The 72,089-nt window shown below is 39.7% G+C and overlaps 1 protein-coding gene across 1 annotated transcript; it reads right to left on the reverse strand.

The window, feature by feature from the left end:
* Positions 1-11,872: 11,872 nt before the first annotated feature.
* On the reverse strand, positions 11,873-54,315 carry MOXD1 (monooxygenase DBH like 1). The gene is made up of 11 exons (XM_084285294.1): positions 54,218-54,315; positions 52,577-52,744; positions 52,379-52,462; positions 32,666-32,845; positions 30,480-30,582; positions 27,157-27,323; positions 24,710-24,901; positions 22,366-22,425; positions 18,096-18,238; positions 14,523-14,691; positions 11,873-12,286 (listed from the first exon to the last, which is right to left on the reverse strand). The coding sequence occupies exons 1-11, from the start codon at positions 54,293-54,295 to the stop codon at positions 12,119-12,121; spliced, it is 1,512 nt and encodes a 503-aa protein (XP_084141420.1). The 5' UTR covers positions 54,296-54,315; the 3' UTR covers positions 11,873-12,118.
* Between the last annotated feature and the right edge of the window lie 17,774 nt (positions 54,316-72,089).

Genomic DNA, 72,089 nt, shown 5'->3' on the forward strand with positions numbered 1-72,089 from the left:
ATTGTGTGTGTGCCTGCTGGGGATGCACACTCAGCCTTGCTGCCAGCTGGACCTGGGGACACTCCACTTCAGCAGTCCCAACAGTACATGGTATTTCTCCATATACAGCGAGCACCCTGTGTGCTAATGCGAAGATGAAGATGAAACGGGCAAATAACAGGCTGATAAAAACGATTAAAAAAAATAATAATAATCTTTTAATTGTCCACATTAGGTAAAGACTGAAACGTTGTATTTAAACCCCAACCCCTGTCACTCCTTCAAGCGCCACCGGCTGCTGGCAGCCCCGAGCTCCGTGGGCTGAGACCCGACGAAGGCGCCAGCAGGCGGCAGCAGCGACGCACAAAATGGCGGCTGCGGGCGGGCCCGGCCGAGGGGGCGGGCGGATAAACGCTACGGGCATGGCCGCGGTTGTGCGCCCGGCGGCCACGAGGCGGCGGGGCCTTGGCTTTAGAGCCCTGCTTCGCGTCTGTGTTTCGTTCACCAGGATCGTGTCGTTGCCGTGTGGGGCCGTCCCACGCTCTCAGCTAGTCCTGTTTGCCTGCTTTCTGCTTGAAAAGCTTAAACGAGGAGTTTAAAAGGGGCTGTTTTGGTGATGGTGACTTTTGCCTGCGTAATGTTTTTGCTTTTGCTATGGGGTGGGTTAAACATTTTTTAAAATAACTTTATTTTACCAGTATAGTTCTTTGGTGTGAGTGCACACTTTTGGCTCATTTTTTGTATCATTTATTTCCTTTTCCTTCTGGGTGTAGGCCAAGCACTGCAAAGACGATTTAACACCATGTGGTGGTTTTACTGGGGTGGGCAGCCAAGTTCCACAACAGCCGCTCTCTCACTCCCCCTCCTCAAAGGGAAAGGGGGAGAAAATGCAATGGAAAAGAGCTCAAAGGTTGAGATAAGGACATGAAGATCACTCAACAGTTATCAAGATGGGAAAAACAGACTAAGAGTAGGGAGACAGTAATATTGCCTATTACTAATAAGCTAGAGAAGTGAGGCACAAAGGAAAAAAAAAATGCCTTTTCCCCAGCCTTTCCCCCATCCACCCTCTTCCACCTCCTCCCCTCAAGCAGCACAGGGAATGGGGGCTTCAGTCTATGGCACTTCATCTTTGCTGCTCCCTCACAGTCCCTCCCTGCCACTGCTCCCCATGGGGTCCCTCCGATGGATGCCGTCCTTCCTGAACTGAGCCCGCGGGGGCTGCCCACAGGCAGCAGCTCTTCAAGCACTGCTCCCACACAGCTCCATACCACAGGGTCCATGCCCCAGGAGCAAACTGCTCCAGCACGAGTCCCCCATGGGTGGCAGCTCCCCCCAGACCCCCTGCTCCTGCGGGGGCTCTCCATGGGCCGCAGCCTCCTCCAGGCCACATCCACCTGCTACACCAGGGGTTCCTCCACCCATGGGGGGGCTGCAGCGTGGAGATCTGCTCCATGTGGGACCCATGGGACACCAGGGGCCTCTACACAGGCCGCAGGGGAACTGCTGCTGCCTGCCTGGAGCACCTCCTGCCCTCCTGCTGCACTGACCTTGGAGTCTGCAGGGCTGGTTCTCACTCCTCTCTCTCTCCCAGCTGCCATTCCCCAGCAGTTTATTTTCCCCGTCTTAAATATGCTCTCACAAAGGTGCAAACAATATCATTTATTTGCCTGTCTCTGGCCAGCAGCGGGGCCCTTACCTAAGATGGGGCAACTTCTGGATTCTTCTCACAGAAACCACCTCTATGGCCCCCCTGCTACAAAAACCTTGCCACGTAAACCCACTACACACTATCCCTTCTAGTTCCCTGTCAGAAGAGGGCATTTGTCCCATCCTGTGAACTGGCTGTTTTAGCCTTTAAAAGCTTCAAACAGATGCTGCATGCAAATCTCTCAGGAGGCAGCAGAGAGTGCTGTTCAATAAGCAGTTATTTTTTTCACTGTGGTTCTTGTTTTAATGAAAAATCTAAAAGGGATAAAGAGTTACTGGACTCTCTGCTTGTAGAAAAGTGCCCACCATCCTTCGCAAACTAAGTGGTGTACCAACTAACAACTGATACAGGACCAAAAAGAGACATGAACAGCTTGTGTGTTACAAGCATTGCATCTCCCTGTGTGCTTGGCAAGTCCATTTCTGTCCTGCCTGGGTATATCGGCCGCACATGGCTTAAAGGCAAGCAGGTGCATGTAGGGGGGGAAGATCCACAGTATAACATGGGGAATGTGGCAGTTACTTGTTACCAAGTCCAGGATTCAGCCCTTTAAAATTTCTCCTCTGCTGCTACCCAGCTTCACAGGCGGAAAAGCACCCACGTTGTGGTAGTTAGCAGGGCTAAACAAGCAAAATAGCCAACCAGAGTAAAGTATGTAGCTTTTCTTCTCAGGAGTCGAACGAAATGGAAAAATGTTAGTACTAAGAAGAAGAAGATGGTTCTTGTGTCAAACATGATGAGGTAGTAGAGGAATAAGAAAAATCTATCTAGGGCCACAGAATAGGAATGCAGGAATGGAAAACAGAGAAAGGAAATTACAGTAGGAATACAGATGGGAACTAGGCCCAAATATATGAGGTTAACTCCCAGTCCAGCAAGTACTGATTAAAGGCAAATAAGTTTTACTTTTCCTGTTAATACAGAATTTGAAAACTGCTACTTTTGATGAAATATATTGGAAGAGCTATTCTCAATGAAAGTGACATTTTGGAAAGAACATTGTATAGGAGGATCTATTTTACTGTCCATTCTAGGTTTGAGGATGACTAATGATTTAAAAAATATATATTTTTCCATTACAAAATGTTTTTCCCAGCTTGAAATGTCAAAAATTTCTAACCTGAGTATTAATTTTGGTAAACAGGTTCTTTAGTGGAGTTTTGGTAATAAATATGATGCATGCAAAAATGCACATACAGAGAAAAAAAAAAAAAAAGAGGTACTCGGAAAAGGCATGTTTTATCTTTCTACTTACAAGGGAAGGTTCTTACCTGGTTACCAGACTATCTCCTACCAGTACAGGAATGTTCCATAAAGTAAACAACTGAAAGATTACATTTCACAGACAATAAAACCCTCAGGACTTCACATAGGAGATGAACAATCAGTTGGACAGCTTTCACGATCAGAAAGGCTTCTTCCCCATCCTAGCTAAAAACTGTTAACCTTTAGAGGTATGTTCATCTGGACATATATCTTTAAAAATTTCCTTTGTTGTCTGGTTCCTGTGGTGCCCTTCTCAACTTTCTGACCTGCTTTTCATTATCTTGCCAGCCTTGAAGGTCCAAATCCTCTGCTGCTGAAGGATGAAGTAGACTCGTATAGCTCTATAATGGATTCTTATCACCTTATATCAGCAGTGAATCCAGCATGTCAAATCTAAAAACATGTCCAGGTTCAGTATTTCAATTACAGTCTCCCCAGAGATGAACAATCTGGAAGTTTCTCCCAGTTTTGTTGTATGATGCCACAAATAATGGCCAATACTTCAGCAGCTTTTACAGCATTCACAGCATATAGCAAACTTGTGATATGATGTCTAAACGACATGGATATTTATAGAAGTTTGTTATATTCCCCAGAAATACCTTGCAAGGTTTTGGACAGGTTATGAACAAGTTTTTAAATCCTATCCCACTTTAATACCTTAAGACATTCTCCGATGACAACCTATCATACAATCTTAAAATGACCAGTCAAAAAGAAAAATATACTTCATGACATGCTCTTCTAGACGTGAGAGCAGAAGTGTTCAGTAAAATCAACATGAGACCCTTAGAAATGCTATTTGCCATGATGATTTATTTTTAATGCATGTTCTCTTGGGCTGATTATCTATGCTTAAATAAAACTGAAAGCCGTTTGAGATGTCACATTATCCTTGATCCTTCATAAAGCTATACTCTTCACAGCATTGTGTCAAGCTGTAAGAACTTTTTATTCTCTGATTCCTTAGTAAGGGTAGGGGAAGGAGTCAGCAGCTTGGATTTAGTCAGGTTTCCTTTCAAGAGTGAAAGTTTCCTTTTCCAGTGACAAATAGTTATATTTCTGTAAATTAACTGCAAACAGTGAAGTCAAATCATGATTAAATAATAACAATGTGCTGAGGACATGCTTGCCCAGACCTATAAAATTGAAAGGCAGAGTAATATTTTTGTTTTGGTGCTATTTTATAAGGGAATTGTAAACTACCTGCAATGAGTCTGCTTGGTGGTTAATTAGTAGAAGAACCACATTCAGCTTCCAGATGTTTCCTTGCTCACTAGGATGGAAGAAGCTGAAAGCATTTACAAGATGATATATATGTAACTCATGGGAGACGTAAGTAGAAAAGGAGAGCACTGTCTCACAAAAGGCAATTTACTTTGCCAGCAACTCTCTGAATCTCAAGGAGTAATTATAAAATCTGTTTGTGCTTTACAGTAAGGGTTTTCTGTCTCTCAGGGCTCACATCAATGCTACAGTAAAACCTTGTTAGTGAAAACCTTGTTAATAAAACCTTTGCTAGTGAAATCGTACTGAGTTGTCCTAGGTCAGACTTGATGCCTCAAATTCAATATTACATGAGTCTTCGGCATACAGAGTAGGTGGGAAGTGTGAAAAGATATTTGCTTAAAGTAGATTCTTTGTTAGTATGAGTGTGCAAAATATTCCTTGACATGAAATACTGTCAGGGGAGAATTGTCCCTCCAGGGGGACCCGTGTTCTGCACTGGCCTCCTCTGTTACAATGAGCAACCAGAGGCCTCAGCTGGCTTGAAGGTAGGAGGAGGTAATAATGCTTGGCATCATTTAAGGAGCTGTGACATATCCTAGGTAAAATCAACAGTATGTAGGAATGCATGACAGCTGGGGGAAAGGGGCTGCTATCTTTATCATGACAATAGGAACAGCTTCCCCCACCCCACTGCCCACCACTCAAAACAAACTTTATAGAATCAGCTGAGGCTTAAAATACAAAGGAAAATGTATAAGTTGAATGAAAAATGTTCCATTGTTATGTTCTGTATCTTCAGTGATTAAAAGACCATGATAGTCCAAGATATTCCTAAATTGAACAAGATCAAAGCAACACTCTCCCCAAAAGCATGCTTGTCGAGCTAAGAACTGCTGCAGTATGGATCCATATAGGTAGCTATCTGCTATCTATGACACAAGAAAAGTTGATTTCTGCAATATAATCTAGACATGAACTTAATATCAAATGACAATAAAAATAGTTTGATTCAAATAAAAATAAATGGCAGCAGTTTAATTCTAATAAGCCTGGGAGATGAAAGCTGCTGCCTGTCCTAGCAAACACAAGCCCTGCTCTGTCTGTCCTGGACTCTCCCAGTCAAGTAAGCGAGGAATTGCACAATGATTTTATTCTGGGAAGTGGTGGTAAGGCAGTTGCTGCCATCTGAGACTGTAACATTATCACTTACAAACTCCCAGCATACCAGCCTTCTTTCTGAAGTCATTTATTTACGTTTTTAGGGTTTTCTTTGCTTTTGACTTAAAAGATACCTTTTTAATTCAAGAGAATCTCTTAAAAAAAATCAACAATACAGTTTTGATCTTAGTGCTTTTAAAAGGACACTTCAACAAACATTTAATTATCTACCTCTACGCTGTTCATCAACCTTCCTAACTGGGCACCATCCAAAGTATGTTAAAATGAAGATTTTGCTTCTAATACAGGTATTTATAGTATACCAAACATTTTCTCTATATCGGAGCAACTACTCTCCTTTTCACTTAAAAATCACACTTTATTTGGCCCTTTACTTTCAGCTGTCATGCATATTTAAAATTCATGTTATATATGCAGTCCAACTACATGGTTTCTTTAGTTCAGAGTCCCTGTCATATAGCAAGATGCATTGTTACCAAATTTGTGAGCATATTTTAAAAACATGGAAACATATTTCACCTACTTCTTGTCAGTTGCATGGAGACCCAAGGAAACTTGAAGGGCAGCCGTGAAAGACCTGGTGGCCCTGGTCGGTTCCAAACCTGCTCACCGTGGCCAAGGGACAAAGAGCAGCACAGCCTCTGAGCTTCCCAGTGCACAGCCAGCAGAGAGATCATTACTGAAGTGACATAAACAAGAGGTCATCATCACTGCAGCAAACGCTGGAAAGGCAGGGCATGGAGCAAACAAATTTTGCCTGAGGGAATGGGAATGGTTCACTCACCACAGTTGTCTGGGAAAAACTTCATGTTCCCTTGTATATTTTTACAGCTGTGGTACATGTAGTCATGAACATTTTTACAGGTAGTCTTGAAAGCAGTCAGATTTAGCTTAGGAACTGGAAGCAGGAGTTGCCATTCTCTTCTGCTTCCTACAGTTACATAAACCAGGGCGAAGTAGAATTTAGAACAATTATTGTTAATGACAGCATTTAAAAATCACTTTTCATCATTTAACGTTGGCACTGACACACCATACAAAAGAATACAGCCCTCCATGAGCATTACCTCACATTGGCAATGCTCATATTATCTTACATTGAAGAAGAGCAGGATGAATAGGAGAAGCAATCATGAATTTAACAAACATATTTGTACCTGTTAAAAATTTTCATCTTAACTGAAAATGCTTTTCAATATTGATATCTGTGCATATAATGCAAACGAAGCAGGAAGTACGAAGAACCACATCTGAAAACAGGCTGGGAAAGTTAGGATTGTTCAGCCTGGAGAAGAGAAGGCTCCAGGGAGACCTTATAGTGGCCCTCCAGTAATTACAGTGGGCCTATGGGACAGCTGGGAAGGGACTTTTTGTCATGGTGTGTAGTGATAGGACAAAGAATAATGGCCTTAAAGTAAAAGATAGTAGGTTTAGATTAGATATTTGGAAGAAATTCTTCACTCGGTAGATGGGAGGCCCTGGCACAGGTTGCCCAGAGAAGCTGTGGATGCCCCATCCCTGGAGGTGTTCAAGGCCAGGCTGGATGGGGTTTTGGGCAACCCGGTCTGGTGGGAGGTGTCCCTGCCCACGGCAGGGGATTGAAACTCGATGGTCTTTAAGTCCCTTCCAGCCCAAACCATTCCATGATTCTATGTTCTATGATAGTTAAAAGTAAATGTAGTAAATAAAATTTCCAAGTATACCATGGTAGTGGAAAGTATGTTGAGGATACACTGGGAGATTAATGAGTTATTGAAAATAAGGACGAAACAAGTAAAACCATGAAAAATGTAATACCTCCCTGTAAAAAAGTACAGATAGATGGCACATGGGGTGTTTTTATTTGTTTGTTTGTTTCTGAAATACCTACAAGCAGTGAGTTTCTACAGCCCGTGGCAATCATCAATATCTAAATGCTTTGGAAAGCTCTGATCCTCGGTGTTTTATGCCTTAGCATCCTAGGGCAAGCAGAGCAGGTGGTTGGCTGTAGGTCCCCAAGGCTGCAAGACCTCCATCCCTTCAGCCCCGAAGACTCAATGCTAAGACAGCTGAGAAAGGAGAGTTAAAAATTGTGTCAGAAGCCATTTTTTGCTGGTCAGTTGATTGTTTAGGGTGCATGTGCCTGGAAAATGACAGGCCCATTCCTAAGCACGTTATGTACAGCAGTGACTTGACTAAAATAACTTAGCACAACAGCTTTAGCAGGCATGGGAGTTAGTGAGCCCTGCATCCTGGTCACTGGTTCTCTCCACCCTTCCCTCCACCCCTTGGTTGGTGAGTCTGGTTTTCTGGGGACAAACTGTCTGTCTGTCCACATGGGGCTGTGGAAAAGGAAAACTCACAGCTGCCCCCCACTCCTTTGATCAGCCTGCAACAGGCTCGGCATGCCCATGGGATACTGGTCTCTGGGAGACCTGATGCTCCTGGGGGTCCCTACAGCCCAGGGAAAACTCTGTGGGGATGGAGGAAGCAGCCCAGAAGAGGTTTTCGTGTCACAGCTGTCATTTTCTTTCAACTTCCCTCTATGCTAAAAAGTTAAGGATAAATTTGCTCTCTCTCTCTTTCAAGGGAGACATAAATGTACCAAAAAGATTCAATGGGAGGCACAGGGCAGAAGAAGCGAAAATTCTTCAAAGTGACAAGGAATAATTGGTCTAAAAATAGTCCCATTCTGCATGAAGAGAAGAAAGAGGAGAATGAGGCCAATGTTTTTGCTAGGTTTTGTTTATTAAATTTGTGCCTCTTCAGCATCTGGGATAATGTGGCCATACAGCTCTTCCCTTTAACCAGTCAAGCTGGTTACTCAGCCAGACCTCCCCAGTGGCAAGAGGCAATCCCAGCACAGTTGCACGCCCACCAGATGGCCATGGCTCTGCTTCTGGCATTTGAATGGATCCGCACTCACACCCAACTTAGAGGGCGTTGTGCTCCAGGCACCAGTGGGCAGCTGTGGGGTCACACGTGGGACCTGCAGAGGAGATGATCTTTCTTTTAGGGGTAAACCAAAGAGCTACGTAAACTACAGATGCTCCCTTCTCAGTATTCTTGAACTGTGGTTTTATGATAAACAAGCAAAATCATGAATGGTTGTTGGTTCAGATTAATGTGTCTATTTGAAGAGAGCCATGTACTCCTAAAATGAAAGCTCCGTAATGGATAAATACCAAATCAAACTAATTAGTATAAATAGGATAGACAGATAGAAAGTGTACAGGTGGCAGGCAACTGGCCCATTGTGTGAGGAATCTGATTTAAGGAGAATGAGATATTCAGCTGCTGTACCAGAATACAACTTCTATCCTGGTACAATATTTGTGTATTTAGCTTCTCACTAGAAACTCTTAATAACATTTTTTCACACAGAAAAGCTTTGAATGGCTTTTTTTTTTTTTTTTTTTTTTTTTTTTTTTAACAGGGAGGCATTACATTTACTTGCTTCATCCTTCTTTTCTGTAACTCATGATCTCCTGATGTATACCCAATATCCTTTCCTCCACCATGTTATGCTTGGATACGTTATTTGCTATATTTACATCCAACTGTCATAGAATCACAGAATCATGGAATGGTTTGGATTGGAAGCAACCTCAAAGGACACCTCCCACTAGACTGGGTTGCTCAAAATCCCATCCAACCTGGCCTCTAACACTTCCAGGTACGGAGCAGTTGCTCATCCTCTGTCCACCAGTGCTGCAACCCCATCATTGAAGGACACCAGATTTGTCAGGCATGATTTGCCCTTGGTGAGGCCATGCTGGCTGTCATCAACATAACTATCGTGAAAGCTTTGGGTAACCAGAGAATTGAAGAATATGTGCTTTAGCATAGTCCAGTATTGAAAGAAATTCACAAAAATCTGTGCCTGAGAGCTTTCTCATGTGCAGTGTGACTTAGTAATTGTTTGCACCACCTGTTTATTTTTTTTTTCCAATGGCAAGAAATTAGCTTGTAGCATTTCTCACCTTTATCCTTGCTTTGAATTTTTGATGATTCTAGACTTTCAGATTTCATTTATTTTCTTGTTTAAAGCTTCTTTCATAATATACTGTGCTAAAATTTGTTTTGCATCCTTCAGTTGGAAGTATCCCAGAACTATATTACATCTCTATTTTTATTTACTTGTGAAGTAAAATTTTCCTTTCTGGTCCTCTGTAAATTATAAAACAGTTGCAGGTTATGCAAAAAAAGAGTCTTTGGTGCATAAGGCAGATCTTCCAGATACACTGGCAGTTATCTCTCACAGACATCCTTTCTGAGCCAGCTTTGCTTTACATCATCTCGTGGCACACTGGATGTCAACAACAAATACCCATCTGTTCTCTTGCTATTAGGATGGGTGCCCATGGAAAGGAAATCCCCTTAGATAAGAAACAGCTTCAAATCAGAGAACAGCCAAGTAAATGGAAAATAACCCTAGATCTGCTTTATCTTAATTACAAACCAAGTCTGCATAAGATTGGTGCCAGTACTCCGCATGTCTATTAGTAAATACCTGAGAGACCACATTGCATTTTTCAAAAGGGGTCTGCAGTCTAACACACATGCTTTTTTCTTACTGATTCTTCTGATATCTCCCTCTCAGTCCCTGGCAAGAAGTAGCTCAAATGTCAGTGGTGCTTACTGGACTTCGTGATAACTTTGCTGGAGGATGACCTAGGTTTTTATGTTCAGAATAGATCTGTGCACATAATCAGAAGATTTTTGTGCCTATAATTCACCGTCATGTTTGTTTTTCATTTTTCAACGGTTTCTATTCAGGAACACAAAATAGAAAAGCACGGTTCTGCTGTCAGGAAGGAGACATTTAAGTAGTTATAATTAAGCAGTTACATTTCTTTATTGCAACTTCAGGTGTTAATATTAAAACAAACAAACAAACAAAAAAAAAAAAACCTGCATACACTTTCTCCTTCCCTTATCCTGCACCAATAGGAAGGATAACAGAAAATAACATTGTCCAGATACATGTAGAGGAAGTAGCTGCCCAACAGTGGTAAAGAAACTCCCCAGGATTTGGTGGGAGTTACTCTCTTACTCCAAGTGCATACTGTGGCATCAGGAGGATTTAGTGAGCCTTGTGAGCCTATGTCTTCACAGCTGATTTTAAACTCCTTTTATGCATACATTTCATAATGAGATTGTTATAGCTCCTAAAAATTTAATCTAGCATTGATTAATTCCCTCATTTCTCCTCGAGGCATTAGTGTCTTCAGTGCCTTTTCTCTGTGTAGGCTATCACACAAATTGTCATTTTGGCTATCCACAAAGTAGCCTTGCCAGCTCTGTGGTGCTTTCCTTCTCACATCTCAAATGCAAAGAAGACAGTTTCCAAATCCTCTCCTTAGTTTCCTTCTGATGTGATGGCTCTTTGCATCAGAGCAGTCGGCTCTCATTGAGGGGTGTAACTTCACAAACAAGTGCAGGTACTGGTGTTTAACAACCAGTGACCCAGAGAACTGGTTCAACTCAGCTAAATCAGGTTCTTAATCTACTCTGGATTCACCACACTGCACAAGAGTACTCAGTAGCATAAAATGCCCATCTACAAATGTTAGTTTTAGTTTTAGTGCAGGTGTTACAGCAATCAGGGAAGCATTCTCAACATCCAAAACAACAGATTTTTACAGTCACACTCCAGTAAAGTTTATGCAGCACTGTAGAAAATTATAGTTATCTGTAGCTACAGAGTGGCTGTGGAAATAAGTTTTTTTGGATGGTCCAAGTTCTTTTCCACTGTGTTCCGTAATTTCATTGGGGAGCAATAAACTAGGAATCTTTAGGGAATCTTCGCTGCCAAACACCATCTGAGTAAAGAAGATATGGATTTGCACATAACTAACTAACTAACTAAAAAGTCATACACATCAGACACAAAAATAACCTCTTAATCAACAGTTCGGAGTATTGTGATGCTTAGTGTGTGCTACCAATAGCTGCTGGCAGGCTTGTACACAGGTTCCCTGTGCATGCCAGAGCTTGGCTGTGAAACTGATCTTCATCACTGCTGCAATCCCTGTGGAACACAGCAAAGGTGTGCCTAGCTTTACTTGACCAGAGCTTTACTTGGCCTACACATACCTTAAGACAAAAGAAACATGTTGAATTGTCAGGGACTGAGGAGGACATGAAGGGAGAAGAAATGGGGGGAGAAATCCCTACCAAGTCAAGGATTCCTTGTACAGGAATCATCATGGGGAAGTTTGGGGTTCTGCCCTTTCACACCTGTAGCACTCCCTTCTTTTGGGAGGAGAGACCTATCGCAATGTGTTGCTTCTAGAAATGTCCCCCATGGATGAATCCTTCCTGTTGCTTCAGTGCAGGTGTCAGACATGCCCAAATACATGTTTGCAAGACTTGTCCTTGCAGCAATGACTTCATAACCTGCAGATGTCAAGAACCAAGACAAAATAATACAGCACACTCCAGGTTGAATGTGGTTAACTAAGTTGCTTTTAGTTTATTAATTTTACCCATATACATAGTTGGTTTTGAAAACACCATGTGAGGAGCCAGGACAAAGTGTAACAAAATGGTATGTGAAAAGATTTCAATATGCAATGTGATGGTGTACCTACTGTGTTTTATATATACTTTACATTGAAAACCAAATAAACCACAGTTCTCAGAGGAAGTACACATTTTATTTTGAACTAGCGAATTTAGTTTATTAATATGTAAAAAAATAAATCTACAATAGCAACAGTGCAAACACATCAGAACTTGCGTGGCATACAGAACACAAATGAATAAAAATTATTGTACAAAGGGTCCGATGTTTCCTATGGTACTGGCTGTGATATGTACAAAGAACAACAGGGCGACGAATAAACTGCAACTTAAACAGGAAGATGAGCTGCATATTACTTGTTCTGTCTTGTATGGCCTCTCTATTTCAGGGGGTAAAGCCGTCATGCCCTGGAACTGCAATTAAAATAAAATAAAACAGTTTCATCATATACGATTAGAAATCTATTTTGCTCTCTAACTAGTTAGCAAATCGCATGAGAATCTGTTGTTAGCTTTGTATTGCGGTTGTGACTCTCACTGTGGAGACATCAAACTCAGTAAAAATATTAATATATTGCATGCCAAATGATCATTCAGTGTGCAGATCCATTGTTCTCAGCTTGGGAACAACTGCACACACTGGCACCCTCTCCTAAAAAGCAAGGCCAAGCTTTTGTTTGTTGATTTGTATGACCTTGTTTTGGTTTGTGAGACTGTTTGGTTGATTTTGTCTTTTTTTTCATCCTTCTGGAAGGTGAAAATGGAAGATTACAGCATTACAGTACTTTTGGTATATTGGATGACAATTGAAAGTGTTCATTGGTGCATACAAGGCTTATACTTGCATGTAGAAACCAGTTAATTGTGCACACATGTTCCACAGAATGGTTGAGGCTGGAAGGCAGCTGTGGAGGTGATATGGTCCAACCCCCCTGCTGAAGCAGGGCCACCTAGAGTAGTGTCATATTTCTATATATTGAGCATTTTTATGCTTCCTTTAGAATTCAGTACAGTTTTTATGGAGGTTGCATACCTCCATACCAAAGCCTCTCCTGGCTTTGACATGAAATGAGAGAGATTTTGGTACACCACTTAGTTATGCATTTCCAAATGTACTCCCTACTTGCATGGTTTAATTATTGAATTAAAGGAAACACTGACAGGTTTATGTTGAACAAAAGAAGTTCTGTGAAAAGTGAGCCCCTGGGCACAAGCATTTTTGAAAGTTTGCATGGCCACCTGTACAGTATGTGCTTGTTTTTCCATGTTGCAATTATTCTTCACAGCAGAAAAAAAATAATCTAAATGTGGATTTATTCTTAGAAAATATAACACAAAGCTAAAACTGCTCAGGAAGCCATCCCTTCAGCAGGATGAAGGTCTTATCAAATTAATTCCTCCACTTCAAGTTTTTCCTTCTTGTAACAACTCACTGATTGTTTGGACATTCAGGTTAAATCTGTTCTTGATTTTGATGAGGATAGCCAATTACATATAATATTACTAATAAGAGAAAGAAAAGGAAAGAGTCCTAATCATATCTTTGAAGAATATGCCCAAGTCACTTGAAATAGGAAACTGGTGATAAAAAGGAAGCACTAAGAACTCCAATTTCCAGTTAACTCACTCTTTGAATATGTTCTTTAAGTCATAAGTATTGTTCTTTCATCTTGTAAGATAAAGGGGAACACCATTTTCCAGAAGAAAAAAAAAAAATGCTTAACAAATAGATGCCTATCCCCTTCTGATAAAATTTCCATGTGTTTTCCATCTTCTTAACTTGTCCTCTGACAAATAATCAGTGAAAGAGCAGCTAAGTGGTTGCTACCGGCCAGCAGTTGCAAAGGTCAAGAAGCTTAACCAAAAACAGTGAATAGTCATATGTATTATCATCACATGTAGTCAATCACATGTAGTCAATCACATGTAGTCAATGAGTACTTTTCACAGAAGGTCTGTAGTGTCTACTGACATTTAGAATAAATAATAACCTACTGGGTAATTATTTTTATCTTACGTTTTCTAATCTAGAAGTTAAAATCTTCCAAAGGTGCACAAAAAAAGAAGAGAGACAGGGTCAATGCACTTTTTTGGTCCACTACATCTCTAAGACAGAAGATCAACAGAAAAGTGAGAGATATTGGAAGACTGTTCATGTAGCTCTATGTGGTTTAAGAGTTAAGAAGGCAGATTCTTGAGGCTTCCTTATGCAGTCAATATGCTTTCCCCTACAAAGTGATTCAGAGAAGAAATCCAGGAATTTCAAATCCTCCATTGCAAGGCCCTAACGTAAGACCCTGCCAATAGAGGGAGCCAATGGAGACTAGCTTTCTAACTTTGACACACATGGTTGCTCTTTCATCTGAGTCCTACACACTGTGGAAAAGTCCATATTCCTATCACTGAACCCAAATCCTGATCAAAGCTCCAGCTTTTCTATTCTTTTTAAACAGTTATAGAACTTGAGTTACGTGAAAGCATTGATAAAACATTCTCATCATTTGTTACTGCAGGTCTTCAATGGCCATGTAAAGAGTCTGAAGCCAGGTATTTATTCATATTCAATCAAGCATGGTTAACCCCATTTGTTTCATTGCATTTTAGCCTTCTCCTTTTTAACACTTAGAGAAATTTATAGGAATAGACTTACCGACCATTCTGCATTGTCTGTTTTTGAACATCTCACATTCACTGGTAGTTTAAGAACAAGCTCATTATAGGAGAGACCCTCTGATCTGGACCACTTGAACTTGTTCATTGCATCCATAAATGACAGGTTTTTATATTGCTTAGGACTCTTGATAATAAAAGGCCAAGTCCTGAAGAAAAATAAATACAAAGAATTAAAAATAATAATAATAATAAAGATATATGACATCAAGTTGGAACTGATAAGGAAAAGCTTTTGGAGAATTTACTCACAAAAACAAAGGCACTATTAATATTCATATATATACATAATTCATATTCTCACCTAAATTCTCTGCTAGTGAAAACTGACACAGTGTCACTGACATTAACAGGCCTATGAAAGTTTGTCATCAGTTTCAAACTTGCCACCAGATGCTTTTAAAAATTAAGGATTTTAAGTTAAGGAATACATTGCTGTTCTCATCTACAAACTGAATACACACGCTGTCCAAAACAGAACTTCTATTGTAACCTCACCCCTGGAGAAAAAAAAAAAAAAAGGTCACACTCTCTACTAAGCTTGCCAGACTGTTGTAAAGAAATGTTTGCCATTAGGAAGCTGCTTCCAGATTGCTCTGCCAAGCTGTGGTCATAACTCAGATAACAAGTCAAACTTCATCCGAGCACCAGGGTGCTAGGTTGGCAACAGTGACAAAAGATCAAATGACAATAACCAGTGTTCTGGATGTTGTCTTTTGGCATGTCCCAGTGCTCTGCCCACAAGGGAACTTTTGGCAAGGGTTGGGATAGAGACCTGCTGCACTGCTGTAAGAGGGCTGAGAATTCACCAACATTTGGCAAACCTCTTCCTGAACAAGTGGGGTCAGTCCCTTTCACCATGCCCATCCTGAGATATGGGAAGGGAAGGAATGTCTTTGTCTTTCATTTAGTAGAGAAAACTCAAATATAATAATGAAGATTTTTTTTTTTTTAAGGTAAAGAAAACTTTTTCTATTTTTCTTGCTTTATCTTGTCTCTACTGGAAATAATGAAAAACAGCATGGTGAGTGTGGAAAGTTTTTAAGAACAGAAAGTTATGTAAACTTTGTGCAAAAAAAAATAAAGTGGCTAAAACTTTATCTAACTAACCTAATTATTAGGTTAAAAACACGCTGAAGCATGTTACCTTTTTTAAAACTGACAGACCCATGTTATCTTGCAGTATGTTGTCTCCCATTTGCTTTGGTTAAAGGGCTGCCCATGCCAAAGTTCAGCTCCACTCAATATATAGGCATGGAGGACATAATTTTAATCAGACACCTATTTTACACTATTGTAGCCCAATCACTTTAATCTTAACTCCTCATGATTTATTCCACTGTCTGGGCCACCAGGCTGAGGAAGAAAAGGAGTTTTAAAGTGAGCCACCAGTGCCTTGATCCTGCCTCCAGCTGCCTTCATGTGTAAGTCAAGAGAGACTTTAAAGCAGTCAGTGAAGCAATTCCAGTGTAAAACTGACACAAGAGAGATGAGTATCAGGTCACATATCCTTAGGCTGACAGAGTTTAATGAAACAAGAATTGTGGATTAGGTCATAAATACTAGAGGCATTAATAATCTCTTCTTCTAATTACTCTTCCATTTGCAGCAGACAGTCTGCATACTTACTCTATTCAAAACATCTTTAGTTCCCCAGGCCAAATGTACATTTTTTTCTTAAGTACAGTTATCATGAATGAGCACTCAAGAGAGCATACAATTGTTAGAATATTTTCTTTATAACCTCAGAAAGACTCTTTTAGCTAGGACTGATTTAGAAACTGTGTTCTCCCTGTATTAAAAGTGATTGTAAGTAGAAACATCATTAAAACTGAAGTAGACATTGGCTGCATTCTGACTCTTTCAGACTCTTCAGTCTTGGGTGTAAACTTCAAAACTAAGACCAGTAAGCCTGTATATCAAATTATTTTGCAGTAAGAGTCTGATACTTATTTTTCTGTATTTCATTAATTTGTGAACTGTCCCTTTCAGACTATTCCCATGCTATGTTTGCAATCACTTCCACTGCTGATCCTCTACTGAGATGCTTTCATTTTGGGCATTGTAAGGAACATTTGATATCTGAAAAAATATGGTTTTCATTGATTTTTATATCTTCACACACATATATCCTGTTCATAGTAGGCTTCTTCCCATCTCCTACAAAACCCCAATTTTTTGTTAGATTCTGGAAATTACAATTGCTCATAGTGAGCAATATCATTGTGCAGGTCAACCTAGTGAAATGAAAAGGGTAGAAAAGTTAGATCCAACGATTCAGTGCAAGACATGTTTTTGCCTACGCCTTCATGATGAAGGTCAGCAAGAGTTCTTCTGACTTAATGAATAAATTGCAGCACCTGATTTAACCTTCCTCCCTGTGCTACACCCTTTGCAAACTCACAGGCCAGAAGCCAGATGCCAGCTGAATTGCATGGACCTTCATGATGTTTATTAGAGATCCAGAGTTGCCTGAACAGTAACAGCTCCCTTCCACCCACACCACTCACATATTGAACCCACATATTGAACATTTGTGGCCCACTGAAGTAGTCAGAACCTACAACAGAATGATATTCCCCCTTTCAAGCTGAGCAGCAGGCCAATGTTCAGCATTTTGTGGGTTATTTCTGTAAGGAATTAAAACTGATGATGGAACTAGGGAGGTGTATTTCTAACAGTCCTTTTTACTTCTCAAAAATGTACAGTGACCTGCTTCCCTGAAAAGCAGGAATCAAAGTCTCAGAAGACAATGTGATTGCACAGAAGTGACAATTTCTGCAGTCAACAGCTAACCAAAATACTCTTCTTCCTCTTGGCTAGATTCCTACCACTTATTCTCCATTTTTCTCTACTTACTTTGTATATTGTCTTCTGACATGTTATTCTTCTAGAGCTCCATCTCCCCATCATGGTGCTTAATCTACTATTTTATCTTTTACTACGAATGTTTTAATATTCTCTCATCCCCTCCATTTTTTTCTAATTTACAGCTTCTTCCCATTTTGTGCATTCTTGTCAGTGTCACTGAAACAGCACAGAGTTCCAGATGTGAGAAACAGTTTTAGTATCAATTCTTCTCTTGGTTGCACTGATCAGCTGCAGCAGAATTAATGACAACAGATCTACACAGGCTAATTCAACTTTCGTGATCCCAAAGTCCTAATTTTTCAAAATTATCTATGTATCCTTTATTTCTGTAACTGAAACACTGACATGTTTTGATAAACTGATAAATTTGAAACACTGATATGACATTGATACTTTTATTTTTTTTTATGGTTATTGGTGGGGTAACTGCTGTAAGAAAATATATTTCTTTAACTGAAGAAATAACTTTTCAAGGAAAAAAAAAAAAGACAAAATAATAAAACAATTTGGCAGGAGAAATAAATAGTTGCACAGGTTATTCACCAAAATGAGGTGGCATGAGGGATCTGCAACACATTGCACTATCAGAAAGAAATAAGGACTATAGAAATGACCCTGTAAGACTACAGATTATAGTAACAAACAGAGATAGAGGTACTGAACTCATAAATATTTTACTTGCCTGACTGGTCTATAGATTTCCTTAACACCAATGAAATGGAGTTGTTCCATGATGTCTGGAATACTTGCACACCGTGTGAGGTTGATTCGTGGGTAATAGAGCAGATATGACAGGCACATTTCATTCCTGGTGCTCAGACCACCCTGAAAATGGGATTTTTCTTTTAATCAAGATAGCATTAGAATTCCACAGATAGAAACACTGATTAGTATTTATATGTTAATGAAATATGTATTAGGAAGGCCAATTCAACAGGTTTACCTTTCACATTAGGTTATTAAATAAAAAGAAGTTTTTGCATAATTAATTATAAAATACACTGCAAGCTCAAACAACAGCTCCGGAGCTTAAAAAATGTCAGAAGGAACACCTATCGATAAAATAAGCCTCCAGTTGTGTTGAAGAGTATGATCTGAGAAGTTCAGATTTACTTTTGGTTGTTTCCACGGTCCTTATATGTACCATGTTTCAGAAAGATGTCTTCAAAATGGAGCAGATTCAGGAAAAATCTAGTAAGATAATTAGTCTTTTTAAAAGGAAATCAAATGAGCTTTGCCTAGCAAAATGGAGGAAGGGATGTAATATGTTTTTACATAGACTACATATTTTGATAAAGAGTGAGAAAGAAAAAGAGTTGTGTTGTATAGTTATATAGTTATGGTTTTTATATTTATATAGTTATATTTTATCTAGTAAAACAGATTTGTGGGACTGTTCCCACAGATCTCATAAATTCATGAACCAAGGCACAAGAGCTAGTGTAATCACTACACAGAAAAATAGGACTACCTGGACTTGACCCTGAGGTATGATAGGATTGAATAATTAAACTCCAACGGCTTGCTTTTCACTAGTAAATACCAGCAACAAACAGAAAGCAACTGATTTAGTTCTGAACAAGGATACAAGGATCAGAAAACTCTTTGCACACATTTTGAGGTATTCTGTTTAACTGAAATTGTTAAAACTCCATGCCAGGCTTTATGAAATTATCTTTTCCTATCAGCATGCCAACCTATGCACCTTCAGAAATATTTCACTGCCTTGCTACATGCCGTCATGCATCAGTTTGTGAAGTGTCAATCAATTAAAATTACAGCATTCAGTTAACTTACCCCCCAAAAGTAAGCTAAGACCACAGACCATAGATTTACTATAGGACACCTCCTTTTTGAAGAGTGCTTTACCAGGGAAGCACACTGGTGTGCTTCAACATACACATTTTTTTAAATATATTTCATTGTTTCTATGCATAACTCACTCAATTATACAGCTGGCTCAACAAAAACTGAAAGGACTTGATTCTCTATATTTGGACAAAATGCCTGGTATACAGATAAATAAAAACATAATACAATGGGTGAACAATTGGCTGACTGGGCAGGCTTAAAGGGTTATAGTAAATGGGGTTACATCAGGCTGGTGGTCAGTAACTAGTGGGGTTCTCCAAGGCTCCATTTTGAGGTCAGATCTCTTTATTGTCTTTGTAAATGACTTGGATGCAGGATTTGAAGGTGTACTGAGTAAGTTTACAGATGACACTAAGTTGGGAGGAGCTGCTGACTCTATTGAGTGTAGAGAGGCATTGCAGAGAGATGTTGACAAATTAGAGAGCTGGGCAATCACCAACAACATGAAGTTTAACAAGAGCAAGTGCCAGATTCTGCACCTGGGAAGGGGCAACCCTGGCTATATGTACAGACTGAGGAATGAGAGGCTGGAGACCAGCCCCATAGAAAGGGAGGTTTTGGTCACTGGCAAGTTGAATCTGAGTCACCAGTGTGTCCTGGCTGCCAAAAGGCCCAACCATGTTGTGGGGTGCATCAGGCACAGCATTGCTAGCTGGATGAAGGGAGTGATTGACCTGCTCTGGTACAGCCTCACCTCAAGTACTCTGTGCAGTTTTGGGCACCACAATGTAAGAAGGATATAATATTATTAGAATGTGTCCAAAGGAGGGTTACAAAGATGGTGAAGGGTCTAGAGGGGAAGACATACATGTATGAGGAGCAGCTGAGGTCCCTTGTCTTGTTCAGCCCAGAGCAGAGCAGGCTGAAGGAAGCTGCAGCCTGCAGCTCCCTCACGAGGGGAGCGGAGGGGCAGGTGCTGAGCTCTGCTCTCTGGGGACAGCGACAGGACCCGAGGGAGCAGCATGGAGCTGGGACATGGGGGGGTCAGGCTGAGGGTTAGGGAAGTATTTGGACAATGCTCTCACTGTCGTGGTTCTGCTCGAGTGGGCAGCTGAGCTCCACCACAGCCACTCTCTCACTCCCCCTCCTCAAAGAGGAATGGGGAGAAAATATGTGAAAAGGGCTCAAAGGTTGAGATAAGGACGAGAAAATCACGCAGTAATTATTGTAATGGGCAAAACAGACTCTGCATAGGGAGACAGTAAGATTTATTGCTTATTACTAACAAGCTAGAGAAGTGAGAAACGAAAGAAACCAAAAGCACCTTCCCCCCACAACCACCCTCTTCCACCTCCTCCCCCAAGAGGCGCAGGGGAATGGGGGAATGGGGGTTATGGTCAGTCTATAGCACTTCTTCTCTGCTGCTCCTTCTCGGTCACTCTCGTCCCCTGTGCTGTGGGGTCCCCCCCACAGGATGCAGTCCTTGATGAACTGATCCGGCGTGGGCTTCCCACAGGCAGCAGCTCTTCCAGAGCTGCTCCAGATATGGGTCTGTACCACAGGGTCCATCCCTCAGGAGCAAACTGCTCCAACCTGGCTCCCCTACGGGCAGCAGCTCCTGCCAGGTCACCTGCTCCTGCGTGGTCTCCTCTCCACGGGCTACAGGTCTGGCCCGGAATCTGCTCGGGCAGGGGTCTTCCACAGGCGGCATCCTCCGTCATCCACCTGCTCCACCGTGGTCTCCTCCACGGGCTGCAGCGTGGGACCCTGCTCCACCGTGGTACTCCATGGGCTGCAGGGGGACATCCTGCTTCACCATGGTCCTCACCACAGGCCGCAGGGGACTTCTGCTCTGGCGTCTGGAGCACCTCTCCCCCTCCTTCTTCACTGACCTTGGTGCCTGCAAGGCTGTTCCTCACTCCTCTCACTCTCCCAGCTGCTGTGTGGCACAGCATTTTTTTCCCTGTCTTAAATATGCTTTCACAGAGGCGCAAAACAACATCGCTTATTGGCTCGGCTCTGGTCAGCAGTGGGGCCCTTACCTAACATGGGGCAGCTTCTAGATCCTTCTCACAGAAACCACCCCTATGGCCCCCTGCTACCAAAACCTTGCCTCGTAAACCCACTACAGACACATGGTCTGATTTTTGTGTGGTCTTGTGTGGAGCCAGAAGTTCAACACGATCCTTGTGAGTCCCTTCCAACTGAGGATATTCTGTGCTTCTATGTTTCTATTTTGCTTTTATTTATACACCTACTGCATATGCCTACATGCAATCTATGATTCAGCAAGAGCTTTCCCTACGCTCTGGCTGTCACAACCAACCAGGTCTTCCCTATTAAAGAGATCTCACCTCCTGGAGATCTGGATGCAGCCCCTCCTGGGGACAAGGGATCATTCCCTGTCAAAAGGCAGGTGCCTGCAGCTATGCCTGTCCCTACATGTAACATGTTTGGCCTCACTCCCTGGTTTCGCAGTCAGCTGGCACAGTCCAGCTGCTGCAGTAGCTCCAAGCCCGCACAGGTAGAGCACCCATTTCTCCTGCCCTGCTCTGGGAATAGCAGCTGCCAAGGAGGGTCTTTGCAACTCCTTGCTAACATATGCAAAGTACTTATTTGAGCAGTTAGCTACTGGAAAACATGACTAACATGCCACACCAAGGCTCACGGCTCCCAGCTGCCTCATCTTAGTCCTACTTTAGGCACAAATGGTCTGATCTTAGTCATGGCATAAGTGAAAATCAATATGTAAGAACTCGTAATTACAACTTCAGGGAAAGATGGGTAACAAGTTCATAAAATAATGCATTAGAATATGCACAATTTACATGTTAGTATATAAAATGAAGAAATTGCTCCTTTTACTTCTGAAGTCTGATTTTTCAAGATCTTTTATGTTCTGGCCTGCTTATTTTTATAAACTAGACATATGAATGCAATATGCAAGAGATCACACTATGATCATAGTATTCCTTATGACTTAAAACGTTAGAAATGAAAGACAATACATAATTAAGTGCACACAAAGTAGCAAGAAAGCTCACACAGTTTAATAGTATCTTATGAAAAAGGTTCTGGTCCCCCAAAATGGTCACCTCGTCTTCTGTGTGCTTATTTTGATCCAATAAAATTTTTCTTACCCATGTCATGCGAATTCGGTCCACAGTACTGTAGTGACATTCTGTGATTAAATTATCCCCCTGAAATACAAGATTTAAGTTCACATTTATGAAGTTTATGAGCAGTAGCTTAGGGTAACTATGGATGACAGCAAAAACTTAAAAGGATCAGAGCAGTTGATGTGAGTTTTTGAAAGAGCAAAGGATTAGGTAATTGGTCTATGCTAAAACTTTGCGATTAGCATTTATATTATCCCATATCCTCAGGGATCCCCCATGGATTTAAACAGAGCCTTATTAAGAGTACGATCTATTTTTTCAAACTGCAATGGAAGTGCTCAGTCAGAAGCCTATTTTCAGGAAAATTGTATATGTAGACAATGTATACAAATGAGTCCTGCTCCAAAACTCTTCCAGTGCTACTTTGGGTATCTCTCCCCAGGCTAATTTATCCTGCCAACTTCTATAGAATTACTTGCCAAATCAGGAAAATAAGGTTTTCCACATCACAATAACAACTATTTATCTGCCAAGCCTAGGAGAAGAGGAGTGGCAGGCAAAGACTTAGCTACACCAACAGATATGTATGGGAAAGGCTGAACACTTACCTTCTCAAGTACATGCAATTAACTTTTTGCTATCTTAACAAACAGATCTACAATGTTTTTAAATAAAAAGGTAATATCTTTGCTCCCAATCAAATATATATATCTCAAAATGACTATGATAATCAAATGGAAACAAAAACATTAAAGAACATAGACTTCAAAAATCTGACATTTTGGGGCAACTTCACGTGTCACAAGGATGCCAGAGGCTTATTTCCTCTGGTTCACTTTTGTGTACCACCACCTTCTGTTCATATCACCTATTGTATTAATCTTCCCTGAAGAAATCAGATTACCCTTCAAAGGCTGAGAACTGCTCCTTCCCTTTCGGCTTTTCCACTGCCAGATCAGTGACAGCACTAACTGTAGTCTAGGCTACCACAAGAAGGTGTAACAGGCTTGTACCAGCTAAATGAAGACTGAAATTTCTGAAGGAGTGTGAACAGTCACATCTTCACCAGCTCCCCACAGGAAGATGCTTATTGTCACCAGGGAGGACTCTGGCTCTCCTGGTACAAGGACCTGCAGAATATTCACTAAAAGTTTTTGGTTTTTTTTTGCAAGATTACATCTTTCGGGTCCAAATTCGGAAGAGGATATGAGTACACAAAGAAAACAAAGAAGATGGACTGCGCAGATGAAAGAAGGATACACTATGTTGAAGAGCTATCAGGAAAGAGTAACAAGAACTTTGATGAAAATTTTTAATATTATTATTAGTCTTATTAGTTAATTGATTAAACTGTGGTCAGAATTATACCAGAATGATGCATGAAGAGTTTTGCTGGTAATTTTGCATAAGATGAAAACAATTAAAGGGCACAAAAATGACATTTCAGAGAAAAAAAAAAAAAAATCCAGCTTCTACTCTATCTGTCTTTTTTTAAGTTGCTGATACTATCAAATACCTCTTTTTGTCTTTTTGCTGTCTACTCCCTTTTGTTCTTGAATTTTAAGAGGCCCTCCTCTATAATCTGCATGGATATTCCTAAAAGTATTACAGGCTTTCTCTGTAAACCTGTCATCTTCTGCCAGCCCTCTTCCTAAACCCTTCAACATTTCTTTCCTGGAGGAGGCAACACCAGTTTGTCTTTGAAGTCCCCCTGGAGTACTAGCAGTTGGACTTCAAAGAGTAAATTCTGCACCTGAACATCCAGATTTTGCTGTAGGAATTAAAGTTAACTTTTTTTTTTTTTTTTTTTTTTCCTTCAACGACAAGTGTCAAGGTTTCTTGGTGTGGGAGAAGAGACATGAGAGAGGAAGGGACTTGAAGAGAAGCCTGGAAGATCAAACCACAGGGCTCCTGACTATACATGAAGCTCAGCCATTCCAATGGTCTTTCCAGCTCAAATCATAAACAAAATGCAGTTGTGTGATATTTTCCATTTGACCAATTCCATTAGGTAATGGACTTGTTCACATGCACCAGGACAAGCACATCGCCATCTGCATTGCTGGTCAGATCTGGAGCAACCAGCTCTTTGCTCTACTTAGCTTTCTGTCATCAAGCCAAAGCTTCAAAAACAGATGCCAGCTGGAACAAGAGATGGGTGAATAATTTTTAAATGAGTGACTCATCCAAAAATACATAGAGAAAGACTCCTTTCACAAAATGCCCATGAATACCTACTGGTTTCATTTAATGCTTTATAATATAAATATAATTTGTTGTTGTTGGTTTTTTAAGTATATTACAAGTAAATGTTAGGTACATGATGTCTCAAACAACTTCAGGGAAAACATTAAGAGTGTCATACTGGCAAGATGGTTCTTTCTTCTTCCAGATACTGAAACTCCTGGAAGTTGAAGTCAAACTCATCATCATATGCAAGCAGCTTCTGCTCCTCGCCGTTGCGAAAGTGGCGCATCCGGATAGCTCTGCCAGCAAGATGAGCATGAAGAAGTACTGCAAACACGTGAATCCCGCTAGGTCTCTCAGCACCTAGAGCCTGGCCAGGGGAAACCAACAACATCAGTGTGCTTAGATGCAATGTAATGTAATGCAGAGTGAACATATATTAATAAATGCATTGCATGTTCTGTCAGTTTATGACAAAGTACAGTCTAGAGCAAAAGCAAATCAGAATGTGAAATTAAGGTTTTATATATTAAAATCTTGCTGTGATTTTTATTTTTATTTTTTGCTTCTTTTTAATAAAAACATATTTTAATTCCTAGTCCACACAGTTTTTATGAAAATCAACTGGACTGCCAGTAATTAACAATACATTAAGACTTTTCATAGAATCATCATCATAGGATCATAGAATGGCTTGGGTTGGAAGAGACCTTGAAGATCACCTAGATCCAACCCCCCTGCCATGGGCAGGGATGCCACCAGCTAGATCAGGTTGCCCAGGGCCTAATCTAACCTGTTCTTGAATACCTCCAGGGATGGGGTATCTACAACCTCCCTGGGTAACCTCTTCCAGTGCCTCATCCCCCTCTGAGTGAAGAATTTCCTCCTAACCTCTAATCTAAATCTCCCTTCTTTTAATTTAAAATCATTCCCTCTTGTTCTGTCATTATCTGATTAAGCAAAGAATCTCTCTTTTTATAAGTCCCCTTTAAGTGCTGAAAAGCTGCATTGAGGTCACCCTGAAGCCTTCACTTCTGTGGGCTAAACAGCCCCAGATCTCTCAGCCTTTCTTCATAGAGAGACACTCCAGACACTTGATCATCTTTGTGGCCCTCCTCTGGACCCATTCTAACAGTCCCACATCCTTCTTGTGCTGTCAGCTCCAGACCTGGATGCAGCGCTCCAAGTGGGGCCTCACCAGGGCAGAGTAGAAGGGGACAATCACCTCCCTCAGCCTGCTAGACACTCTTTTTTAAATGCAGCCCAGGATGCAGTTGGCCTTCTGAGCTTCAAGCACACACTGCTGGCTCATGTCAAGCTTTTTGTCCACCAGAACCCTCAAGTTCTTCTCTGCAGGGCTGCTGTCAATGACTTCTCCACCCAGTCTGTGCTCATGTCTGGGATTGCCCTGACCCAGGTGCAGCACCTTGCACTTGGACTTGTTGAACATCATTAGATTCGCATGGATCAACTTCTCAAGCTTGTTCAGGCCCCTTTGGAGGGGTATATACCATAATTTTATAGGTATTGTATTAAAATATCAGCATTACTTTAGTGTTACTGACCAATACTGCTGAATGTAGATGTTTATTTAAAAAAAATAAATAAATCTATGTAGCTATGAATGACATCAATATTGTGCCAATTTAAATTAAGAGGTTTTAATTACAGTATTCCCCCTTCCCATCTTCAAGTCAACAGACAGTGAAATGTTGTAAGTTTATATCTGAGACCTTTTTTCCTGGTCCAAAACATTTTAAAATCAGTAAATCTGACATCACTTCCATTCCAATTGAGAACTACAGAGCCAAACTTTGGATATACTGAACACTTCTTCTTTAGAGCCCAAACTAGAAATAGACTGTTACTGCAATAGCTTTCAAGTGTAAGGTCAGAAACCTCACAATAATAGATTACCTCAGTGTTTTTAAGCTGAAATACGCTACAATAATATGTAACATTTAACACCACTAAGAACAAAACTCAATTCCGTACATAATTTGCCCCTTCAATCCACATCATGCAAAGCAGACGTTTATCCAATCTTTCTCTAAAAAATGACAAAGTATCCAAGAATCTCTGGTTTCAAACAATATTTCCATTATCTACAGAGAAATTTAAGCTATCTTAATGAAACCTTGTGTTTAACAAATGCATAATTTTGTACTTTGGGCCATGCAACAAAAACAGATCAAGTCTTTAGTTTATGCTGTTGATCTAAGAACACTTTTCAGGCTTTCACTTTACTATTAGGAGCATGTTATATTAGGAATCACTTTACTATTAGGAGCATGTGCATAGATCTTAATTACTCTCTCTCAACATTTCTTTTAGGTTAGTGATCCCTTTGCCTTGGAAAACAATGTATGTTTATATATTGAACACAGAATTAAATCATCGCAAACACAGTATCATTTGGTATTACTTGTGTCAGAAAAGCAACCTCAATACCAAGCATCCAAAATACCCAGATCCAAAAAGATTCAAAATTCTATAGAACAGCATGTAGCAGATGCTTTTGCTCATGTCTTTAACCAGCAACCATCAGTCTTCCCAAAACGATAAAGAGACTGTCCTAAACTATTTCTAAGCATGAAAACCACTGGTGTCAGGCAGGAGACATACCTCTTCCAGACATTCCAATGTGCAGTGACCCTCTGACACAAATTCAGGCATGCCTGGTGGGATATTGTGGAATAGACTGACCCAAAGACCAGCTTCAATAACCCCTGCATCGTATTTCCTTAAATCTTGAGTATAAAATAGCCTCAGACCAGAGTTATCTATCAAGCCTGCAACAAAAGAACACAGTCAGCCATGGCTGTAAATCAGAATTAAAAATTATAAAAACGCAATCATTTTGCATTTTTCAAGGCTTGTCCTAAGTTTTTTACATGAAAATTGAGGAATCAACCTCAATAACCTGGAAATGAGTCAAACCATATGCAGGAAGCAATAAATAGGGAAAGCCCACAGGAGGGTTGTTAAAGATGGTATGTTGATATCTGCACTGTTCAGACACAAATGGAAAATATGTGCTGCTCGTAGTCCCTTCTGTTAAGTTACCTAACATGGATGTCAGAGAGAAGAAAGGAGATCGCAGGCATAGAAAACAATACAAGGAAATAATAAGACCTCAAAAGGTGCCATGTATGATTTTAAAATAAAATATTTAAAGCACAACTTAAAATTCTAAATTTTTTTTTTGTTTGTTTGTTTTTTTGTTTTTGTTTTTGTTTTTCTTTCAACTTTTGGAGCTGTGTATTATATTCTGCTTGTGAATTTATTTATTCCTTTACCTTGAGCCCTAATATTAATCATATTTTTTCTTTTAGGTTGCCTGTCACATTACAGCTTGCCTCGGATGACCAAATGCATCCCTTTCACAACCTCCCCAATTAAGAGTATCAACTAAACACATGAAAAATAACTTCCTAAATCACAAACTTGAAGATAATAACAGCACTTTGAGTAAAGAAGGCAAGAGAACTACACTGGCTTTTAATCCTGCCCTCAAGGACTTCTCTTGATTTCAAAAGTAGTTTGAAGAACCAAAGCCTGTTGTAAGAAGGTTGAGCTTTTAAAAGTGAAATAATATGAATCTACTTCATTCATCTAAATGCCATATGCATTTGTTTGTATATCTACTCAGAATTTGTGCCTCCATCCACTCACTGATTATAAATATTTATCTTGTATTAGCCATTTTTATGAGGCAAGATATAAGCAAAAACAAGGATTAATTTGTATTGCACAAGCCTTGAATTCTGTGTTAGCTCATCTGTTAACTTCCTGTTTGCTGCTCCTTTTCAAATTTCAGCTTTGAAAATCAAAAATGCAAAAACATTGCCAAGTATCTCAGAGAGGTAAGAGGCTTTCTCTATTAGTCTTTTAAAAAAACAAACAGACATAACAATGGCTGAAACCAAATTTTCCATCAGTATGAAATCAGCAGGCTCTTTTAAGATAAGCAAATGAGAGAGGGACAGTGGAGGCACTAAATTACTCCTTCCCAGTAGTACCTAAGACAGAGCAGCATGTAAGTATTACAGAACAAATAATATGAGCTAAGCACAACCAATTTCAAGTGGTAGGGAACTACAAGGCAATCTGCAGTATACAAATCATATTTCAGCTGATATACACTGTTCCACAACATCTCAATTTTAATTCATTTTGGAATCTGCACTCATTCCCTTTCTGAAGTTATCTGTAATCTCATCAACTTGGATTTTTGTGGCATTCCCCCTTCAAGCAGGCTGCTGATATCTAAATGCCAGAAATCGTTACAATATCTAAGAGTTTTTTGTTAAACAAAACCATAAGGGGTCATCTTTCAAATTAAAGGGGATGTAAACGACTTCAAAAAAGGAAACATTCAAAAACAGACAAGCTAGAAGTAATTTTTGAGTCTAACCAGGAGCCAGAACTGACTATGAAGCTGAGTCACTTAGGCAAACATTGCCCCAGATGCAGAGGTGATCCTGATGGCTTAACTGCAAGACACAAGCTTGGAAAACACAGACCCCAGAATGGGAAAAGAAAGGTGACCTGGTGGCAGGATGGGTGGGAGAACTCACACACCCTACCTGCACCAAAGCAGCAGGAGCACCTGGGTCATCTCCCTACTTCTCCTATCACAATCTAATACCATGCATTTTGTCAGGGAGAAGAGAAACACCATGCAGATCACAGACACCCTGCTCTGCCTATCCTCTCTGAACTTTCTCAGGTCTTTGGTGAGAACCTGTGTTCACCTGGGGCTGTCCCAACAAAAAGCAAATCTGTCCCCATTGCTTGTGAAGGAAACAAAATATTTCTGATTCCCAGATTTTGCGTGTGTCACTTAAACTAAATCAAAATCATGTAGCACATTAAAATAAAATATTAAAATATTAAAATAAAATAGTGAATTTAGGGACAGAGACTCATTTGGATACAAATTTTGTGTGTGTGACATGTCAGGCTTTCAGGTAGTACTTAGTGGAAAAGTGTGTAGCATCAAGGATGCAAACAAAGATTGCTGTATCACATAAGAACGTACATGCTGAAGGGTGAGTGGCTGTCATTAAATAAAACAGTTTTAAGCAAGTTCGTTTCTGACATCAAAAAGAGAGGGAATAACAGTAAGATGGAATGTCCCAGACAACACTAAGGATTTTATTTAAATACATAGGAATGTAAAAAAAGACCACTACACTGTGTTGCAATGGATTTTACCCAGTTCATCTGTACTAGTAATCAGAATATCCTCAGACATAGCAGCTCAACAAATTTTTGTTAAAGAACAAAAAAAAATTACTAATCTTTTCAAAAGTTAGCCTTGAAGTATCCTAGATTTTGGGGGGCTCCCCAGTTTCACACAAAAACTTATTTTTTTTTTCTTCTAGGTATAAATAAATTTTAGAATGAAGATTAAAAAAATAACATTATAAAAGAGAAGCTTATCAATTAAGATAAACTGTTTTCACCTAATGAATCCTGAGTTTTTATTTCACTCTCAGAAATTACCCACAGTTTAGCTAGATGTCTTTAAAAGAATACTTTAAAAATAAGTAAAAGGCACATTCCCTGTGATGCTATCTAGCACTTTGGGTGATGTACTGCTATTTCTCAACCTGAATAATGAGACTTCTGGATCTCTGATCTGGATTTCAGAGCAAAAGCAAAGCACAGAGAGAGAGATAACATGAAGAATGTTGTGATAAAAGGTGTATTCACCTGGTCCACAACTCCTTGCATCTCTGAGTCTCCCACTGTCTTCAGGCTAAGACAGTGTGAAGTTTTTCTCACTTCAGCGCAACGAGAAAAACTCTGGGAACCAGGAACTACTGAGCAGGGGAAAATAGCCTCAGCTTTGCATATCTTCTGTTTGCAGTCTGATGCAATGAGAAACTCTTGTGTCATTTTTCAATCTTGCATGTTTTAAAGAGTCTGAGGGTACAAACCTTCTGTGTATGATGGATTGTCGTAGTGCACCTCCATAAGAACAAACTGAGGGTCAGCTGCTGTGCCGATGGATAAGCCAACGTGGGGAGGGTAGGTGAAGCCCTGGAAATCAACACTTGCACATTAATCTAAGGAACTTTTCCTATAATTGAAAACTTTTGTGTGTCTGTGTGTGTATGTGTGTTGGTTTTTTAAATAAATACAATTACCAATACAATCATCATCATAATTAAATTTACAAATGTGATTTTCTGAACATGGAATTTTGGCATACTATATTTATTAACGCTGCATGCACTAAATAACTGTGCCAGTATAAATTATTAGATCTTGTGCTTTCCAAAAGATAAAGCCCTGAGCAACCCAGTCTGACCTCATGGCTTACCCTCCTTGAAGCAGGAGGCAGGACTAAAGACTTCCTGAGGTCTCTTTCAACCCACATTATCCTGTGATCTTATGATTTTTTTATCCTTTATTTATTGCTTGAGTAGAAAATGAAAATGCCATTTTAGATGTATAAACACTGCATCATCAAGCAGTTAGTTTGACAATAAAATCCTTATGAAAAAGTGAATCTACAGTTTAAATGTTTCTAGTTTACAAAAGCAGTAATTTCCAAGGAATACTGAGGTTGTTTGCAACTAGATTGTTTTTCCTGTATAAATCACTGCATTCTAAGCAAAATGATTTCAACAATAAAAATGTTCTTAATGGCTACATTTACATTAGGAAGCCATGTGATGAAAAAGAAATTTATCTGTACAGCGTAACAGCTTGTGCTGGATGAGTTAAGTGGGGATAACAGGGATAACTGGGAGATTTGCTTCAGAAGCTCACTCCTGATTCAATGCAAAATACCAGAAAATACCAGTATCTTATAAATGAACTCATTTTATAAATGAACTCATACATGTATAACATATTCACTTTGGGGGGAATGAATCCTTATTACACAGATACTATGTTTGAGATCCCAACTTTCCAATGCTTGATGGACATTAATGAATTAATCTCAGAATATAGTAGAAAGTATTACCACCTCCATGCTACATAAAGGTAAACTGAAGCACTGTGAGTACTCCAGTAAACCTGAATGTAACCCTCTATGTAGATCTTTAACAGGACCATCCTTACAAAAGCCTTCACAGAGTTTGTGAGATGATAACTTATTTATATGAGTGTTTTTTTTATTTCACTTAGTTTAAGAAAGTTGAAAGTACAAATACTAGGTCAGAGCATAGCTGATGGCAAAAATGCACAAAGCATACATCAGGGATAATGCTCATAGTGGATTAAGCTTCTTTTGATGGGTAACTACATGGGTAGCAGATCCAGCTTCCTCACACTGCAGCACTCAAAGACAGTTTTTGGACTGCTGGCTGGCTAGTGAAGCTTCCAAAAACTGTCATCCACCCAATCCCTCTCTTTGCCTGCACCAGGTTTGAGTGGGCATGCAGCGAAGCAAGGGGGTAAAGAAGGATTGGGATGCTTCTTTTGGCAGTAGTGAAAGCATTGACTGCAGCTTAAATTAGCATATGAAATAAAGTGAAAACACAGCCTGGGGTTAACATGGCATCAGAGACCATGTTTTCAGTAGATATGCCCCATTGCCACAAGCAAAGTGGTCCTTGTGCCGGTTCTGCACCAGAACACAATCACTCCTACACTAAAATGATGTATTTTAGGGCTGGGAATGAAATTTCAGAATGATTTGCCTGAATGAGGGAAGGTCCTGCTCAGGCACAAAAGGAGATAGGCATCTGTCTGACTTCAGTTGGAAAGTCTTGGATGCAGTCACCTACAGAGTGCTTTTTATTCTGTCATGCTCCACAGATAACAGACATTAGTCCTCACTGGAAGCAGTGCATTTTCTTATCAGATGGGGCAAGCTGATATGGTGACAGATTTCCATGTTCCCAAGTAATCTTTTTCTGCCTAAAGCATCAACTCTCTGTAGTATTTTCATTATTTTTAGCTTGTCACTCAAGACATTCACTGCATTTATCACTTAGAAGGCCAACAAAAAGTTGAAGACAGCGGTGAATCCATTTAAGGATTGTGCTTGTTTACCCATAAAAATAAAAAAGATTAAGAATTCATTAACATGTTGGAAGGAAGCTTTATTATGATATACACCCTCCTGATGCCCCATTGATGAACCATGCTAGACAGCCATTCATCCTACCTCTCCTCCAATGGCCCAAGCAAAAATGACTGTCTCACATGTGAAGAAAGAATCTGGCATGTTGGGATGATAACACTCATGTCCATAGTCCAGCACACTGTCATTCAAGTTGCTGCTGCACTGATACAGCAGGATATGGTGCACCAGGTTCTCATGGCCCTTCTGGATCAACGGCTCAACCTGTCAATGTTAAAATGAAAAATAAAAGGAAAGAAAACACATCTCAAATATGACTATTTCAATGTGGGTACGCAGATGGAACAGCAAATTATAAGGTACACTTTTACTGAAAAAGAAGGTTTGATATTCAGTTGTAACTAGGTTGAGATGATACTTCAGCATTCTGCAACTCCAAGCATTAAAAACATTTTTAGGTGCATCAATAGAGAACAGGAAGAAAAATCTGTGTCTTGACTAAACCTATGTTGCCATCTGTCTTGTTCTCCCTTCTCTCACCCCAGTCTTGAACTGTCACTTGTCTTTCTCCCTGACCAATCCTGTTTAGCTGCATTCCAGCATGAATGGGATATAAACCAGCTGTATGTCTGCTCAGCTAAACGAGCTTGGTATCTGAACTACTCAGAACATTTCATCCCCGTCTCTGTCTCTTTTGTACTGCTTTGAACTAGAGCTTCCCATAAAATCTGTAAATCTAGGGAGAGCCTGGAGGTATAACCCCACATTCCTCAGTAGGTCAAGATGGACTTCCAAATTTTTTAGACGTCTATGAAAAATTAGACCTAATTTACAGCCTGTTCAGTTGTAAAGACCTCATTAACATCAAGCCATTCCACAGAGGTCGGGTGCTAGAAGGTTCTCAGGGGTGCAGGAGTGCTCACAGTGTAATGTGACCACTGACCATCAGGGTAGCCTAAAATTTAATTCCAATATAACACTGTTAACTCTCTGTTTGGATGAATGACGTTAAATTATCTCCATCATAGATGACATCTGGGCAAACATGAATACTTCTAAAAAAAAATTATTTTGCTTTTCAGAAACATCATATTCCACAAAATATCAGCATATAGAAAACAATATTAAAATGAAAAGAGTTTCTCCCTTGTTTTGCATTCAAAGATTGAATGCAAATCCATGTCTGTCATATCTACCTTTAAGTTGAATTACATGCACATTCTCTGTATATGTTTTCACAAGAAAGGTTAAGTTTTAGCAATGCAGCACTTATGTGGAGAGCCATGAAGTATTGCATTTTACTATTGTTAGGAAAACAAAGGTTTTAAAGAGGGAAAAAATGCATATACATCCTAACGTTGCATCTATTTGTTTTGCAAGCACATGAACCCTGGGTATCAGAGCACCAGAGCAGGGTAATAAAGAATAGTTTATTACCTTATTAAAATATTTTCAGCACAATATTGTCACCAGAAATTCATCTCTGAACTTTCTTCAAACCACTGAACCAATTACAAAAGGCGAAGGGCAGGAAGAAGTGACTAGAGCCTGTTCATAACAAGACCACCCTCAGTGATATAAATCTGCAAAATATCATTGAAGTCAGGCTCTTGGGGAGTCCATCTGCTGCTGAGTACCTGCAAGTCTGTCCAAGAAGTGCACAACCCAAACCCACCCACTTCACTGTGCTTAGAAATCAATGGAAGGATGCCAATTTGCAGAGACATACCAAAGTTTTGTTCTGATGGCTAAACTGAAATGCTTCACAAGGGATATTCTGTACTGCTTTCAGTCATCCCTATTCTGGTTAGCATTACCATCATCATGAGTTACTCTACTATGAAAATAAAGGTATTTTTGAAAAGGTACAAAGAGTCATTTCACCAATCAGAAAAGAATTCTTATCGAAATATATCAAGCTGACTGACGATTCAGAAATCCATTTCAGCTTGATGTTGCTTCCTCCTCTGCTCCTTCATATAAATGCACATCTATCCAAATGCTGCAGAATTGTATCATGGTGGCTTATAGATGAAAAAGCAGTATATGTCTTGGGAATTTAGAAATTCCACATAGTGTATGGGTTACTCGGATGATGGTTATGGGAATATTATCTCTGTATCTACCAAGAAAAAAGAATATTTTTGTCCAAAGAGATAGTTCTGCCTGCTGCTACAGGATCCCAGCACCTACTGTGCTTACAATCACTATTGCAAAGCCAGCTTCCCCTCAGAACAATGGGACATCACCAAAATTAGAAACTCACATCCTGTCATCAGTTTCTTAGTGTCAGGTACCTAAACAAAAACAGCACTTCAGAAAGTAGTTTTGTTCAGCTTTCTTTAGGGAAGAAAAACAAAGACAAACAAACAAACAAAAACAAAAACAAAAAAAAAAAAACAACCTTGAGCATCTTTCCAGCATATCTTGTAGGACTTCTCATATTCTTCACATGCACCAAGAAATAATGAAAAGCAGCAGTGAACTTAAGACATCTCACACATTCTAATTACAACTTGGTTACAGAACTACCACCCTTCTCTCCTTCCTTTTCAACAAAATACAGAAAAGAAAAGAAAAAAAAAAAAACTACTAGGAGTGGGTCAAAAATATTTTAACAAAATTTTAGGAAAATCAAAATCTCATGATCACAAATTGTTCATTACCCAGTAATGTAGGGAAATATTTTACTGGCCAGCTCCCTAAGGCTCTCTCAGCATCATTCCTGAATGAAATGAGAAAGAAAGAGGAGCAGCCCCCCTTGACACACTGGGTTCCCTTTCTCTGATTCAGTGAGTAGCTAACTATACTTACTTAGTGGAATCGCTTCAGCAGAAAATAAAATCAGAAACTTTTATTTGACCCTTTATTCCAGTGATTAACTGAAGCAGGAATTTAAACATGCCAGTTATGCCAGTTCTACATCCCAGGTGAGTGCTGTCCCAGTTACTCAACTGTTCGTCATTGTAGCAGCTTATAGAGTGAGGAGGTTGTTTCAGCTGCTTCTCTTTTCCTCTCTCACTTTTCACAAAGAGCATCTGTGCAGCTTAATTCGCTTCAAGCAGAAAAGAAAATACAAAACCTCTTTTTTTTTTTTTTTTTTTTTTTCCCAATAAACAGAATTCTTGTTTTCTGGCCAGTCTTATAAAACAATGATGAACAACAACCAAGTTCCTCAAAAATGAGGCCAAATCTAGCAAATCACTAATGCATTTAAATGTGCACATAAGTAGTCCCAAGTGTAAAATCAGTTGCTAGAGCAGGTATCTACAATTAAATACCTAATACCGGGGTGGCCTGGTTTCCAGAGCACTTGCAGTCCCAATGAATGATAACACAATTTCTGCACTCATCTCTTACAAGGTTATTCCTCTATGAACAGCTCTATATCAGTCTTGATCCCTAATTATAGGCATTAATTCATAAAATGTGAATTGTTAAGTGCATTCATTCAGAGTTTCCAATTATTTGAATTTTTAAGCTTTTTTGGGGGGGAAGGGGGAAGGGTGGGAGGGGGAGGGTAGTCTTTAATCCACAAGCCACAGAACTGAAAGCTTAGCTAAGGTCTAAGTTTGTGGATCTCCAGTCACAATAATGGTGGGCCAACACTGAAAAGTCAACATGGCTGTCTTGTGCATTTGTCTTGGGAAATAGTTCAACTTTTACAATAATTATGAAAAGATAGTAATTTACTATGCTAAATTAGGGCATGAAGAAAAATAAAGAAAAGGTGATAAAAGTAGGCATACTATATAATAGTTAATAAACACTGCAGACCATCAATTTTTGTTGTGATTCTTATACACAGGCTTGCATACTTTGTACTTGTAAAGTAAGGGGACACTCAAATGTCACTTTCAGCCACCAATATCTGAGAATTTTAGAATAGGTTGTAGTGAAAATGGGAGTCAGCCTTTCACTTTCAGTAATTATGAGGAAAATTTTGACTTCAAAAAGTTGTTCCTTTCTCTTTCCTTGCTAATTCCTACTTACCTCCTTTTAGCCAAAGGAGTGAAGAAACAGGCTGAAAAGAGATTCAAAGGAAATATACATATAATTACCTAAAACATCCAGTTCTGCATTTTACCTCATTCTTTGAGGCACCTTCACTGTTGCTGCAATGCAAAGAAGAACCAGCTGTCAGGGTTCATCTATTTGCCATGTCAGGAATAAGCCAGAAGAGATACTGCACTACTGGGGAACCTCAGTGACTTCCTCGCCTGCAGGCAAAGTGCATTTTCTGCTTGACATTTCATAACAGCCAGGGGCTTGGAGAACAAAAGCCCTATGTCCACTCTGCATCAAATTGCCGAAAGCATTTGGAACTGGGAAAAAATAAGTGGATGCACAAGAAGTAGCCTCCCCTGCTTTTCACGAAACCTGCAAAAAGAAGCTGCTGTTTTATTATTCATGATGGCTTACTTTTTGCATCCTCTCTACATTTCCAGAAAGCATGGGTGAAACGTCTTGCTAAATGAGCACACTGACATACATGAACTAATCTGACTTTCATTAAAAAGGTAAAACACAATAGATGTACTATAATCCCATGCCACATCAAATCATAGTTCCAAAGAAAGAGGTACGTAAAATAAGCATCATGCAAAATAAAGACAATGCCTTTTGCAACCAGAAGTACAGGTTATGGTTATGGTGTTTGATTAGCATTATCTGTACTGATGGGGCAGGTTGAGAGGTGTCAGTGTCCTTTTCATCATTACTGTCTCTCTTAGCACTTCTCAAAATATTGACTTTCAAAATATATAAAAATAACAAATTTTCAATTTAAGTTAAAATAGAAAAGACACTTGCTTCCCACCTGTTACTTTAACAGAAGCCCTATTTTAGTCAGCAGGTTTACATCACATGAACAAAGATAATGCCTACGCTTACTAGTTCTGGATTACTCAGCTTCAATTTTTCTTCCTCTCTATTACCTATTATCTCTTTACCTAATGCACGAACTGAACATGCCACATGCATTTGTTTCTTTAAAGAAAAAAAAAAAAAAAAAAAAGCCCAAATTGTAACATAATAGAGGCTTGCATCTCAAGCTGCTGATAAGCAGGGTCAAGATATTAATGTAAGACACATTAAGTGGGATGAAAATGCAAGCAGATGAAATGGCCCAAGAAGTTAGATTCCCTACAAGGAAAAATTATCTCCAGAAAGCTGGAAGTCTTTCTTGCTTATTCTTTTTCCTCCCTTTTTATATGCTTTGCTTTCTTTGATGTTACAGCTGTGGTTTGTTCTTCATGCCTGTTTGCGTGAATAATAAAAGTCAGTAAACTATCTCCATAGTCTCCCCACAGTGTCCCTGTTAGAAAATACAATTCATAGATCTTAAGTAAACAAAATGCTGAATTTATTTTTATATACGAAAATAGCAACAGGTTTTTGGTCTTGTTGCAATGAAGTTTTTATACAGAAATGTCAATGAAAATAAAATTTTATTTTTTCAGGCTCAAAAGCTAGCTTCAACTTAATTTTACATTTCAAAGTGCCCACATAAAATGTGCCGCCAATAATCTATTACATACAGTGACATCTAGCCTCCTTTAGCCAAATGTACACTAATAAATACAGACCACAGACGTCTGTAGCCTTGAATCTCCATGGGATGCCTTGTTCACATATTCATAGAGCTAAACTGTCTAATAATTGGTTGTACAGCTGCCCGAACCATGTCTGGGCATTAGTTGTTCAGCAGTGGTCAAAACCATGCCAGACAATTTGCAACAAAGTAAAAGGAATGCAGTCCTCAAGCTAGGCCATGATACTAAAAATGAAAGGGAATGGTCTGAAAAAAGAACAGACATACCTCAGCCCAGAGTCTTCTTCAAACTGACTTCAGCTGCATAACTGTTAAGCTAGTAAGATTTCCAGTTCCCTCTGGAGAACGCTAAAAAGCACCAAGCATCCTGCCATGACCTCTACTAACCGAAAGACACTATGGCATGGTATGGCTTTTACCACTTTAAATGACTCCAAAGCCTTAGCCTTACACAACACTGTGTGCATGTACCCCCAGTGTCACAGAGATAAATAAATAAATAAATAAATAAATAAATAAATAAATAAATAAATAAATAAATAAATAAATACATTTTTTTATAATCTCAAAGCTGAAAATAAGAATTTGTCACAAGATTTTGTCCTGGCGCTGCTGTATCTAAGATTCTAGCCCACAGTTGGCTATTTTATTTATATGAGTTTGCCATGTACCTGATTAACTCAGACCAAAAAGTGATGGTTGTGAAACTGAGTGCTGGCTAAGATTACTGGAGAGAATTTTTGTAACAGAAGATAGAGGTTTTTGTTCTATACTTTCTATAATCACGCTTGGGAAGAACAATTACCTTCTTATTGATTACTCTGGACTTCATACTTGTTTCCAAAATGTACAGCATGTACATTTAAATAACTGTTCAATTTAGAAAAGCTCCTCTAAGGTAGATACAATGTCATCAAGACTTTTTTCTTTTCTTTTCTTTTTTCTTTTCTTTTCTTTCTTTTCTTTTCTTTTCTTTTCTTTTCTTTTCTTTTCTTTTCTTTTCTTTTCTTTTCTTTTCTTTTCTTTTCTTTTCTTTTCTTTTCTTTTCTTTTCTTTTCTTTTCTTTTCTTTTCTTTTCTTTTCTTTTCTTTTCTTTTCTTCCAAAAATGTAGTCACAGAATAAACAAATATTTATCTAAAACATCTGATTAAAGGTTTAAGATTTTTCTACCAAAAAGCAAATACTTGCAAATACTTGGCTTAATAAGGTTGGGTCTTTTTCAGCAAAAACTCTGTGTATTCACCACCACAAAAAATAAATAAATACATAAATAAATAAATAAATAAATAAATAAATAAATAAAATGGTTTTATTTTCATATGAATTTTCAGAAAAAGAAAAAAGAAAAAAAAAAAAGCTATTGTCTTTCTGCTTAGCATTGGTTCTTCCATACAACTCAAAGGTGTGCTGAGCAAAAACCCAAGAGCTAGAAATATGTCCCTGAGCTAGGATAGATGTTTAAGTACATGATCCCAGTTGTAGACCAGGTTTTTAACCCCAAGAACCCAACAGCTATCTTGTGTCTGGAGGATGGCCTGTTTAGGCCAGCATTGTGTCTGGGGGACAAATTTACTGCAGACTTTTAGGCTCAGGTTCTGGAATCCGGGGGTCAGTTAGGGACATCCCTTCCAGCCCTCCACCCACCTGACCCATCTGTCAGAAAGCATTAAATTAATACCACAGAACAGTTAGGACTGTAAGAGATGCATCAAACGCTCAACAGGCTGCAGTCTAGCATGGACTAGGTTCTGTAACCTTTACTGAGATTGGCCCTATCATTTGCATGCACACAACTACAGGTCCATTTTTTTTTTCTCACTGAATAATCCAGACCTTAAATTCAGCAACAAAACGCTTTAAATTGCTCTTGATCCCGAGTGCTTCTGAATTCATACTCTGCTGTTTACTTAAAAAGGTGAATAGTTTGGTGAGCAAATTGCATAGCAATGCCACTGTGTCTGTTTCACTGATGGTTATCTATGTACAAGCATTATTGCTTATCTTGAACTGTCCTCCAAATGTAAAAATGTTAATCCAAATTATTTTCATACACATTACTTACAAATTCAAGCTGGAGAAAAATATAACCTGTGCAGTTACTGACATATCTGGCTTCTTATATTTTACTATGAAGGAGATGCAGATGTAGAAAAGGCACAGGCAACAGCAACCACCCCCACCCCCAACCTAATAATGTGATTAGGTAAGGTTTCCTTGGAGGATGGAAAATTTCCAGCACAAAAATAGAGGTTCCATACAACTTAAGGCATTTAAATTTGCATGGTTTGTCCATGGTGTGGGGTTGTTGTGTTTTTTTTTTTGTTTTTTTTTTTTTTTTTCCCCAAAGCAAGATTCATATACAGGACATAATCCCAAGTTGAAATAACAGTGCCGAGTTGTTTATTTATTTATTTAAGTTATAATGTTGGCATTTGTTTTTATCTGGTTTTGGGTATACTTCAAAACATGTAACAAAAATTCTAACATCACTGTGGAGAAAAAAGTACTTACCACATGAATGGAAAAACTTATTCAAAGCACAGATATTTCCTGTTCTTGGTGTAAAGAAGAAAGGATTTGTTTACTCAGTGACTGTGTTGTTCAATGAAGGCTCTTATTTAAGTTTTATTAGTATACCACATTAAGAACTAATTACCATACTGCAGTTTTAAGCTGCAGAATTTTCATAGGAAATGAATAAGGCCTTCATGACAAAAGTTAGTGTTGCTGTGCTGTTATTTGGAGAGGAGGCTGTGCCTCTAAATTCACACAAATCTTCAGTCCCCGTATATTATCATAATTAAAGAAATGCTAATGATTGATCTGTACATCCAGAATTTCTATAGATCAGTGTGCAGAATAACTTAAATATTTTAATTAGGAGAGGGGAATCAAACAACATAACAACCATGAAAAACAAAGCATTTACAATGAGAACTAGAGAGGGTTTAGGGCTTCTTGTTCTCTCTGCCATCGAGTCCATTCCTAAATTCTTATTCCTAATTAATTGCCTGGAACTCTGCCACTCACAAAGAGTTTCAGATTTGAAAGGCATGCAGTAATTTAGACTAAATCCAAAAGAAATATACCTCAAAGAAATATTCATTTAAAAAATGGTTTCTGCCTGAGGTATGTCTGAAGATTTAAGATAACACATTTAGCAACAGTTAAAAAGTATAACCCTGAGGAGCAATCTGATAAAAAGCTTGGGTCAAGAAAAAACATGTTTCATTCAGTTACGCTTTCTGGCAATACATTCACTGCACTCCTAGGCAACAGAAAGATGGGCAGAATGGTTGCGGTATTCAGTACGACCAGAGTCTCTCAGCACACCATACGCACCAAACAGAATTAATCGGCAATTAATCAGTAATATCATTACTTTCTTGGGAAAACAATATAATAATAAAGTAATATGTAACCCTGAGCCTCCTCTTCCCTGGAGAAGAGGAGGCTCAGGGGCGACCTTATCGCTCTCTATAGGTACCTCAAGGGAGGCTATAGCGAGGTGGGGGTTGGCCTGTTCTCCCACGTGCCTGGTGACAGGACGAGGGGGAATGGGCTTAAGTGGAGCCAGGGGAGTTTTAGGTTAGATGTTAGGAAGAACTTCTTCACTGAAAGGATTGTGATGCATTGGAACAGGCTGCCCAGGGAAGTGGTGGAGTCACCATCCCTGGAAGTCTTCAAAAGACGTTTAGATGTAGAGCTTAGGGATATGGTTTAGTGGAGACTGTTAGTGTTAGGTCAGAGGTTGGACTCGATGATCTTGAGGTCTCTTCCAACCTAGAAATTCTGTGAAATACTTTTCAGATCTGAAGCCAAGATGGGTAGTCTATAAAGAGTGTATATTATTTCCAGATGAACATATAATTTGAACAGTATAAGTAATATAGTCAATGAATAGTTCCCTTTTGTTCATGAAATCTCCATTAATACACAGAGATGTCTAGCTTTTCTTTGAGATGGCAAGGGAAGAGGTTTTAACACTATTGTACAACTGCAAAATATTCCCTTTGATCATAGCTTAATAACATCATACTTTTTCTCTTCCTGCTTGGGAGGGAACAAGAAGCTTTACCAAAGACAGAATGCGTGAGAATATCCAACATGTCTGCTTTGTGTTTTACAAATACATGGGCATCCTGTTAGCAAACATGTTTTCTGAGGAGGAGATGCTGACTTTTGCAAAGGAGAACCAAAAGGGAACATGCCTGGGAAAGACTTTAAGCCTACAGGTACTGAGGGTCTACAGCAGTCACCAACCCGGACTCTCTGGCACTTTACATCTACTGAAGTGAAAGCATGGGATAAAATATGCTCAAGCCTAGCGAAGTTGACTTGGCACAGCTTCCTGAGTCAGCAGAACAAATTTTGAGAACTGTTGCTCATGCCCTCTAAAACATTTTATTTATAGGTTTAGCATACATGAGGTGGTTTACAAAATACATGTACTGAGTGGGGTATGTTAGTTATGCCTAGATTAATACCATGATTTCCACATTTTCTCACCCTGAGCCAGATCCTGGTACGCTTGCTCCAACACCCATCAACATCTCCCAGAAAGCCACACAAGTGCAATTTTCAGATGACATGGCTCTTTGAAAGTTACTTAAGAATACTGTAGTAAAATTATATTTCTTATGATAATTTTCTAATTTCTCTATTCTTATTCTTAATTCTCTACACACATTATAATTCTCTAGAAAGGTCTCTTCCAACCTAGACAATCTCTGAGATTGTCCTAGACTTCTCTGGTGTCTCTTCCAACCTAGACAGTTCTGTGATTCTGTGAAACCAATACTCAATTCACACTTCACAAAACAGAAAGACACAGTTTCAGTCCAAGCAACTTATGAGATAGCAAAGGCAAGGTCACTGAAATGAGAGGAAAGAGAAAGAAGACTGCTTTTCAATGTATAATGATTTAGATACTTATGTTTTCTCAGGTTAGGGTTGTATGTTTGTTTGTTTGTAATTTTTGTTATAGTCATGATGTAAGTTATTTTCATAACAGATAAAACTTAAATTGTGGCACAAAGAGAAACTGTTCATCAGCTTAGGGATATGGTTTAGTGGGGACTGTTAGTGTTAGGTCAGAGGTTGGACTTGATGATCTTGAGGTCTCTTCCAACCTAGAAATTCTGTGATTCTGTGATTCTGTGTGATCATCTAGCTGTGGTTCAGTCATCATCTGTGTGGAATTTGATGTCATATATGCTATGTGTGGACATGGTGGAGTGGTATTGTCTGACTAAATTATTCTTTGACTGTTATTAGTGCTCTGTCTTTCTATTTTACCCCCCAAGGGAGTCAATGAATCTTTGCTCTGGACATAGCTGCAACTACAGTCCACTGCAAGACGAGGCAGAAATGGAGAAGGTATCATAACATTACTCTTTGAAGACTGAACCAGTAGCTAATGCTGGGGTTGGAGAGAGAGAGGTGAGAACTGAAGAAAAGCACTTTGTATAGTTAGATCAGTGAAATTAGAAAATTCTTCTCCATATAAATTAAATTGGAGCAATTAAGTGTGGCCCTACTGAAAATTTAAGCTTAAGTAACAGCTTAAGATGCTATTATTATGTGATGCATCTGAATTAGAAAGTTGATTGTAAGAACCAATGCCAAGAAGTTAGCAGGACTAAGGTAAATATGCTCTGTGATCTGTCCAGATGCTTACTTCATACTGCGTAAGACCCACCAAGTCAGATTTTGCTAATTATGAACCTGCTGTTCTGCTGTTTGCTCAGAAGATGGTTTACAACTGCTCATCAGAGGCCCAGTTCTTTTTTTAACTATATTACCTGCTATGATGAGAAGTGTATAATAAACCTATCTAGGTTGACTACAGACAGTTTCTAGACACGATTTTGTCTTCTCAGTGCACTAGCTAATCATATTATTCTAAAACTGAAGATAAGAATGAGGAAGGAAAAAAGACATTTTATATGACATAATGGGGTAGATCAATTGCAATCCTCTACTGAAGATCTCAGAAGTTGGAGTTGGCTCTCCAAGAGCTTCACCAAAGCTACACCCTTCCTTTCCCCCTGCTCACCTTTAGTCATATTTTAAGTTAAGCACATATATGCAACTAGAACTTACATAATTTCTGACTTTTATTTAACCAGAAAGTCATATAAAATATTTATTTTCCAACTATGTGTTGGCCTAGTGAATACAATTCCATAATGGATGGATGTTGACTTAAAGAAATTAATATATAAATAAAATCAAAAAAACAGGATTGAATTAACTAGATGTTCAAGTTTGTTGATGACAGAACTGAAGTAGATTATATTTGCATACCAAACATGGAATAATTAATAGAGCAATAGAAGTGTAGTTTAAGTATTCTTATTGTAGAGGTATACAAGTGAAATGAAAGAAGATTAGCACAAAATAAGAATACATTCCACTAAGAAAAATTAAGTTTGGTGTGACAGGAAAATCTGTGGTTAGAGTCGTTTCATCTTTGATCACAGAATGAAATAATGCATGAAATAATTTCACATATGAAATAATTCAGCAGGTTATGAGAAAAAAAAAAAAAAAAAAAAAAAAAAAAAAAAAAAAAAAAAGACAGTATTTCTGTTATTTCCTCAGAGAGCTGCTTAGGAAAATTTGATTTTCCAGTCAGTTCAGTTATGTATGAGTCCTTAACAGTGCAAAACCTAATGGGCCAATTCAGGCTTGCAATGAAGACAGCCCTCCAGATCAAAGGGCAGAGAGCTTGCAAGCTCTCCAGTGTAAAATGATAATTTGGTTGCCAACCTAATTTACCAAGGCTGAAATTGCTTTGCAGGGGGACATACAGGAAAATAGAGAACATTTGCTTGTTTCAGGCTGCATGATGCAATTTGTTCGAGTTATCACATTTAGCAAAACGTAAAAGTTCAAGCCAGAGAACAACAAGCAGTTACTGTCTGGTATTACTCAAGTTAAAAATCAGTGCCCTCATTTAGGTACTGAAGGCTACATGCTGCCCTTCTGGCTTTCAATCAATCAGTCTCTTAAACTGGAGTCCCTTTGTGTTTTCACACTGGGGTCTTTGGTATTACTAAAGCATTCCACTGTCAAAAAGCAGAGTTACCCTTGGCAACAAGTTTTTTTGGAGTTTCTACTTCCTTATCAGAGATTGCACTGAAACTGAACACAAAGATTAACTAGCAGCTGCTGGTGTGCTCTAATACGGGCCTTTATTTAACTGAAAGAAGCTCTCTTTTCTAAGGAGATAAGCATGACAAAGTTTGGTGCTTATATAAAAATATGCCCAATATAACAATTCTCAGCTAATGCTAAATAAGTCCATGTTTTTTTGTTTGTTTGTTTGTTTGTTTGTTTGTTTCCTCTGGTGATATGCTTGGCCTGTTTTCGCTATTCACATCCTCAGTTCAGTGCCAAAAAATTACACATTAGTAATTGTGGTTGAGAAAAATAATTTCTTATCCTACAAGCAAATTAAAAAAAAAAAAAAAAGTTTTAAAAGGTTTTATTTTGCAACTTTTGGTCTTATTACAGCCTCTTCTGTTGCCTGACCATTTTGGTGGGACACACCTTCCCTGATTCAGCCATCAGAGAGCTACATGTCTAATACAGGGTGGTTATCAGGCTGGTTCTCTCTCTCCAGTCAAAGGAGAGAGACTGAGCCATACAGGGGATGTTTGAGCTCATCTGTTTCAGACACTTACTCTGGGATGACATAAATGGCTATTTTTACCACTGACTACTAAGGTCATTCAAGCAGCTAGCTCAGATCTGTAGATTGGTCAAGTTAGATGAGAGAAAGTCCGCCTTCTTTATTGGAAATCTCCTGTCTTTAACATGTTGCCTTAATTTAATTCAGTATGCATGAGGTGTACTGAAGAGATACTTAATTTTGACCACAGCACCTAATCCCCACCATGGGGCTTATTCCCTGTTTCAGCAATACTTAACCTCTTGATTCCATTCTTGTAAGCAGGTTCAAATAACACACATGAAAGGGGTGCTTTATATAGGCATCCAAGTTTAAAGCCTTACCAGATTGAACCTACTCTCCTCCTTTCCAGCTCTGAATGCCCTCTAAAATTGGGATTCACATTTAAAAACTTATCCTACAGAATCTGAAGTATTTTGCACTCCTGAGCACAGCTGCATTGCAGCCTTCTGCTGGTATTCACACAGCTATACCAATAGTTTCAAAAACTTGTAAAGTTAAAAATCATATGAAAGTGAGCAATTCTTAGAGAAAAGGCATGTACATACAGCTAAATGACCCAACTGCTCTATTCTATTTGTTATTTTACATAAACTGGTTTTCATGTTCTTAATAGTGAAATTCAATGTCAGGCATGTTTTTGTCTATATGATTAGAACTTCTCAAGCTTGGGGAACCACTTTCCCTGAGGAAAACACAGTATATTTCAAAACAAGTTAGGAAAATAAAGTGGGAAAATGGACAGTGTTGAAACTAGCATGGGCATGCTACACACTGAAGCTGAAAAGTTTCACGCAAATCAATGATGGCGCATCTGGCACATAGTATATACACACCATTCCTACACCAGTAGGTACTGTACATTTTTAGAGGTTAACACACCACATTAAACATTATGTCAGGTGTAGTGTGAAACTATGGATAGAGAGGATTTGTAGAAAATCTAAGCACAGTAGAGGAATTACTGTATTTTAAGCTTGTTTCAGTTGCACTGGAAAAAAACAACAGTGCACATGGGAGATCTGAGGTTAGTAATGAATATTACTAAATATGAAAAGTAATTAATCTGTAGCAGATGCAGTTTTATTACTAAGCGTTAAGATTAAATTAAGCAAATGGGAGACATGGAATATTGAAAGCTAAGCTAAAGACAATAACAACAAAGATGTCTCTTTCAAACCACAAGTAGAAAGAGCAGTAAAAACAGGCTTTGAAAATACAGCAAGAGCTGTATTTACTTTAATACTGAGAAATATTTCCCATGAATGTGAAACAAATTTTCACTTTCATGATGGTGGTAAACATCTACATGATGCCAGCTCACGGTAAGCAAAAAATAAATTCACCACTTTGGCAGAAAAAAAAACCAATCATAGACGTGTCAATGCATACATATGCATGTACACTGAAAATCATACATCTTGACCATAAAAAATTAAAGGATTTCAGAAGCCCAAGTATCCTATTTTATTTTTTTTATTTTATTTTATTTTATTTTATTTTATTTTATTTTATTTTATTTTATTTTATTTTATTTTATTTTATTTTATTTTATTTTATTTTATTTTATTTTATTTTATTTTTACCTAGAAGGGAAATAATAAAGGGCTTTAAAATGGGTGGCTTACAGGATGGAGGGTGCTGCACAGAGCGCCCTTTTCACTGCGTGCTCCTCTCAGTAAGTGCCTCTCCTCCCCAGCCCTGGCATGGCAGTGACTGCCTGTCTGTAAGGGCTATCCGCACCCACACGAGCTGCCCTCTGTGTGGCTTGAGCATGGAGACAGAAACCTTTTCATGGAGAGGTTGGTGCATGGGCATGCCTGTCTCTCTGTCTGTCTGTTTCACCCATGGATCCCTCCCTCCCTCTCTTGGAGGAGTCTTCCTGGAGCAGAGGTTCTTCTCCAGGTGCGGTCATTGACACCAAAAAACTGGCTTTAGCGATGAGATTAAGAGACATATTCAGGACCGGGCAAAATAACGTTGTTTACAGAGCATGGCAGAAATCCTAGCAAGAACTAACCTTGAGCCCATCTCCAAAAAGTCTGGGCTAATAAACAGAATGCTTTTTTTTTTTTTTTTCTTCTAAGAAAGCTACTTCTGAGAAAGCTCAGAGCTCACTTCCGTCTGTGAGAAAAACAAAATCCCTGTCGGGTAGTAAGCCTGAAGCGCATACCACAGCCTGGAGCTCAAAGCAGCAAAACAGGCCAGTGCACATGTAGCTGCGGGGGGATTTTGCAAACAGGCAGCGATGTGCGCTCTGCCATGTGAAGAGCTGCCAGGGTCTGCGCTCCAGGACCACTTCGGAGCCATCCTGCAAGCGGCTGCTGCAAAGGAAGACAGTTGCTGGCCACTACCTCCAAGCATTCCCTTTTACCTCTTCTGTGCAGTGTTATTTTCAAAATTGATCTATTACCCTGATAACTGGTTCTGCTAACAAAAATAAGTAAGCAAGCAAGCAAAAACACAGGAGAGGGAAAACCTTTGGAAGTTTAAGAATTTTTCAAGTAGCCACCCCTCATCCAGCTAGGCTGCTTGAAGTTAAGGAGTAATGACTCCACCAGAGCCACAAAAACAGCCTGGTGCCTGGAATTGTTTGCGGTCTGTATAACTCTTATCACTATTATGTCCAGCTATTGAGAAATCATCTTATTTTGCTTTATTTCTTAGCAGGCATAAGGTTATTAGAACTAGCTTTGTGAGTTATTTCTCCAGGAGTTCCTGGAGGCATCAGAGAAGATCTCGTAACAGAAGGTATTGTAGAGACAAGTAGGAAGACACACTCTTTTCCCTAGGGAAGAAGCTGCAGAGATATGAAATGAAGGAAGATTAAAAAGAGAAGTCCTAACCCTGGCTGAGTGCCCTGTTACCGCACCGATGCTCTGTTCTTCATTGCAGCACATTATTCTCCATGCAGCACAAGGAGAAGTTACTTATCCATGTCCTCATTCTACCTATGAGATGAACTAAGATTACAATCTTATCTCTTGCACAATTTACATGTCATGTAGTGCAGCTTGATCAAGAACAGTCAATGAAAGTATGCTGTTTCTCATTATCTGAGGTTCTTGGAAAGTCGCATGAAGATTATGTAAAGAGAAAGAAAAGACATAAGATCTTACATAATTTACTTTCCACTGATTTTGAAATCTTATGCTAGTCATTTCTTTATCTTGTGCTAACAGAAAAACACAGTGCTTCCAGCCATTACCCAAACAAGCCCTTTGATTCACTTGAAATCAGCAGCTTGCTCCTCCAGGTGGAGGACTTTGCCTTAGCTCCCCAGAGGGCAAAGGCTGTATATTGGTACATGTGCAAAATAGAGTCACTCCCTTCAGTGTTCCTCTCCTCTCCTCTCCTCTCCTCTCCTCTCCTCTCCTCTCCTCTCCTCTCCTCTCCTCTCCTCTCCTCTCCTCTCCTCTCCTCTCCTCTCCTCTCCTCTCCTCTCCTCTCCTCTCCTCTCCTCTCCTCTCCTCTCCTCTCCTCTCCTCTCCTCTTTCTACTTGTACAGGTACCCATTTGGTTCTGCCTGGGGTACTTTCATACTTTCACTGTGCTTCTGGCACACATTTTCCTCTCAAGTTTCACCCAAAGGGATTCAGTTCACGAGCTCTGCAACTGCATCATGTATCTTTGACAAAGTGAGGAATAATAACTTGAAGATTCATTTCAAAAGCATGCTCTTCATCTAAACACTATTCTAACACTGCTATGGTAATGGTTTATTTTGGATGTGCCCTAAGACCAAGTGTCATCACTTTGCCCAGCTGTTATACCACTAATGTGCAGTTATGGAATATATTTGTAAATGCTTTGAAGACATTCTGTAGCATATAGCTATTCCTTTTAAAAATAATGTGAGGTCAATTGAAGGTTTTTTTTGTTTGTTTGTTTGTTTGTTTAAAAAAAAAAAAAAAAAAAAAAGGCCTCAGCTGGAAGTCATAGGCTCTACCTTTATTTCTAGGTCTAAATTTTTCTCAGACATTTTCCTTCATTTAAATATTGTGCTTTCCCAAAGAAAGTGACTTTTTTAAAAATACATTATTATTATGAAATGAACAGAGCAATTTGCAAGACAAAAGGAATGATGGAGAACAGCTAAACGATATGAAAAAAAAAAAAAAGTCCTTTTGTGGTCATTGCACATATTTGACACTCCAGAACAGCAGCTGAAAGCACAGTTCAATGCTGCTGCTGGCACAAGCTGTCCAACTGCATTGAAATGTTCCACAAAATCACAAAGTAGCACAGAAATGGATAAAGTTGGCTCACTTGTATATGACTTATGTAGACTGAATTATACCAGAGATCAGTTTTTCACTATTTAAACTTTTTTTTTTTTTCTGTCTATAAAAATAAGATGTGTAGATTTGTATGAAAGCAATGCTACAGAGGGAATAAAGAATCAACATCTACATAGGTATTTAACTAACACTTTGATCAGGTCAAATAATTCATCTGTCCTTCCTTTTGTGAAATTCAGCCCATGTTTGCATAGTTAATATCCTTCTGAGTACCCATAAGCCCAATCTTTTTTGTGTCAGAAGGCTTTAGGAAATGTTTAAACAGTTGGTAAGAATGCTTTGACACAATTCCTTAACAACCCTCTAAGCATCATTTACAAAATGATTACAAACATATGAAAATATAAATTTTGCCCATGAAAAGATATGATAAGGAAGTCTTTCTACATCTGTTCTTCTCTTTTCTGTAATCATTTTTCTCTCTCTAACCATTTTTAAGCAGCAGTATGAAATCTGTTTGCTTTTCTGAAGCTGGAAAATCCCTGGGGATTCTTATCTGTTTTTTTTAATAACGGGCAAATAAATTGCTGATTTCAAAATGTAATTCCTAAAATTATAATATGCATTACACATCATAGTAAAAATAAAAAATATAAAACTCATCTGAAAAAATAATCAATGTATGTCTGAACTAAAACGATGTTTTAGCTTCAACCAATCGCAGCTTTTTAGGAAAGAATACCTGTATGTGTGGTCAGCCAAAACATTTAAAAAATAAATTCAGTAAACATAAATAATAAATAATTCCAGAATTCTGCAGTTTTTAGCGGAACAGCATGCATGTACAATTTCCACCAAATTACATATGAAAAGCATGACCCTGATACTGCCATTTCAAAGGTCTCTCACTTGAAAGCAGAAAACTAGGACTCCTGACATATATACCACATAACAAGCAAATTCTGTTTTCCATATAGATCTCTGAAACCACCTGTCCCAGATTTCAAATGTGTTTAATGATCAAGGACCCAAAGGCAGAAATTTTAACCTTCCAATTCTTCATTTTGATAAAATGAAGAAACCCACAATATTTCAGAATATACGTACTTCTCAGACATACATTAAAGATCACATGTCAGGTTCTTTGAGTTAAATTAGAATTTCAGTCTTACTGAATTCATTAGAGTAGCATGACTGACAATAACCAAAAAACAACAACAACAACAACAAAATAAAATTCAATACTTACATGCAGTAACAGGTTCAAAGAAACATAAAAATGAGGGCCATGATTCAGCAGCCACATTCATACAATTAGTTACACTCAGGTCAAGAAGTACTAGTTGTATTATCCACCTCTGAGATGGCTTTATCTTATCTTCTTCATTTTTCCCATGCAAGTCTAAAATAACCCTTTGCTCTGTTCTTTTGATGTTCATTGATTTATATGAAACTACCTTAAGGTTACTATCTATACAGCATTCAGTTAATGATGAATGAATAGAAAATACACCTTAAGGCTTGTATACTTATTTTAATTAGCTATATCACTATGCTATCTTAAGTAGTCTTGAACAATAATAAGAAGTTGTTCCTTTATGAGGTCTTCAGTATATTGCTCCTGGGGAGGAATGTGAGAACCATCTTTCTCTCAGTACTCTGAAGCTTTCAGTTCCAAACTGAAAGAAAACCTAGGAAATGTATGATACAAAATCATGTTTATGCATGTAGGTTTTGAAATCACCTTGGATCACACTGAACTTCTTGTGTTTACACCTTTTCATTAATTTTTGAATAAACTACAACATCCATCTATTTTTTTGTAATATTTGGCTTTTACACAGCCAAAGGTAACGAATTCTGTGCTCACATGATGCCCGTCATTTTAACAGAATTCTCCAATTAATTATTTTTAATCTAAAATTACTCTCCTTTAAAAGAAATCCATGACATTCTTATATAAAAGTTGAAGCTTGACAGAACATGCTTTTAGACAATTTTACTTAATCTTTGCCAAAAATGTTTATGAACAACAGTAACTTTCAACCTTATTTTCTTAGTGGAGAGAGGACACTGTATGCTGGTTGTTAGGGAAATACTAGGGCCAGGTGCTGAGCACACGAATACATACTTTTTACCCATGTTTGTGAAGATGTACAAGAGGTCTTGGTTTTACTCCACCACGGAACTAAACAAATTTTGAAAGTGCCGTAATTGATTTGAAGAGTCACCATCCTCACCTGAACTCTAAACACAAAACCAAAAAACATAACCTGGACTTCACACAGTCTGAATCACTCACCTTTGTCACATGGTGCTTTTCATGTTGTACAGGGATCTTAAACATTTGACACCAATATGTTGTATCCTTGTCTGGTATAGGCACCTGTCTTAATGAAAAGGGTAACAATATTATAAAAGTCATACTACCCTGTTGTGTAAGTCTAAATATTGGGCTTACCCCTAACTGCACATAAATCCAAAACCCAGAGTAACTTACGTCTTTGTTTGTCAAGTCAAAATATGGCAAAGAGGCAGATGAGACTTCTGCTTTTTCAGGGTTCAGTAAACGCAGACTCTTTGTACCACGATTAGACCCGTGATAATTTTGACCTGCTTCTCCCATGTCTTTGTGGTGGTAGGCCCATATTACCCGCACTGTGCTCTCCTGGAAAAACAAAACAAAACAAAACAAAACAAACAAACAAAACCCATAAGGAGCAGGAACAATATCTTCTTCACATAGTTCATTTAGTTCCTAATATAGGTGTGATGTAGGTGTTGCTGTATTTGAACAATTATAATGCATACCAGAGGCGAAATCATCTACTGATGCAGTTTTTTCTTTAAAATGAATCATGTTTTATATTTGCAGGGTTCACGTGGATCTACAGAAGTTGTATCTTTCTCTGATAGCTTTCTTCATTAATGCAGCAAACTTAAGTCAAAACTGCAAATAGCAGAACAGACTCAAAAACACATAACCAACTAAGTATATAGAACATCTTTTCCTAGAAATGGCACTCTTTTGACCAGCACTCAGAAGACACCCTCCCAAAACAGCTTCCAGGCTCAACTATGCAAAGATCTGAACACCTTTTGTGAGCTGCTGTCCCTATATGCTAGGGAAGATAGACATTAAATTACACAACATATTTACATCTTAAAAATCAAGCTACTGCTTCAGCATAGACCAATTCTCTGTAAACCATCCTCAAATTGAAATAATCACCCCTGAGACAAAATACTCTAATAAATGTTGAAGTGTCCCAGAATGTTAAATTATACTGAGACAATTTGGAGCAGGTGCAAAAACCACAGATCCATCGACTGCGTGGAAATCTGGCAGTTTATACAGCTGTGGATTTCATTCGTGTATCTTTCAGCTCCTCATGTTGTTATTATTGCATATATTGCAAAAACATTGATAATGACAATAGTGTTAAACTGCTACTGTGATGCTTCCAAAATGAGTAGTAGTAAACAAGTCAAAGCACAGAAAGCCCTGTAAATCTCTCTAACCTACCTGTCATTTTCAATATGAAAATCATCAACTTCATATAATTTAAAATGAAGTCCAGCAGTCACTAGGGCAACAACAGAATTTTCCATGAGAAGTATTTACCATGGAAAAATTTGCATCATTAAGTTCTTCGATGTCTTTATTTTTAATATAGAATTAAACCAAAAATGAAACATTTCAGCTCTATATGCTCAAAAGTCTAGATTTAAGATGAATTGCAAGTTACTGTAGGATCTAAAAGTGTTTCTCAAGTTGACATTTCTTGAATGATTGCAACTGTAGGACACAGGATCTGAGAGCACAGAGATACCTCTTCGAATCCTATGTTCACATGGTGTGTTACGAATTAGAGAATCTTATGCATTGAACTGAAGGAACAAAGAAAGCTGAAATTAAAATATAAGAGTTTAATAAAACCAGCACAAGTATTTTTCCTGGTTAATTTGGCAGAATAAATGTTTTGGAAAGTGCTTTGGGAGCTGAATTCATTTGCTAAGTGAATTTCTCTAATTATTTTATTTTACTAAAATGAGATTTTAATAACCAGTTTCATAATCCCATATACTTTTGGCCTGAGTTATTTATTTCATCTCTATATGTATAGTCAGAGCATCTTACCGTTATGCTTTTATCATTTGTATCACAAGTGTGCAGTTCTCTGCTAAAAGCCAATATTGTGTGTGTACTGTTTTCCATGGCATATTCCAGATGGTAATCCTGTTGTGGGTCTTTTTTCAGTACTCTGTTTTCATCAGTAAAATAATCCTGTTGAAAATAAAAGGTGGACCGTCATTAAAAGGTAATATTAAGTAAAAAAAAAAAAAAAAAAAAACTTTTTGTGGAATGCTGAATCCACTTAACATTGTTTTTATGTAAAATATTCAGGGATGACAGTTTGGGTGACACAAAACATTTTTTTTTGGATTAAAAATCTTCAAGAAAGCAAGTCTCCTTGGCAAGCAGCTTAAAAATGTCTTGAACAACTTTAACTGCCTGTACATGACTATGAAAATAAAGGCTGTACTCAACCAGTGAGCCTAAATTATCATAACTGGGGTGTTGTGAACTTTGGGGAAATTACAGAGGGAAAGAAATTCACTTAATACTCCAATCAACAAAATCACCGTTCCCTCTTTTCACGACTTTGTTTTTCCTACCCCACAAAAAGGAAACCTCTTGGATTAAAATCGATTGGAACCAGGAATCCTGCAGTTTAACCAGGATGAACAGTGCTTAGTGCACACAAAAGGTGCCTGGAGGGTTTTGGAGTTTATTTGTTGGTTTGGGGTTGGGTGGTTTTTCTTAGAGGAAAGGTTAAGAAAGATGATCCCCAGCTCAGCAGAAGCACGGTACAATGGAGGAGCTGAGCAGCAGTGTTGGGTCATTAACCTCCTCACCCCAAATTCCTCCTGCCTGCGCAGCTGCAGTGGCCGCGCAGTGCCCCTCCGGCCTCCTCCTCTCTCTCCTCCAGCCTCCTCCTACCACTGCCTCCAAGGTGCATCCTCTGCTTGCCCGCCCATGAGTTTTAGGCTGTTTCTGCTCAGGCTGGGGCAGGGGTGGGTGGTTTGCAGGAACTGCTCTGAGCATACAGTCCTAGAGGAGAGCCTCTAGCCTTGGTTAGCAAAACACCTCATTTTTTCCATAATACACCACCTGATAGCAGGCAATTTTGTCTTTTTTTTTTTTTTTTTTTAACATGTTACTGGCAGATGCCATTAATAGTGCACTGTCCTTAGCAAAATAACACAACACCTGCTGCTTCTTGAAGGCATTTAACTCAAGCTATTTGGATTTCCATTTCCTTTTAGAGGGATTTCTAGCTTTTACATCCCTTTGTTAAAGAGAAGACAACAAAGCTGAAAAACTGTAAAATGTTTTGCCCGAGTATCTTAATACTGGTAAAAGTGGCTGCCAGTTTTAATTCACTAAAGGATCATTTAGGAGCCACAATCTTCAACTTAACTGCACCCATTAAATCCTTGTGTGTACAAGAGACCATGTGCACACCAGTCACAGTTCACAGGCTGGTCTGCCTGTTATTGATGTACAAATAGCTGCATGCCCAAACATTTCATCAAGATATTTTAATTTAGATGAAAAATTTAATGAAATTATCTCATATAGGTTCAAGAAAGAAAAGGGTAAGAAGCAGACCATTTTTATCAGTATGAAAACATTCAGATTTAGTTCTGTCTTCCTGTAAAATATTATTCAATATTTTTTCACCTCCAAAACAAATCTAAATAAAAAATAATTAAAAAATAAATAAAAAACGAAAGGTACTGAAAAGAGTCCTTTTCCCATCAGCACTTTTTTTGTGACTATAAGTGAACGAATACTTATATGAAAAAATACACACTTGGAAAAACTCTCATCAGAAAGAGCAAAAGAGAGGTCTGGGAGCTGGAGTTCTATGCTGAAAGAAAGGAAAGTGATGAGTTATGTTTGTTTAGAGAAAGAACAATGAATTTGCTCTTCCAGATGGAAATGATGGGCCTGTTCTGGGATGGTACTTGAAGGTGGGTATTTTATGGGAACAAAATGCTCAATTTCACCCCTAAATCAGAGCGTGGACATAGACAGTGTGTATCTACACAGAATACCATCCCTGTTCTGAAAACACATTTCTATGGAACCTCTGCTTTCATCCTAGAAATAGTAAGGGCTTATCTGGACTAGAATTGTATCCTTGTGAACATTGGCTTTTACCTAAGTGTGATATCTTTTCTGAAATGTTAGGTTAAACTGGAAGGAGGCATCCTTGTATTAGAATAAGCACCCAGAGATCCAAGAATAGCTTTTCCACATGGGATTGGGTTGAAAGTTTTTGCCTGAAACATCTGGGAAGGAAAGTTCAGAAATATAAAGCCAAGTTAGGTGCGTACACTCAAATATTTTTCTGGTGATCTTCACCATTTCTTAAAAACTCTAAAGTATTTCTCTGTAACCCCCCCAAAAAATAAAATAAAAAATAAAATAAAATAAAATAAAAGAGCAAGCATGTTATATAGCCCTGAACTCTACAAGCCTGCAGGGAGAGTGCAAGATAACTGGAAGAAGCTGTGTAATTAAGATATGGCTCAGATGTGCCTTGATAACGCAATTGTCAATGGAATGATTTCATTCTCCTGGATGACGGTCAAAGACAGGTCCCAGCTCCGGCTCACTGTAAGGGGCTCCCTTTGTGCCTGCAGGTGAGTGCTCTGGGGAAGGTGATCCCACTGCCCACATGGGTGCTCACTGCTGACCCTGCATCGCCTCTGCGGCACCTCGCTCCGTCACTCCCCGGAAAGTACTCTGTGGGTAGATTTTAATCTGACCAACTAACGTTAATCTTTCCCACGTGAAAACTTCTGTGAATTAATGAATTTGCTGGCTCTGCTTACTTCCTCTGCCTGATATACATCACCTTGAAACATCCCTTGACACCAGGATCCTGAGAATACCCAGGAAGCAAATTCATACAATTCATGGGAAGATGGGGATGTTCCTGTATCGCCCAAGTCCTATAAGTCCACTGAGTGCAATTGGGCAGCACTAGGGGAATCTAGCATGAATACATTTACCAGGAGCTATTTATGAATTATGAACTGCCTCTATTACTATTTTTATTTCTTTTGTTAAAAATTATCCAGACGTTCATCATAAAACTAAAATCAAATAATGTAACAAGAAAATTTTGGAGCAGCTCAGAATTTGATTGCTCAATCCCTGACACGAAAACAGCTTGTTAGCCACTTTGAAAACAAAACAAGGCCACGTTGCCAAAGCATTCTGATCTCTTTCTGTTCAAATAACAGACTATGTCAATCTATGCATGCTTTACTCAATTTATTCATCAGAGCTTACAAAACTTTAAGACACACATACATACATGTTTGTGTACCAACCTTAATGAACAAAAGGGGGTTATCAAAAAAGAAGACACACGGACAAGCTGTGATGCCACATCCTTTTCAACAGTATGTTGGAAAAGTAAGAAAAAATGTCTGGAAGTTGAAGTCATCTATGCTCATACTTGCTAAACAAAGTCTGTGTAAAGACTATTGTTTTTTAAACAATTATATTCATGCATTAGCATGGAACATACATAATGTGGATAACTTTCTTGCAACACAGGTAAGCCCCTTGCGATTTGGGTAGGTGGCATCACAAACATTAAAGACATAAAAATGTGTATCTAGAGATGCTTCCTTTCAGAAAGGAAAAATGATAACAAATAAAAGTCCTGTGGACTATGGTGTAACACCACATTACCACATTCGGACAGCCTATACTCCACTTAAATCCTTGTGTCTGCTCAGGGGAGAAAGCTTGGTTCCTCTGAAGGCATGTAAATGTGACTTACAAGGCCAAAGGACAGCACAGAGGATGAACGCACCAGAAGCCAGACATCAGGCATCTGGGGTTCAGCTCAACAGAAGGAATCTAAATATGGTCCTGAATGCTCTCAGAGATAGTCTGCTGTAACACAGAACTCACCTAAATTTGCAAGTTTCACACATTTAATTCTGTTGAGAAAGGAGTGGGACATTTTCATCAACAGAATCACAGTGCTTCGATATCCATCACAGATGGTCTGAAACCTGCCTCATTTCAGAACAGTTTATTCTTCCTACCAAATAGGAAAAGGCACTAATATGGCTACATCTTTTACAAAGATTTGGTTTTGGCATGCCATACAGTCGGAAAACCTGTGTGTTTTGTGGGCAAGATTATACTGATACAAATAATTCTGAATTTAATGGAGTTCCAACACAGATCAGTAATAATTATCAGGTCCTTAATACTGAATTTCTGAAACACTCAGCAAAAACCTGTAAATACAGCTTTATTTACTGTCAGCCCCTGAATCCAGATTCTTTGGTTTCTTATGCACACACAGAATATATATGTGAAATAAAGATAAAGCTTCTAAGTTTTACATCAATTTTACAGAAGCATAGGAGTTATAGAAAGAAGGTAAAGCTGTAATGACTATTTTTCTGGTTCAAACATCTTATTTTGATTGTTTAAACAATAAGTGTTTTAAACAAAGATTTGGAAGCATTATTTGTCACGCCATGAAATAACTAAGATGTTGTTCTTATTTTACAATTTACTTAGATAAACTGTTTACTTTTGAAACATTGAAAGCTTCTGCACTCCCATTGATTATATTGGACATGCTGGCATTTTAAATTGGGGGCTATGCTGTGAGATCAAATAGTTAGGTACCTCGTTCCTTATGCTACCTAGAAGTTGAAATAACTTACAGAAAATGAAAAATCTTCTTGATTGTACAAGTTCTTGTATGTTCTTTTCCAGAAGTGAGGCCCATCATACTGCACAGTTTTTCAGATCCTATTAACCTCCTTCTTTCTCAAAAAAAAAATGTTATGTGGCATAAACAGTTTCTGATTGCTGTGCTACAAAGATGGGGAGAATAATTTCTTAAGGTTGTTAAAAAATAAAATAAAATAAAATAAAATAAAATAAAATAAAATAAAATAAAATAAAATAAAATAAAATAAAATAAAATAAAATAAAATAAAAGATGCAAATGGGCTTTTTTATCCTCAGAGAATGTAAGCACAGCTGCACCAAGAAGCCTGACCTGAAAAGCACTACCAGCTGTTATTGCATACTTGAACAGGTGTTTATAGGACTCCCTCCCCAGATCTTTACAATGTACAAGCTCGTTTTGTTTATGGTATCCATTTCCCATGCTAAATTATATACAGCACCTTTCAACCTAAAGGAGCAGCGAACAGCTTCCAAACTGTGGCCCATCCAGCAATCGTCTTGCAGGCTTGGCTTGGGAGCAGCTCTGATTTATGTGTGTTGCCCCCCTCCAGCCAGGAGCTCCCTGCCATTCCAGCAGCAGTGGAAGAGTTGCAAGCAAGTCAAAGGACAAGCTAGGAATGGGAAATGAGGGAAAAATCAAGCTTTGTCACATCTAGTCTTTACCTGTGGTCTGCAGGCAGCTCGTGCAGTTTTGAATATCCCCAGACTACCCATCTGATGTTATCTGAGATGGAGGCTGAAGACGAGACTGGCAAAGGAATTCGGAAGCTGCAACCAACACGAAAGTTGGCAGAAGAGATCTATCCTAGTATAAATAGGATGGATAAATTGCCATAGTGTGCAAAAGAAGTGACCAAAACTTCTGCCTGAAATCAGCACCAAGCTATGTCTTTCTGGGTTTCCAAAAAAATAACTGTGGTTAACATTTCTCTTTTTTATTGTTGCATTTAATTCAGATGGAATCCTGCTGCTCATGGTTCCAGCACACACTGGATATTACCATATAAAACAAACAAACAAAAAAAAAAAACACAACTGTTTGTACATTGTATTTGGCAAGAAGTAAACAGAGCATGAGTTTACAAATAAGCAAACAAACTTTTTTCAACCCCAAATAATTACAGCTTGAGTTCAAGGCAAAGATCGTACTATACTCTTATGCTCCTATGTCAGTGAAAAGCAAAGCCCACCCCCAGAAAACTAACATGAAGTAGTAGGAGTCTGAAAGCACCACTGCTTCATGTAGGAACACCTTGAGAGCATTCCAGTTGACTGATCCAAATCTTGGGATTGGCCTGCAAATGGAAAAATATCCACAGAAAAAGGTACAGCAGCAGCAATCAAACAGCTGCAAGAAGTTCCTGAAGTCAGTGGGATCAGTAAGTTCAGCTGCTGCCCTGTAAGCAGACTGGTCAGAGCTAATGGACTGATTTGTTGGGTGTGTGGTTTTTTTTAACCTACACACCAGATTAGCATGAGATGATTCATTTCTTCCTGAGAAGCCCAGATCTTAGTCACAGGGACAGCTCTGACAAGCTGCATCTCCTCCTGGTATGGTTCCAGCTACACTGCCTGAGATACACTGGAGTCAATGTAGCTTGTTTACTTCAGGTATACTGCTAACTGTCACAAGGATGGAACATTTTTATCTGTAACAAATAATAACTGGGGGGGGGGGCTGTTTTTTAAATGTACACACATACAGACACACATTTTCCACTTCTGTGTTTACGTACCCAGATAATGCATGCATATGTGTGTACATGTACAGATATTGGCTTTGAAAAAAAAAAAAAAAAGCATTTTTTATACATGAAACAATTATTTACTGAGAGACACGTCTTTGCTCATGTAAGCTGTAAGTCAAATACACTTCAGTGTATTTCTCATATCTCATTTGATGCTGCCCAGGGCTGCCATCCAGTAGCCAACAACCTGCAGAAACCCTTGGTTTCTGTGGCACCCATGGAACATACAAAAACTTCACTTTCTACACACACAAATGAAAAGTACTGAATCATGGCGGGCTCTCTAGCTTGCCACACACAGGTGTAAGAAGCATCAGCAGTTGAAATATGGCATTGCTTATCAGCATGGAGAATTTGACTTTGCAACAGAGTCCCAAGGAGTCTTTACATCAAGAATAAATGTTGATTTTGGAATTTATACTCCAACTATATCAGAAGTTACAGAGCTAGATTAAAGGCTATCCTAACACAAACAGACTAGACAAAACATGTCGCAATGTGTTTTAAGGGAAAGAAAACTGTAACTAGGAGATACTGCACGATCCAATCTCACAACTGTACTTTATCGCAAAGAACTTTCCTTATACGGGAACCCATTTAAACAGCACAAGTTTTCTTGTTTTAATAACTTTAATTACTTCAATTATGAGGAAGTTTTCAAAACACTGCAGGGATTTTGAAGCACAAATATTAATGAGACTTGTTCCCAACATTTTCTCTATGTGCTTTCAAAAATCTCCCCTCATCCCTCTCCTATTTCTAAGATATGGCTTATATGGAGAATAAAACCATTACCCTGTAATTTTAAGCCTTTGCATCACTCATGGTGGCTACTTTTCCATATTGCTCCAGGTGTGAAGCTCTGCCAGTAAGAGGTACTTATTTTTGTGGAGCTGTAAAAGTTTCCTCGGTGTTGCCAAAATCCAATCTGCAAGCAACACACCAGGTATTTTGGAAACAAACAAACAAACAAAAAACAGCTTGCAAACCAGACCCCTGAGGCCTGCAAAACACAAGAGCTCCAGAATTATTCTCATCTTCTGTTCACCAATTGTTGCTTCCTTGTCCTAACTATTGTACCTCTGAAAGGGAAATACAAAGCACCCAGCCGGTGGAGATGTACGCTGTAGCGTCTCTTAATGCCCCACATTGAAGCCAAGAGGGCTCATTAGTCATCTGGAGATTTTGCCACAATGCCCTAAGGCATGAAATACCTCCAACAAAGCACCGACTGAGATATGTCAGTGTGGCACTCACTTTGCATCTCTCTTTTGGTGCCTTTCAAGTTGTTTTCTAAACACTTCTTTTGTTGCTGTTGGCATGAGTGCACTTAAAAGCAGCATATCGTTAAGTACAGAGAATGCTCACTGTTTTCTGTCCTTTAAAATCTCTTCCAAGTACTTCCCTGTGAGCAATTAAGCTAACTCCATGGGATACATTTGATAACAGATATTCTTTAGTTTGGGTGACAGTTAACAAGCAAGGCTGTAATGAATAATAAAGTACTTTTTAGTGACACACAGTCCTTATTCACCCTGAGTAGGGACTATTTTTGTGCAAGTTCAACAGAAGACTCTAACAATGCAACTCTCTTGTATAACTTGCACAAAATAGCCATTCATCAAGGAGGATTACTCTCCCCAAAATGGGGCTCTCAGCAGCTACGTGCTGTGGGTGGGGATGCACAATTCCAGACAGGGGTGGAGACCAAGGAAAAGGCATGGGTCTAGCATGAAAATGCATGCTGTGTCAATTCATAAGCATACACACACACACACACACAAAAAGAAGAAGGCAGGAAGGAACGCTAAATGCAAAAGCTGGAGCTGTCCCAAAAACTTTTATGAAGAGCAACACATGCTGCAAGTGACCACAGCAATATTGCAGGGAACATTTTGCTGAGTACGAGCTATTCTTCCAAGCCCACCCCCTCCCTACAGTGATAAAGGTAGCTCTCAGCTCTTCAATACCAGACCCTGTTGGTATCTTCTACTTTTTCTCAAACATGCTCACCCAAACCCCACGTAGTCTGCAACTGTGCTTGACAGGACTCTTAGGGACATGCTAGAATTAAGTGCTCACTGATCTGCTTCTTTTTGGTGGAGGTGGCTCCCTCAAAATACAACACTGATGTGCATGTATGCATGCATGCATGCACGCTATGTCTTCCACGCCCTCCCCAAAGATGTCTAGGTTCCTGTTCCAAATACTGACTTCCCAAAATGTTACGATAATCAGTGTGTAATTTGAGAATCATTCAAAACCTCTTCAAAAAGCTACTCCAGTACTTCTCTCACATGGCATCGTAACACTTTTTACCTTAATATACTTAGAGAAAACTAAAATTATGTCTTTTGCATCTTTCCAGTCTTTACTCATTATGCCAGACCTCCTTTTCCTTAAATACAGTTCAGACATGGAAAAGCAAAGTAAAACAAGTAACCCACTACACCAAAGATCACAAAACGTCTAAAAACCAATAAAGTAAAATCCAATTTCAGATATCCAGAACTTTTGAGTCATCAGATTTTTTAAAGGAAAGGCACTGCCTGCTGATGGCGGGAATCACATCTGTTTGCTGTGAGAGGATGAAGAATAAATGCCAGAGGAAATGTTCTCTCTCCTCTCTGAAAATGAACTGGAACTTTTCCTCTGCCTCTGTACATTGCTCTCTCACAAACCAGGGAGTATCTGCTGTTAGTTCCTTTACAGAGGGTGGTAGTCTAACTTCATTTACATGTCTGCTCCCACAAGAGGACTCTTCCCTCCGAGAACACTTTCTATTTTTAGAGGAGGAGAGAGGATTTAAGGTGGGGAAAAAGCTAAATTCTCTTAAGAGACTAGCAATTTTAATGCCCACTTGAAAGGCTATAAAGGTGTTTCAGAACAACTTCGAAAAATCAGGCCACTAACTAGCGTCTCAAAACTGTGAAAGAAACCAGAAAATGACCCTTCTAAGAGTTTAGACCACGATGCACATTTTCCGATTGATGATCATGGAATAAAAACATATTTCTAAAACCGAAAAGAAAAGTAAGTTCTTTCATTATATGGTGTACAAATCTTCCAGTGTGCAGCTAGGCATAAAACCACACACTTCCAAGGGCACTATCTATGAAAAAAAAAATAAATCTTTTTAGCAGCACATAATGTAAATGATGATATACAATTAATAAATGAAGTGTTTTAAAAATATTAACTATGTGTCTAAGTAAAGAATTAGACACTATTAAAATAGGATTTTGGAACAAGGTATTTGTTTTATATCAGTCTGTATTGCCTGGCCAGAAAAAAAAAAAAAAAAAACCTTTGGACAAATTTCGTTTCTTCAAAGCGTTTAGGCTATCCTCTTTGTTTCTCACCTTTCCTTCTTTCAGTGAAGGCACAGAAATATTTTTAACAGACCACCTTTTTTTAAAAGACCTCCTCCCAGTTTAAAAATAAACCTTTCTTTGCTGCCTAACTGGAGAAGAAATGGGGATAGTGAAAACACCAAGATGCCAGCAAGCTTAACAGATAGAAGTTATTTCTTCTGTGCCTTATCTACTCCAGAGCGTAACACAATAACTCATAGCACTTTGCATAGCAGATGTTTATGTGTTAAATTAGTGTTTCAGGAAAAGTATCAGCTGTTCCCTGACAGGAGACACTTGCTACAGTCTTTCCCCTTTCTCTCCGTTTTGTATTTGCCATGTGATGTCTTTGGATGAAGAATGAAATTCTGTATACACGATATTTTTAAGGATGCTGAAAACCTATGAGGGATGTTGAAAAGAGCCACAAAAGCGCAGTGAGTGCTGGAGAAAATGACCTGCAGTGGGATACATACAGAGATGGATCTATTTATTTTATGCAAAAGAAAATAGAGGAGTGACTTGATTAGAGCATATAAATTATTTTATGGGAGCTGGGTGAAGGAGACAGACTTTTAAATCTGGCAGAGAAAATGCACATCTGGAATCTGAACCTAGCCAGATAAATACTGGAAATGAGGAAGGGCAAAGGCTTGCCACTGCCACAGACTACCAAGGGAAGTGATGGATTCTCCCCTGGTGTCACTGGACACCTTTGGTTTGGATGCCTTTCCAAAATGCTTGCTTGGAAAAAGAGGATAGCCAAATTTTAGCCAAACAGAAAGTTTGGTTTCTTTTAATGCTTAATATGTGTATCTTCTGAACTGTAGGGCTCCAGCAAGCCTCACATTCTGCACCTCTAAGAGCCATGTTGCTCAATGACTAGAATGGGTTTTCTTCTTATTATTAGGGGTTTGTTTGGACTGAGGTTTTCTGAAAAAAGAATAATCTTCACTTTGAAATACGAGAAAAAAATATTCTGGAAATCATTGGTTTGAACTTAAATAAGACACATATTTCGCAAAACTTGATGTAGTAAACTAATAGGAGAAAATATAGGAGAAAAATATATTTATGCTAAAAGCACCCTTTTTCTAGAAAAGGTTTGATTTTATAGCCTTGACAAACAGTAGGGAGAGATTCTTAGGCATTTGGTTTTCTTATGGCAAAAAGTTAGTTAAAATCCATACTCTTACAAAAGAAAACTCTCAAAATTTAAGCAGCAGCTTCAAAGATCAGCTAGCTCCAACGAAATGAAGCAAGACAGCTCCTCGACTGTACCGGGCATTACTCTGCCCTTAAATTGTCTCTATAAAAGTTGTTATCCAGGCAAGGAGGGTGACAGGTCGCCACGCCGAGCCTTACTCCCCTCTCTGTCTCACGGGACGTGCTGTCCCTGCTCCCTGGCCCCACAGCAATCCCCCCAGGCTGGGGCTCAGGGGGAGACCGGCGGCGAGGGTCCCTTTCCCCAGTGCCTCTCAGCGGAGCTTCTCTGCTAAGCCCCGGCTGAGCCCACGTCCCCAGCCACGGCCTCAGCAACACCTAGACAGCTAGGGGAAAATATCTAGGGATTTACACCAAGGCGGCCGGACTCTTCGGGGGTCACTTTGCCAGGCGAGGGACAAGTGGCGAGTCCTTTTCGGTGGCAAGGTCGGAGCATCTCCGGGTGAGGCGAGGAGGAAGACAAAGGCCGGGGCCAGCGGGGGCTGTTCCCGGAGCCACGTCCATCGGCAGCCCGGGGCGTTATAGGGAGCGAGCAGGGAGCAAGCGGGGAGCAAGCCCGGCCGGCGCCGAGCAGGGCGAGGGGAGCGGGGGAGCCGTGCGGGAGGCAGGGGGAGGCCGGCAGCGGGGGGCTGCGGGAGAACCGGGGGTCGGGGAAAGGAGGCTGGCGGGGCAAGGGGGCTCGGGGCAGGGCAGGGGAGCGGAGCGGGGGGTGCCGTCTCGGGGAAGGAGCCGGTCCTTACCTGCAGGTAGGGCTGTCCCCCCTCCACGCCCCCCACCACGATGTCCGCCGAGGCCATGCCGCCGCTGGCCGAGAGCCCGAAGCCCACGTAGCCGCGGGTGCGCACCTCCAGGCGGAAGGCGAGGGCGCTGCCGCGGCGGCCCCAGCGCAGGAGGTAGGCGGCCGCCCCGTCGAGCAGGGCGCTGTGCGGGTAGCTCCGCGACGGGGACCCGGAGCCGGCGGCCAGCAGGGCGCCCAGCACCGGCACCAGCGCCCAGGGGCGCAGCCGCCGCATCCTCTCGCCACGCGTGTGAGTGTGCGAGGCGTGTGCGCTGCCCGGGCGGCCCGGGGGGGGCCGGGAGCCCCGCTCACCCCGCCCCCGCTGCGGGCGGCACCGCGCCGGCCGGCCGGCCCCGTCGGGGGTGCGCGCACCGGGGCCGCCGCCGCCGCTCTGGTCGCCCCTCGGTGCCCACCCCTCGTGGGGGTCCCGTCGGCAGGACCTCGGCATCGCCCCCTTTCCCCCCGACGGGGGAAGCCCCGAGGTGCGCAGGCAGCCCGAGGTCCGCTTGGCAAAGAAGGCGCTGGGCTGCTGGAGGTGCTTTGTGCGAGGTGAAACTTACCGGGAAGAGCCCGGCAGCGCTCAGCGGGAGCGAAACGCGTGCTGCCTGGCAGCCGGCCGGGGTCTTGAGGGCTGCCGACACGAACAGCACCGGGGCAAACAGCAGCACACACCGCCGTCTGAGCCACACTTCGAACTAAACACCCCTAAAATAGGAAATCTTAAAGAAAGACAGAAAGAAAGAGAGAGAGAAAGAGACAGAAAGAAGCACCAAAAATTATTTTCACCTAAAACATCATAAGAAAAAGAGGTACCGGTGAAACGGAAATCATTTTCAAAGGGAAAAATTTGTGTGGCCTTTCTTCCCGTTGCAGCAGTAACTTCAATACTGCAAACTCGGGCAACTCACAAAATAGAAAACGATGAGTTGTCAGCTTGTAAGGTTCTTGTCTCAAAGCCAGCTAACAGCTACAAGGGGATGGGGATGAATCTAAGCAGAAGCTGCAAGGGCACGATACTTCTGCAGGCCACAGGTGTGGCCTCAGCACTCAAGTGGGGGACGCATCCTTTGTAAAACCACGTCTTACAGAGTTGCGCAAAATATTCTTATGTTTTATGAATGGAGGATATTTCCTAAAACGTTTATTCTGTTCTTACACAACAGAAACCCTAAGGTAAAGTTTCAGTCCTGTGGACACCACGAGCTCAGGCACCAACCTCACTCCCAGACCAATGGAGTGAGGTGCACGACTGGGAGGAGAGCTGTCGTCGTTCAACTGTGACAGTAGCCACCACTTGTGCAGAAAAAAAATGGAAAATACTTATTTAAATGTACCCTGTGATGTTTAGTAGAGATGATACTGACATCTTAGAAACCTGTACATGACACGGGATATTCTTGTGTAGAGAGCATCCCAGGAAGCCCAGTATGCACGGGGAGCAGAAGCAGGGTTCCCAGCCAGCAGGGATGCTGGGGCCAAGGGGAAGTGGAGGTGGAGGGAGGTGAGCACTGAGGAGGCTGCCCACAGGCTGTGCCACACAGGAGCAGACAGGAAACTGAAGAGCAGGCTCCCATGAACCTAGGCTCTGGGTCAGCTGAGATCATTCCAGTAAATTGAGACGAAAGCCGAGATTGCAGCACCACCTCGTAACTTGGGCAAGCTGCAGAGAAGATGACCAGAGGTTTGTTACTGCGGGGTTGGTAAAAGTGGAGATGCTACAGGGAAGTCTGGTGTTTCAGGTGAGCTGCAGGGAACCCTGCCTCGGAGCGGGACAGCCCCCAGCAGCCTGGCGTGCAGGCCAGCATCCTGTGCCTGCAGAGCCCACGGCCAGGGCTTCCCTGCTCCACCACGGCTCGGCAGCTAGCCGCAGACTGCTGCTGGGCTTTATTTTATTTTGTGGGGAAAAATGGCATTCTGGAGGCTGAGGGCTGGGACAGAAACAATACTAGAGTTCCTGCAGTGCCCTCTGGGACCAAATGAACTTCTCTCCACGCCGCTCAAGGGTCAGCCTGCACCTTCAGAGCTCCAGAGAGCTGCTCCTGAAGGCTTTATTCACAAGCCTTGGTGACCCTTCACCAACATCTGGGGATGCTAACCTGTCCTCCAGTGACTGAGCTGAGCCCAGTGGCACTGCTTATCCCATTGTAGTGTGCATGAATCTGTAACTCGAGGAGTGCGGGAATAGGAGGCCTGCTGCTTTCCAACCTCCAGCAGATATTTTTCCATCAAAACAAACCATCCAAACAGTTTTGCACAGCTGGTGTGCTTGATCTACAAATAAAGTGACAAAACCAACCTTTTCGTACTTGCTGCTATTTATAATCCTAAGAACAATACCAATGTAATAAAACTTTCCTAGTGGTGTTAGAAGAGGCACATTATGGGTAGAGAAGTGCAACCCGAAATCTCACAATAGGATACTTCAGTGACAAAACAATGTTTTTATTTCTTTATTTTTTTTCATCAGAATGAGACCAAACTCATACAAAAGTGCATTTTAAATCTGATCCTTGTCCTAGAAGCAATGCTGCAGGCAGGAGTGGGAAGCAACATCAGGTCACCACCTTCTCCTGGCTGAACCCAATCCCACCTCTTCTCTTTCAGAAGGCAGCCACCTCACCAAGCACAGAGTGATTCAGTGAGTGCTTTCCCTCTTTAGATTTCTTACTGACATTATAGAAGATGATCTTGCCTGACAGAATTACACAGCATTGCCCGTATACTAAAATACTGTGTAAAAATATGTCATTCTTGTTCATGTCACAAACATTTGAGAAAAAAAGTGCAAGATCTATAAAGCATTAAAAACTTATTACAAATGTAAACATCTTTTGATACAAACCAGTGCCTGTTGTTGCAGAAGACACTCCACCCACCAATTCCCAGAACTGTAAGAAGAGAAAAAACATGTCACAGCTGAAGCAGCAGCCTCTGCCTATTCCGGGGAAAGCTGCGCCTTGCTCGATCTCAACACAACATTTGCTTGATCTCAAACACAACATTTGCCCAAAAAAGGCTCCTGCACCAGACACCCTATGTTTAATTAGTATAGAAACCTTTGAAGCTGACTGGGTAAGGAACTTCCCGTGTCCTGCAAGAAATGCATGCAGATGCATTACATGCAATTGTGGCACCATGAACTTGTTAATAATGCTGTGAAGAATAGTATATAGCAATTTCTGAAAATAAACAAAACAAAATAAAATAAAATAAAAATTGCTGTTATGCCTATGTAAAAAGCATTTAAACTCCAGTTATGTGTTGTGTGACATTAAGATGGACTGACAAATAGAAATATAATTATATGTGTCTTAGATTAGTAACTATGAAGTGTAGTCGACCATTTTTAAAAAGTACTTATACTTAAAGGTACATATTTAAAAATCATTTCCATCTAGGGAGGAAGCGATACATTCTGTGAAAATCCCCAAACTGGGATTGGGACAAATTGGGGTGAAAGGGAAGGAATTCTCCCACACACCTGAGGAGCTACGGCTGCACAGAAATGCCATTGCTGACGTAGCTCGTTGCGGCACTGCCCGTGAATCAGCTCCCAGTATTGCACTGCATGAATGACTGCAACTAAGTGCTTCCTTTCATGGAGGCACTCTTAAAAGAAGTGAAAGGACAACAACCACAACCAAGAGAAATGAGAGACTCTTTGCTGTAAAGCTTGTATGCTTTTCCAACTGGTCTAATAAAAACCTTGCCCTCCAATTTTCTCTCCCAGGAGAAGTGAGAAGTTTCTATGAACTTAACTCAAAGTATTTGGAAATTTGGCAATGTCTGCAGATACCAGTCTGCCAGTGTGGAAAAGAAAGCTAAATAATTCTGCTAATGCTCCCAGCAGAGGATTGGGAAAACTTTTTTTTTTTCTTCCTAAAATTGATTTTGTTTTTCTGTCCTCAGGCAAGTAATTTCAAGCATCAGCCTACATGAGCCAAAACTCAGCATAAGAACTGCCAAAAGTGTCCTGGCCTGTATTTATATGAGTCTGAGATTAACAAAACATTTAATACTTAGGTTTAAGGCAGCACAGGAGAGCTCCAAAACTACACTAACTTGAGCCAGGGTTAAACTTCTTCAAGAACAGCTGGGTAGGTTTGTTCCACCTACGTTCCCAGTGGTGCCAAATAATTCTTCCAGTGATTGATGTATATTACTTCATAAGAAGAATTTTGTAACTCCTTGGTATGCCAACCAGAAAGCAAAAGCAGAGATACCTTCTTCTCCACTCCCCCCAGCAAAAGAAAAATGCAAAACAAATAGATAAAATGCGCAGCAAGAGAATTAGAAAGATTTATAAAAGCCTTCATGCGGTTACTCTGTTTACAGTGATCAATTAAATTGCAGGTAGTTTCCATTGTACAATGTAAAAATAGTTTTTGAGTGTTTAGGAAATGGGGAGAAAAAAAGACAAGTGAAAAAAAAAATCTTAAAACAGAAGATAAAAGAAGATAACAAATCAAATTCCAGACACAATTTTTACTGAAGTGCTGAGTGGTGGAGAACTTGTACCCCCACTTTTACTAATATCTTGCTTTCAGCAGGCTTCTATTTTCAGAAGATGCAATAGAGCCATATATTTTTCTTCTTAGAGCTAGTTCATGCCTTTGATATCTTTTCAGAAAAACACAGGAGTGCATAGGAACAGTAAATACACAACTTCAGGTGTATTTGTATGGCCATGTCTCCTGAGTGCAGCTTAAAAAAAAATAAATAAATCAACAAAACAAGCATCATGCTCTTGTCTCCCAACTTAATCAAGTAGGGTAGGACAAAACAGTTGTTCCCTACCTCAAGGGTTTTGGTTATTGTTTCTCTCCAAGTCAAGTATTTTAAACAAATGTTTAACAGTATCTGAATCATTGCATGTGCCTGAGGAAACAGCGCCTGTGGAGGCATAGGTGGAACATTTCCATCTTGCTCTTGAAGCAACTTTGGCCTTACATCAAGACAGAGGAGCTTTACACCTCTGTGTTGCCCAGCAGTCCATCCTGTGCCTCAGCATTTCAGAGGCCATATCACAGAATCATAGAGTAATTAAGGCTGGAAAAGACCTCCAAGATCATCTGGTCCAACCATCCCCCTACCACCAATATCACCCACTAAACCATGTCCCTAAGCACCACATCCAACCTTTCCTTAAACACCCCCAGGGACAACGATGCCACCACCTCCCTGGGCAACCCATTCCAATTCCTGACTGCTCTTTCTGAGAATAATTTCCTCCTAATTTCCAACCTCATACCCAACCAAATCAAGTTCAGCCCACAACCCTTCCTGCTCTCAGCACCCCACCTATGTGGGACACAAGTTGAATTACGTACCCTGGGGGGTTATTCTGTGTTGATATCCTCCAAATATAACAAGCTTCCAGCTGGAAAATCATTCTATCTATATTAATCTCTAACCCTCTCACATTCCCTGATGTCAAAATCTGTACGGCCAGTTGTCTGTGAACTGACAGAGCATAGAGCTGGGCTGCTCCCTGGGTCAGTTAGGTGTTAGGCCACTACCTGTAATCAGGCTAACGCATCGTAATTAAGTGACTCATTAAGGAACAACAGAGAGACATCATCGCTTTGCCATCTCTCCCCAGCTCCTATCAACACCTAGGGGCACCCTCGGTAGGGTAGCACCTAGCAGAGGTGCCTGTCTCCCTGAACTCGCTTGCATCTGCTAAACCTTGACAATTCCCCACAACACTAAAACCTTCCGCATGCACTTTACATACAGGTCTTACGGATGCACCCTGTAGGCCTGAATTTATGAGAAACTCATTGCATGTAAGGAATATGAAAATAGCATATCGTTTGGAAAGAAATCACTGTAGTTTTAAATGTACACAAACCACACCTGAAAATGCAAAAATAATAACAATAATAATATATTAAAAAAAGCTGGAATTTCATACATTGTTTTTTTCAAAACAAGCTAGTGGTCCGAGGCTTCTGATTGTGGGTGGCTTAAGGTACTCCAAAATGTCTGAAATTCTGGCACTTCTAAATCAACTTCTCATAGTCCCATTAAAATAAATCAACCCGTATTTTGGAGTAATGATTCAAAATGTTTGGTGATTATGCGAAACATCTGGATGG

Source organism: Netta rufina (assembly GCF_964035555.1).
Source record: "Netta rufina genome assembly, chromosome: 3".
Classification (NCBI taxonomy): domain Eukaryota; kingdom Metazoa; phylum Chordata; class Aves; order Anseriformes; family Anatidae; genus Netta; species Netta rufina.

Coding starts and splice junctions, on each gene's coding strand:
- MOXD1 (XM_084285294.1), bottom strand. CDS start 54,295: ATGGAAAACAGTACACACACAATATTGGCTTTTAGCAGAGAACTGCAC. Junction 32,846..52,378: donor AAAAGCACCATGTGACAAAG/GTGAGTGATTCA, acceptor TAACATTGACAG/GTTGAGCCGTTGATCCAGAA. Junction 22,426..24,709: donor AAGAAAGAACCATCTTGCCA/GTATGACACTCT, acceptor CTTGTATTTCAG/GGGGATAATTTAATCACAGA.